This window comes from Triticum aestivum, chromosome 7B, assembly GCF_018294505.1.
Source record: "Triticum aestivum cultivar Chinese Spring chromosome 7B, IWGSC CS RefSeq v2.1, whole genome shotgun sequence".
NCBI lineage: Eukaryota > Viridiplantae > Streptophyta > Magnoliopsida > Poales > Poaceae > Triticum > Triticum aestivum.
The window spans coordinates 703639909-703711742 of record NC_057813.1 but is presented as its reverse complement, the minus strand read 5'-3'; the positions used below and the strand labels follow the sequence as shown (position 1 = coordinate 703711742).

General features: G+C 49.1%; 3 protein-coding genes across 3 annotated transcripts; 1 reads left to right on the top strand and 2 right to left on the bottom strand.

The window, feature by feature from the left end:
• Positions 1–29899: 29899 nt before the first annotated feature.
• LOC123161264 (putative disease resistance protein RGA3) lies at positions 29900–41560 on the top strand. The gene is made up of 3 exons (XM_044579118.1): positions 29900–30609; positions 37988–41091; positions 41211–41560. The coding sequence occupies exons 1-2, from the start codon at positions 30205–30207 to the stop codon at positions 41072–41074; spliced, it is 3492 nt and encodes a 1163-aa protein (XP_044435053.1). The 5' UTR covers positions 29900–30204; the 3' UTR covers positions 41075–41091; positions 41211–41560.
• LOC123161265 (uncharacterized) lies at positions 41492–45549 on the bottom strand. Its single transcript, XM_044579119.1, has 3 exons — positions 44504–45549; positions 44195–44395; positions 41492–42534 (listed from the first exon to the last, which is right to left on the bottom strand). Exons 1-2 carry the CDS (start codon positions 45543–45545, stop codon positions 44199–44201), a joined length of 1239 nt encoding a protein of 412 aa, XP_044435054.1. The 5' UTR covers positions 45546–45549; the 3' UTR covers positions 41492–42534; positions 44195–44198.
• A 4953-nt stretch (positions 45550–50502) lies between these two features.
• On the bottom strand, positions 50503–52421 carry LOC123162691 (uncharacterized). The gene has a single exon (XM_044580469.1). It carries the CDS (start codon positions 52376–52378, stop codon positions 51812–51814), a length of 567 nt encoding a protein of 188 aa, XP_044436404.1. The 5' UTR covers positions 52379–52421; the 3' UTR covers positions 50503–51811.
• Positions 52422–71834: the final 19413 nt, after the last annotated feature.

Sequence of the window (71834 nt, the reverse complement as noted above, 5' to 3'; positions counted from 1 at the left end):
ACAAAAATCTAAAGAGAACAGAAAAAGAATCACTCAAAAATTCCCTTCTGATAAAAAGTTATAGGAGTTTTAACCCAAGGACTCATCTGTAATGAAACAGATAACTTCCAGGGGGTTCAGCGGAAAAATACAGATAACGTTTCGTTTAAACGAAACGACTGTGAGGCTGACAGGCAGGCCCAACCTGTCGGGTTTGAAAGTTCAAACAGAGAAACAGAGCGCGACGGCGCCCGAGAGGTGCGGTGGTCGCCGGCGGCGATCCATCGCGAGGCAAGGTGATCGGGGGTTACCTTCGGGATCAGTGCACCGTTCTGCGTCTGTGGGTGGTGGTGGTGGTCGCCGGTGAGTACCACATCGGCGGCGATGCTTGCTCCGGTGGACGGTGATTCAGGTGGTCGTCGAGCTCGCCGGAGAGAGCTGCGGAGGTGGAATTAGTGAGGGGGTTAGACTCACGATAGTATGTGGAGGTACCCGACGAGGATAGGGCGCCGGAGACGGCCTTACCGGAGTGAATCAAGATGGAGGCCGAGGCGGAACAGGGTGGCCGGAGTCGGGGAAGAAGGGCCCCTCGGGGCTCTCCCAGAGGCTGGGTAGGGTCTAGTGGGGTAGTGGAGTCGTGCGGGGGCGAGAGCGGGCTCGGGGGTGCTATATATAGCCGGCCCGAGTCGGTTGCCGTGAACGGATAAGTCCGGCGAGTTGATTATGGCGGCGCTGTGGCCAGACGGAAGGCTTAGGGGCTTGAGCATCGCCTAGGTGATGTAGTGGTGCCATTTCAGGGTCCAGCTCAGCACGGGAGGGAGGTTTACGGCCTGCCCTCGACGGAACGGCCGCACGGCCCGTCGGCGGCAGAGAGCGCGCTCTGCGCGTGCCGCGCCACGGCAACGGTGCTGCATGCGTGCACTGGCAAGGAGGTGGCCACGCGGAGCCACCAGGACACTTGGGCGGCGCCGAACGGCGTTGCGCCGCTGTTCTGCTTCCTGTCGGCCGCTACGGCGCTACGGCCACCGCGAGACACGCCGGCGCAGGCGGGCCAGGGCGCCACCGACGCCAGGAAGGCGCCAAGCGCGCGTGTGAGGCTCTGGACAAGCAAGCCTGGCCGTGAGCTACGTGCCAAGCGCACTGTGAGCTCGTGACTGAAGTCACTGACGAAGATCGACTCTGAATGTCTGAATTTAACTGAATGTGACAAGAACAGCTCATGCAAGGTGTTCGACAGAATGATCCAGGCATGTAGGGATTTTTCCTTGAGCTGATTTTTGGTGGAGGGACCTCTCATTGCACCTAGAGGCTGCCTGAATATTTGTGGAATTTTTGGAGATGTGTAGATATGAATTTCACCAAATTTGGCAAATCTGGTCCAAACTTGCAGTGAGTGCAATTTGAAAAATTTGAACAGGAGAAGAGTGGATCAAGATGGTTCTGGGTTGTGGGTACAAAGGACTATCCATAGGTGTTGAGATGAGGTCAAAAATCAAAAGCAATAGAGCACTTGCTTTGCAAACCGCCTAGGCTCAAAAGTATAGACAGAATTATTTTGGGAGGAGAAATAGTTGGAATAAAATCCAAAAAAATAGATTTTATTGGTTTGGACAGAATGTTAGGGTTGAACTAAAGTGGGAGGAAAGGTTTTTGGGAAAATTTCACCATAGGAAGCATGGTGAATTTTTTTTGAAGGGATCAAAACCACAAAGAGCCCAAAACTAAAAGGGTTTTCATTTTAAAAGAAACCAAATCCAAGAAAAGGAATTTTGAGAGGGCAAACTTAGAAGATGGTTGTTAGGAAGGGTTTAAATGACCTTCTTTCAAACCAAGCAAGGTTCTTTCTGAAAACAAAATCACAAAAAAAATTGGAGTGTGACACTGGTGGTCAGGTAGGGCCCCGTGATTTGACTTGCCATTATCATTTTAACTGCGGTGCTACGACCGGCGTGAGTCTCCCGATTCCTGACCACCTCCATACAGGTGCCTCTCCCAATGCTCGACCATGTAGTAGAGGTTGGCTCTTGCATGAGAGCCCACTTCTCCACTTTTTCCTTGCCTCTCTTTCCTCCAAATATGCAAAAATGCCATGTAAACCGCACTATTGTACTTACTTGCTCCTATAGGTGCTTAAACTTGCCACATAGGCATAAAGTCTGATGTGGCAAGTTAATCAAGAAGAGAGAGACTAGTTTGGTGACCCAAGGAAGAAACGGTGCTAAGCGCGCCTACCTAGGTGAAAAGACAATTTTGAGTCTATAGCTAATTAAATGAAGCAAACTTAGCAACACCATTTCATTGGAAGAGGTCACTCCTTGGCAAATGCAATAAATAGTAGTACTCCCTGTGTCCCATAATATAAGAATGTTTTTGGCACTACACTAGTGTCAAAAACGTTCTTATATTATGGGACGGAGGGAGTACGAAGAAATAGATGGAGAGGAGTAAAAAAATATACACTTATAGCCAACCTTATAGCTAACCTTGTTGTAGTATGAGTGACTAAGTGATGACTATGTATGACATGCCAACATCAGATAGCCTAACGCACCATGTTAAATCTCCAAGGGCGCGACCGCGCGTGCGACGCGACGGTCGTGATAGGTGCGACAATGATACGGGGTGCTGGCAGCCTTTCGATCTGAAATCAAATGGTCGCATGCTTAGTTGCTGAAAATTTGCAGAATAACCCTCCCGCGGCAACCGACAAATTTCCTCCCGCGGGCCGGAGTGGTTTCTCGGTTTGCATGCAGGTTTAATGGAGGCGAGGAGGCGTGTTGAGCCGGGCGTGCAGTGGACGGCGCAGTACTATTCGATTTGACAACTACAACTAGTATATTATAAAAAACAAAGAAGAGTAGTAGAGATATAGATAAGAATAGAGACTAGGGAGGAGCACCATCTACTGCTTCATGGCCTACTCCTGCGCTCCATTCGGCCCCTATAGCCACTCCCTCCTGCGCTCCATTCGGCGGGCGCTGTTGACATTTGGGGAGCGCACTCTCGTGACTGCTAGCAGCCACGACTTCACCGACGACGACTTCTTACCCGACCTCGGCAACCTCTTCCTCAATGACATGGGCGACAACCTCAACGCCAATGGTGCTGCTCCCATTGCACCGTATGTGTTTCTGTCCTTCCTGTTCGAAATCATGGTAGAATTCATGTTTCTACTCTGTGTCCTAGACTCGATCTGTTCATCTACTATGCTAGTCCGCATGATTAGTTTAATCTCTGTTATATCTGTCATGATTTATTTTGTAGTAAATCTCGTAGTAACTTGCTCATATATTCAACTGGTGGAACGTCCCCTACAGCCACTCCCGGTTAATGGACGGCCTGGTCGATGCCTCCAAGGAGCCCATCGTCTACTGCTATGAGTGCACAGTGCTGTTTTGGGGCTCACCGGCGGACATCGTGCATCACCTGACGCAGGCGTGCGACGATCACTACTGTCCCTTGGCGAAGAACATCAAGTACGAGACATGCTACCCGTTCACCATGCCGGAGTCGCTGGAGGATCAGCACCGCCTGCTAGTCTCGGAGGAGGACGACAGCGTCTTCCTCTTGATCATGGCCACCGGCGAGGCCCGCGCAGGCCGCCGCCACATCTCTGTAGTGTGCGTCAGGGGCGACGCCGCTGACACTGACATTGACATGAGGCCGATGTACGGGTGCGTGCTCACTATTACTACCCCTCGGAGGTCCGTGGGCGGCGACACTGGCTACGTCAAGCTGACTTGGACTCTGCCGAGCTGGGACCTTCCCACCGATGTGGACATGGAAGGTGCATGGTACTATTTGACCCCCAACAATGTGCATGGAGACTCCAAGGAGGTTCACCTGGACATATGCATTACTAAGTTAAATGTTGATCATTAATCTTCGCTCGATGTAATCCGCTGTCTAAGCTTGTGGAGACTTCCATGCATGATCTTGCTCTATTGGAGTATCGCGCATGAATAAAAGTGTATCCATTTATGGTTTAGTCTAGAATCTTCCATGTATGAATTTTTACTACAGTACCGGTGAAAGACTTATGATGAACCATTTTCTGCAAAGCACAATAAGAGTTATTTCTTCACAAGTTTTGGATGCAGGTTGAACAGTTGAACGCTTTTGTTTGCAAAAGATACTTTTTTATCTATTTCACCCGGATGTTTCTGAGCTCTAGAGATGAAATAATATCCGAAGAAACCTATCGATACCTGTTACACATGAGATGACCCCCACATCCTTTGTCAAAATAAACAACACCCCGATCAATGCATTTCACTCTTCCGTGCAACGGACGGGCACCTTACTTGCTCCTACAGGTGCTTAAGCTTGCCACATAGGCATAAAGTCTGATGTGGCAAGTTAATCAAGAAGAGAGAGACTAGTTTGGTGACCCAAGGAAGAAACAGTGCTAAGCACGTGTACCTAGGTGAAAAGACAATTTTGAGTCTATAGCTAATTAAATGAAGCAAACTTAGCAACACCATTTCATTGGAAGAGGTCACTCCTTGGCAAATGCAATAAATACTAGTACTCCCTGTGTCCCATAATATAAGAATGTTTTTGGCACTACACTAGTGTCAAAAACGTTCTTATATTATGGGACGGAGGGAGTACGAAGAAAGAGATAGAGAGGAGTAAAAAAATACACTTATAGCCAACCTTATAGCCAACCTTGCTGTAGTATGAGTGACTAAGTGATGACTATGTATGACATGCCAACATCAGATTGCCGAACGCACCGTGTTAAATCTCCAAGGGCGCGACCGCGCGAGCGACGCGATGGTCGTGGTAGGCGCGACCATGATACGGGCTTGGATCTGAGATCAAACGGTCGCATGCTAAGTTGCTGAAAATTTGCAGAATAACCCTCTAGGATAAGATATTCACCCATAGGTCTAGAATCACGCCATGCAACCGTTCGATCTCAGATCCAAGGGCTCTCAGAAGCCCATATCATGGGAGAATGGAAAGCCACTACCCTGTCGTTCGCACGCTGGCAGTTCGCTCCTACTCGTCCCCGCACGTCCTTTAATACTATGGCGGTTCGCTCCTAGTCGTCCCGTCCATTCACTTTACGGCAGCTCCACTAATCCTAAACCTCCTCCCAAATCCGTTCTTCCGCGATGGTTAGAACCATCACCGGCGATGAGTTTGACTTCACCTACACCCATTCTTCCGCGATGGTGAAAGGATGCCTTTCTCGCTTCAGACGCATGTTCGAAGACTCAGCTGATCAGTGGCTCGCTGGGCTAGATGTTGAGTACACCACAGTCGTGGGACGAGAGAAGGATCTAAAGGACGAAGAGAGGAAAAAGCCCGCTGTGATCCAGGTTTGCGTGCATGACTTATGCTTGGTCTACCACATATGCCATGCCGACGTTGAGTGCCAGGATTTTAAGGACTTCCTCGAGAGAAACCTAGTCAAATTCGTTATTGTAGACTTTGGTAACGACAAAGAAGTCCTGCGTCGGATAGGCCTCGTTGTAGGCAACACCTTCGACCTCCAAAAGAATCGGCTGGTGTCCTCTTGTCAGCCTTCAATGCTGACCCTGGCAGGAGCCATGGTTCATCCTTCGTACGGTAAACTGGAGAAACCTCCATACACGTTTCATCGTCATGCATGGCAGCAGAATGTACTAGATATAGACCACATCCACTACGATGCAATGGATCGCTACCTTTGTTTCAATATCTACAAGCGTTGGATGAAGAGCAACAGCCAAGTTGGCGGTTCAAGCAAAGAAGTATCGGCCAAGAGGAAGAGGGACAAGGACGAAGTCAAGGACGTGGACGAGGACTCCGAGTAAGGTGGCAGTGTCGTTGCTCATGGTGGTTCTAATGCAGTGTCTACCGGAATCATTGCAAAGTTTAATTTCAGGTGTGCTTAGTTTAATTTGAGGGGTGTATTGTGCTAAGCCCCCAGCAGAACTATGTTATGTTTCTTCTTGTTACTTTAACTCTTCAGTACGTACATACTAGTATTTCTTACATTTCATCTTTTAGTTGGTATAGTACTACCACTCGTTTCTTCACATTATATACGTACAAAATATATGGCCAACATCATATAGCCAGCAGCTTAGTTGTCAAAGAATTTCAGGGTGCTTAGTTTTGTCAAAGAATTCCAGGGTGCTTAGTTTTATTTGAGGGCTGGGTTGTGCTGGACACCATTATTGTGATTAGCCTTTTTAATAGTACTATATGCATAATTTGGCGACGAGCGCTCTCTATATGTACCACCATTTTTTTGAATTTCAAGTTTTGCTCCATGTCGCAATCCATCGATACTACTGTTGTACAAAAGTATACATTTTTTAAAAGGCTAGAGGGCGGGGCAGTCTAGCTTGGTCGGTTTCACGAGAGGCGGGGGACTTTGTGATTTGACGGCTCATTACTGCTGGAAGGCGGGGCCTTGTGATTTAACTGCTCGTATAAATGTGCCGACGACCTGATCGAGGAGGAGCAAAGAACCGTGCGGTATACTCAAGTTTTCCACTGGAGTAGTACTGCGACGGAGGAGCATGAAACACGGCAGCCCAGTGCCATATGGCGATAAAAATGATCTAATTTGCTAGTCATCTCATTGTTAGCATTGTTCTATTTATTCCCTAAAAAACCATTGTTTTATTCATGCCTCGCAGAAAACGTGACACGTGCGGCGAAACACCCGAAGCAAAAGATGAAACACAGCAGCAAAAGAGGAAGGAAGATTATCACCCCAAATGATCTAATTCACCGTGGAGTCGTAACTGCTTCTTCATCGCCTCCACGACCTCCATCTCCTTGCGCGTCTCCTCCACCATCTTCTTCATTCTGTCCATGACGCGGGATTTCTCGACATGAGCCTTCATCATCTGTTCCACGGCCGCATTACGTACCTTGACAGCAGCCGGGTGCTCGATGCAGAGCTTCGGCAACTCCTCCTTCTTTTCCATGACGAGGGCCTGCAGCATCTTCATCGAGGAACTACTATTCTCATGCAGCTTCTTGTAGCCGGCGTTCTTCTCCTTCAACAGGTCGATCTCGTGGCAGAGCTTCGCCTTGTCCTCCTGAAGTCGCAGGATTTCACCGGTCGCCTTCTTCTCCGAGGCAATGCTCTTCTTCAGCAGCATCACCAAGCCGGCGGTCAACTCCCCCTGCTGATTGAGCTCAGCGGGCATGTCGTCGAGGCTCTCCTTCAGCAACTCCATCAAGCCTTGGATGAACTCCTTCTACTTATTGAGGTGCTTATTGAGCTGATCGGGCATGCCGTCAAGGGATAACGACTCCAGCACCGCCGGCTCGGCATGTTCGCCTCCGCGGCTAGGGCACTCCTGGGAGCCATCGCCTGCCCGTGAGAGATCTTTCGAGGTCTCTGCATGGCGGCGAGCCCTCTCTTTTTTTTCGCAGCCTTGGTTGCCGCTCCCTTGTTACGAGTAGTTCTCGACCTAGAGCTCTGCTCACCGGCCATGGCAACGACGGACGAAGAAGAAGCACTTATGAGGAGGAAAGGTAGAGTAATTTTCGGTTAGGTAGTTCCCCTTTTTATAACCTAAGTACTAGCACTAGTACTAATACCTGCATAGTCGGAACACGTTCAGGTTTAGTATGTACTAGTAGGTGTGAGCAGGCTTTCGAATGTGATGAGAACAAGGTAAAGATTAATTGATGGTTTTGGTTTCGAGGCCCGAAACGGCTCCCGATGAGTTTAGCGGAACATAAATTTCAAGTACTACACTGCTCAAATGCGTCAATATTATGTTACTGTCAAAATTGGCACAAAATACGAAGGAAACCAATGGAAGTACTACTAGCAACCCACGATTTAACTACTCGCATGCGCGTAGTGGAGTAATAATGTCTTTCTTCCGCCCTCACGTCCACTCAATTTGCATGCGCTGTATTAATTGACCATCAATGAAGTGAACGACTTTACACGCATCAAATTATCACATGGGCTGGATCTTGGTACTAAATTGCATCCGCCCGTGTACCCGCGTGTGCGTGCGAGGGAATGAGTGCGTGCGTGGCATGCGTGCACATCTTCTCTTCGTGCATGTACCGCCAGTATGGCTCAGGGAGGACGAGTACATTCTGTTGGAACCAGCAGCACGTCACTGTGATCAATCCACGCAAGGAGGTCGCGACAACGCCTCCACATGTGTCACGTGGCTTCATGAACTGTAAGAGAGACACTGTGTAGTGTTCCATTGGTATTCTAATTTATGTGTTTTGCACATACTCGAAGTACTAGTAAGGTACACGTGCATTGCACGCATCAGATTTTGCAACCAAATTATGAATAGATACCACACTATAGCATGTAAGCTCTGAGTCATATATACCTGATGTAGCCCTTCATTTAATTCTTATAGTTCATCTCATTCAAAATCAATTAGAGAGTGCTTGGATACGTTTTAGTCCCATGACTAAAAGTAGTGAGACTATAACATGCTAGCCTCATCCATGCTTGGATCCAAATACGAAGGAGACTAAAATCAAGTTAATGAGCATTTATTATCCTCCAAACCCTCCAATCCAGAACTCGCCCGTGTTAAAGGAGAGGAGTTAAATGAGGAGAGAGAGGACTAATCCACATTTTAGTAGGGGTACCCCTGACTAAAAAAATTTAGTCTTAAGACTAGTTTTAGCCCCTCTTTAGCCAGGGGTGCTTGGAATTTTAGTCTCTTAAAGACAATATTTTTAGTCAGACTAAAATAAGTCCCTTGGATCCAAGCACCCTCTTAGTTTTTATAAAAAAGCTAAGAACGCGGGAATAGGAAAAACATGGGATTGTAGTGGAATGTCGTCTTGAATCCTACATGATTGTATGAGTGTTTGATTGTGCATGGAGAAAACGCAAAATTCTTTCAAAGAGGTTTGAGTGGATGGGATGTTTCCTATGAAATCTAGTGCAAATGAATCATATGGAAAAATTCCTATGGTTTACAATCCTACGAATCAAACAACCAAGATAGGAAAAATTCCTAATGATTAGAATCCTCCAAAATTCCTTTCAGAATCCTTTGAATCAAAGAAACCATTAATCTATTTTATGATTCATGGAATTGTGCGTTGTAAAGCATAAAGTAAAAAACAAATAATGACAATTCAACTAGAAAAAAAGTTTGGGCAGTTATGATACGGAAGATTCTAGAACAAAAGAGAACCACTGTTCTTTTGAGGTTTGTGCATTAGTTCAACCATGGAGTCTGCTAGATTGTACATGTGGCAAAATCCGGTGGGGGCTAGAAGATGGTGCGAGGGGCCGAGTGGAGGGAGACTATGAAGGAATGCACAAGTGCGAGATCGATATTTAGAGAGAGGGGGCGAACACGTGCGCTGTTGCACGCAGTGGCGGAGCCATGAAAAATAAATGAGCTAGGGGGCCAAGCATTGCTAATCCTTTACGAGGAGGGTCAATTCATGAAATTAAACCTTTTTTAGTAGCAATTGTCTAATGATCACATTCATATTAGCCTCGATATATAGTGATGTTAGGGGGGGCAGGGCCCTTACTGCCCCCTGTCTTCGCCATTGTGCACGCATTTGAGAGATGAAGCGGAAGGCATGGATGATGAGAGGGGGACGTTGGATATATAATTAATGTGGGTGTATTAGCTATATATGTTAATCCTATATAGAGAGGTATAGATTGATCGATGTGGACGTGGGAAAGAGGGTGAGACCTCACTGGATATATCGATTGATCGGTTTGTGTGGAAAACTATGAAAGACCTAGCTATATACACACATACATAGAGGAACATCGATCATTGCGCATGCACGCATGAGAGATAAAGAATGCCTGATATGATGGAGAGGGGGATGTGTGTGGGTGTGTGCCTTCATGGGAGACCGACCTGAAGAATAAGATTGCATGTGTGTGATGGATAATGTCGACTGGTAGTGTGTGTGCATGCATGCACGAGAGAAAGTTAGTGGTACGATTATAAAGAGGAGACTACTGTGTGGGTGTAAAAGAATAGGTGAGGTCATAATCAATGTAAAGTTGAATTCAAATATTTGAATAAGAGATCCTGATGTTTGAAACCCATGCATGCATGAATATAACGGAGATCTGCGCGGTGTGGTTTGGAAACGAGCATGTTGTAATGTATACACATTGAACAAGGTCGGACTGATTTGAATTTGAGATACCGATGGCAGACATCATTTGGCCACGTCGCATCCGTGCATGGACACACTATTAAATATATTTTTTATATTGTGTGTGGGTAAGTTTAACTTTGAAAGATGGTCGTTGAATGAGGCGAATCCGATGGTCCAAAGATGGCAAATTTGAGCACTATTGGCCGTTGGATATCATCTAGATTCCACCAGATTTCGCCACATGTATAATCTAGAAGACTCCATGGTTGAACATAAGCATAATGCACAAACATCAAAACACAAGCACTTCTTATTTGTTCTAGAATATTCCGTATCAGAATTGCCCTAATGTTTTTCTACATGATTTTCCATTATTTGTTTTTACTTTATGTCTTACAACGCACAATTCCAGGAATCTTAAAATAGATTAGCTAAAAACTAGATGATTTTGAATGAAATGAACAATAAGAATTAAACAAACATCTACATCATGCATATATGACTCAAAGCTTGCATGCTATAATGTGGTATTTATTCATAATTTGGTTGCCAAATCTAATGCGTGCAATGCACGTGTATCTTACTCTAGTCTAAATGGTGGTTGTGTGTGTGTTGTGCATGTTGAGGTGCAAATTGTCTTTTTTTGGTACACGTTAAGCTTGTTCTTCTGAAATTTCAAGCCGCGCCTTGTTATGCCGAATATTGAAGCTAGCATCTCTGTATATCGTGCTGCGAAACTCCCGTCTCTTCAACCCGCGCCTTGTTAGCCCGAAATATTTAAGATATATCTTTGTCTCATTGTGCTCCGACAACTCCCTCCATCTCAACCCACGCCTTGCTATTCCAAAATTACAACGCATGCGAAAACTCCCACCTCCTGTGAAATCCCGACACGCGAGATGCCCGTGGTACCCCTGAACCGAAAGAACCACCTCAAATCGGTGGGGAGTACTTTCGTAACTTACCCCACATTTCGGGCAAGCGCGTCTCTAAGCCATGGTTCCCCACTGCCATCCCATCCGCCCACCCATTCGTACACCAAGGTCGTGAAACCCCGCGATGAAACCCCACACCCTGCTCCGTCCGCCACCCAGCCGAAGCCTCTTCCCCGACGACGTCGTCCACATCAACACCTTGACGTCCCTCATCCATCGTACCAGATGAGGATCCATCGTCGATCTCATCGTCCCGCCGGTTCAGCCACCCCGTCCTCCACCTCCAAGGAGCTGCCCCGACATCTTTCGCGCCACCTCCATTCCCACACCGCCGTCTTCACCTGCACCACCGGAAGAGCATCATCATCACCGTTTCCTCGGATGAAGCTGCGGCCTAATCGGCGCCACCAAAGAGGTTGTACACTAATCGCCGTATTTTCTTCTTGATTCGATCTCACGGTGCTGCCGACGCTCGGTCCCGAGCCGACACGGCGTGGCTCCATCCACGGCGGCGTCGACGGCCACTTCCTCCACGGTGTCGATACCTCGGCGGCGACGTCCACATCAGTAGGAGCTGCTGCTGCTTTAGCTCTCGCTTGCGCTGCTGCTCTGCTCTTACTCTCGGTCCCCTGCCTAGTCTGCTCTTGCTATTGCTCTTGCTCGCGCTGTTGCTCTCGCTCTTGCTCTTGCTTGTGATGCTGCTCCGATTTGGCTACACTTCAGTCGACTGAATCGACTTTTGGGTCAGTCAATTTTCAAGGGGTGGGCTCGCCGGGGTCAAAGAAGAACCAGCCATAGCGGGAAGGAGGGCTCACCGAAGAGGTACTCCACTATCTATCTTAGGGTTCAGGATGGGGGTGATGGTCTCCGGCGTTGGCGGGGCGGTGTCGGGGCGGTGGCGTGGGGATCGCCGGAGAAAAAGCTCGGCACGGGGGGGGCAGAGGGATGACCGAGGCGGCGGCAGACCGGCGGTGGAGAGTGTTTTCGGGGCAGGCGGGGCGGCGCACCGCCGGCCGTGGGCGGCGGGGGGTGCTGTTTGGCCGGTGGTGGCTGGCGGCTCAGGGGGTGGAGGTTGAAGATGAAGCGCAGGCCATTGATTTCGTTTCCAACGGCTGCAAAATCCACTAACCAGAGATGAAAAAGTCAGTCGACCGACGTGTAGCCTCGCCTTGCTAGTGCGTTTAGTTTCGACAGCAAAATTCAGTTTCGACAGCAAAATTTAGTTTTGACAGTTAAGTTCAGTTTCAGCAGTTAAGTTCAGTTTCGACAGTTAAGTTCAGTTTCGACAGTTAAGTTCAGAGATGAGTGGCTGATGTATTTTACATCTAGCACTTTGTGGTTATGTATTTTATGTCATGTATTGGAGATGCTATTAGAATTCCACTCAGGTTAACGTTGTTCGTTGTCTCTCTTGTCCTGCTTCAGCCTCGGCGTCATACAACTCACCGGAGTTGCTCCAACGACGAAACCCTCCATCACAGCGGAGCAGTACCTCGGGCTCCATCTCCATACGCCTAAGATCTTCTTCCCCTCCTCCGACAGCAAAGTCAGCCGGAGCATCCTCACCGGCCAACCCAATCACGCTGAGATCGACATGGCTTCGCCAAAGAGGTTGTACACTTGTTGCATCTCTTTTTTACTCTACATGTTATATATATTGTCCACTGAGCACCCGTAGTAACGGGAAATATGATTATTTTATCCTACTATATGACAAGCAGTGAGGTACCAGGAAACTTAACTATCCGTGATGGACTCTCTTGAATGTCATCATTATTTATCTCTGCGCGTTTGAGCTGTGCATTTGTCGATGGGCCTGGGAGTTGAGCTAGTATGGCAGTGGCCTGGGTCCAAAGTAATAGAAGTAGCACAAAAACATTTTTTTAGTGTAGGATTTTCCTTGCTCGAGCCTGCCTACTACAATCGCCAGTGCTTGAAAGGAAAAGTGAATGAAAAACATAGGAATTGGAAAGTTTCATATGGTACTACTTTTCATGAATTTGGTGCAAAGGAATGGAGCAAAGGAAAACTATAGGATTTGTTCCTTTAGTGTCTCCTTGAAAGAAAAACCGTAGGAATTCTAATTTCCACTTCTCCTCCTTTTCATATTCCTATTCACCAAGCACAAGACTAAGAGATAGTAGCATAATAGCATTATAACCGTACATTTTCTTGTGGTTTGACTTAATCTCACCATGCTTTTTTGCATCCTGTGATCTTCCAATTGTTGTGAATCAAACACCCAGATTGGCAGAAATTCTGTGTTTTTAAATTCTCTGTTTTGCACGTGCATTCCTATCCTATTCCTGTCTATTTCCTATCCCTGCATTATTAGAATCCTCAAATTCAAACAAGCCCTTACTCAATTACTTCTGTTACAGATATGTGTCAAAGAAAACCTTGTGTGGTTTGTCCTGCTCTTGCGGTGCTGTGTTCCAACCCAGCTCAGCTGCTCTAATGACGGAAGGGTTCACCACAGCAGGGATCCACTCTCCAGACTGTCTTTCGCCGCCTCAGATCTTCTTCCCCGCCTTTGGCAGCCATGACAACTGCATTACCATCATCAACTGAGCAGATGACCTTGAGGAATACACGGGTCCAAAAGAGAGGTCGCACTCTTCCGTGTCTGCTTACGTTATGCGTCGCTTAATATGATGACATGCTACATTATCATCATGTTCACCTATTATACTCCGAGTCAGGTCCAAATTAATGCTGAAACTTGAGTTTTTAAATGGTTGTGGGGTACATATTGGGGCAGCAATTAGTACTATTTGTCTACTATCTGGTTAATCTCCAGTGTCTACTATGAGTTTCATGTTGGGTGCAAACAAACATTAAAGGAGCCATTATCTGTATTTTTCAACTAAAGCTATTATCTACCTGCTATCATTGGTTTTGGGTCTATCCGTAGTTTGCTACCATCACTCTGGATTTGTGCATGCACTCCTTACATAATCTCACTATGTTTTATTACTATGCATGCCAGTTATTGTACACAATGGAACTGATCATGTAGAGCAAAAGAGACGAGCCTTGCGTGGCAATAAAATTTCATGCAGACGTCGTTCCATGGTGGGCGCAAAGGCAGCCCCCCTCCACCCATTTCGGATCATAATCAAGAGGAAGATAACTATTCTGAGGGGGATTCAGAAGGAGAAGACCACTCCTATTTACCCCATGAGGTCTTCGCTCTAACTTGGCATGCTGATGTTGGTAATATCATGCATATGGTGCCTTGCATTGCTTACTGTATACATTAAAGATGTCATCTGCTTAGTTCAGACATGCTTTGTGTCAATGCCATCTATTTAGTTTCTTTATCGTATATGTGAATCATGCAATGCCATCTTGTCTAGCCAGGCATCATTTATGTGAATTTTGCAATGCCACCCTGGTTAGCCAGTCATCTTATATGTGAATTATGGCATGCCATCATTTTTTTATTATGTGTTAAATTTGTCAACAATTTTAGTACATTCAATTACTCTTCCTGTGCATCAGCCATTCGGCACGGTCATGGAAAAATCTGGAGTGGAAACAAGGTCTTCAGAGCAGACAATGCTATCTGACGAAGCGCATGTCTTGCTAGTTACCGATAGCTCCTCAGAGGAGGATTCAGAGACAGATGACCAATCATATCCCCCCCCCCCCGAGGTGCATGCCCTAACTTGGCAGGGTTATGTTGCTTATCGTGCATATGGTATCTTGCACTGCTATGTCATTTGCTTAGTTTAGACATGCTTTGTGTGAATGACACCCGTTTAGTGTCTAATTACCATATATGTGAATTATGCAATGCCATCTTGTTGCAAGATATTATATATGTGAATTATGCAATCTTATCTTGTTGCAAGGCATTATGTATGTGAATTATGCAATGCCATGTTGTTTAGGCAAGCTTCATATATGTGAATTATATCTTGCCGTCCTTTTTTTGTATTTCTCATTGCTTTTGTCGACAATGTTTGTATATTCAACTGCTCTTCCTGTGCATCAGCCATTTGAATTGCTGATGGAGAAATCAGGAGTGAAAACAAGGTCTTCAGAGCAGACAATGCTACCTGCTGAAGCAGATATCTTGTTGGTTATAGACAGCTCTTCAGAGGAGGATTCAGAGGCAGATGACCAGTCCTATTATCCCCCTGAGGTGTATGCTCAAACTTGGCAGGGTTATATTACTCATATAATGCATATGTTGTATTGCAATGCTTAGTTTTTACATCATATACACAATATTGAATGCCATCTCCTTAGTTGACACATCATATATGTGGTTGCCCTCTGCTCACTTCCTTAGTATATAAATCATATATTTGAATTATGTCATGCCATGATGTTTACATAGACAGCATGTATCTGAATTATGGCATGCCAACCCATTTTCTAAAGACATACTATAGTTATATCATCTCATCCTGTTTACATAGTCATCATATTTCAAATTATGTCATTCTATCCGTGAATTATATCATGCCATCATGTTTCCATCGACGGCATGTTTGTGATTTATGGCATGCCAACCACTTTAATAGACACGTCATATAGTTATATCATGTCATCCTGTTTACATAGTCATCATATTTTGAAGTATGTCATTCTATCCTGTTTAGTTAGCCATCATACATGTGAAATTGTGTCATGCTATCCTATTTAATTAGCCATCATATATGTGAAATTATGTCCTGCTATTCTGTTTGCTTAGACAACATAAATGTGAATTATTTCATGCCCTGTTTTCTTCCCTACTATCCGTTGCACCTGTCTATCTTACAATGTATGTACATTCAATTACTTCTCTTGTTTATCAGCCATTTCAATTGGAGGGAGTGATGGCAGTATCTGTGGGAGTAAAAACACGATCTTCAGAAAAGATCGTGCTACCTGTCGATGCAGATAGAACCACGGTTGTACTTGCCCAAGAACCAGCCCCACCACACATAACCCACACTCATGCAGATTGTACCCCTACCCAGTTGGACAGAGAACCAACTACACCCCTTCTAACCCCAACCCCAGCAGATAGACACCCAGTTCCCGTTGACAGAGCACCGTATCCACCACAGAGCACCCAAACACGAGCAGTTAGTAAGGCAACTGTAGTGCCCAAATCACGAGGACCACCACTCCGAACCCGAAGTCAACGCTTAAAGAAAAAGAAGAATTGTTCTCAGGTCAGGTTCCATAGCTATGGTTCATACTACTTTGCTCTTGCATCATTGTATTTACTGATACCAACCAATTTCAAATTTGAAGGATGCAATTGAAACTCCAATGGCGCAACAGGTATGTTTTAAACCTGTTTCTTCAATTTGTTTGGCTGTTTGCTGTTGTAACTTGCTCTATGTTGATTTCAGTTTCAATTGAATAAACAGTTATGTTCTCATGCCATGAACATTACAAGTGTTGTTATTGCTGTGTAGTTTCCCACACTTATATTCTGTCTATGCTGCTTTGTCTTAAATAGATATGATTCGAACTGTATCTATCTTGATTTGGCAACATAAACTAGAATGATATAGACCATACAATGACCATACTACATAGATATATGTTTGTTTCATGTTGTTATCATGTCCACCTTACTACTAAACTGGTTTACCAAAATGAGTTTCATATACTACATTGTAAACCTGAGATGTGTTTGTTTGTTTCTCTTGTAGAACGCGGATAAAATATTGGAGAAGAGTACCCTGTTATGCAATGGTAAAGGAAGTAATGCAGATAAGGTTCAAGATAGTGAGACATCCCTGTTGGTCTCCAAGAAAGCTGTTAAAAACTATATTGAAGACACTGAGACAACCCCAAAGTCATGTCTTGATGTAGTGTTCGAGTTACTAGCTACCACTGCTGGCACCAGCTCTCCGAACTCGTAACCTGAATCAGTTCGGCTTCTTGAGTCCCAACTTCAAGTTGAAAGACATTGATCAGATGTTATGCGATAGGAAGCCGAAGGACTGAGGAAGTCCCTGTAGAATTCAGATGCATACTTTCTGGTGCAACAGCAAGCGCTGGAGGACTTAAGAGCCAAACAAGAGAAAGTTAATAAGCTTGTTAAGCATCTTGCTAGCATTATGCGTACCCAGGATATTGTTTCTTGAGCTCTTCTGAAGTGGTTTCAGTTCTGGACTTGTTTTGTTGCGGCGTTTATATGCTGTTGTGTTCCCTATATTTGCACTGGTGGCGAACTTTGATGCCCAGTTGATGTAATATGTGTAATAGCCGTGATAGCCTAGTGTAAGTTGCTTGCTTATTTATTTCCTTGTTGTCTTGTTTATTTGTTTGCTTGTAGTCAGTGCAGTTCTTTTTCTGCGGTTTGCTAGTGGCTGCAATAACTTATTTTTTAAACTAGGCCACAATAACCATGGGCTAATATTTACTGTAGTGACACTGGACCTACGGGTCGTAGAAAAAAGTGGGCCTTCTACGGGCCGTAAAAACAGTGGGCCTTTTACGGGCCATAGAAATAGTGGGCCTTCTACGGGCCGTAGAAACAATGGACCTTCTACGGGCTGTAGAAACAATGGGCCTTCTACGAGCTGTATCATCAATGGGCCTTATACGGGTCATATGATCGATTGGCCAAACATGGGCCAAATAGACCGCATTCTGGCCCTAAACAGGCTAGAGTTGGAATCGTCCGTTCATGGGCCGACATAACGGGCCATCGTTAATAGGCCGTATTTGATGACGCTATGAAAAAGGCCCAACGTATTAACGGACCACAAACGGGCCGACTGTAACCACGGGCTGAATTTGGCCCACAAGCAAAAAATGATAGTAACGGGCCATAAGTAAACGAATGCTGGAAATGAGCTCAGGAATAAATGGGCACTGAGAAGGCCGAAAGATAACATGGGCTGGAAACAGCCCAACGGAATAACGGGTCGTTAATTTGTATAAAGTGAAACACTGTTCTATACATGAGTTTCACCACGGGCCGTTAATGGGTGTAAAGTGATACACTGTTCATTACGGGCCAGTTTCACCACGGGCCGTTAATAGGCCAAGAGTTACATAGGGCCTCATATGGGCCGAAAGACGTCATGGGCCATACATGGGCCAGAAATGAAAATGGGCTGGAATCATATTGGATGGCCCAGATGATGCTACTGGGCCTAATTCGAATAGGGCGTAACGGGCCTTGGGTTAGCGGGCTGTATATGGGCTATATGCGAACAGGTCATTAACAGGCTTTCCATGGGCCGGCCCGTCACCTCTTGACCAAGTCAAATGGGCCGGCCTTTTCACAGCAATGGGCCTCTGTTGGGCCGTGCCACGTGTCAACGTATCATAGGGGCCTTCTGTCCAATGAGTGGATGACATCTGTGCCAGCGTTGAGCCGACACGTGTTTCCTCCAGCCAATGATGATTTTACACGTGGAAAATCCCCATTGGTCAGGGCTGTTAATGGGTTATCGGATCCAAAACCTGACCCGATAGCTTAACGGCGTTCCGTTACGGTGGATGCCATGTGTCGGTCACCCTTAACGAAAGCACTTCTGTGACGCATGATTTATCGTCATGGAAGTGGACACTTCCGTGATGATAATTTTGGTAATGTCATGGAACACTTATACGACAGCACAGGTATGACTATCTTGATTCTGTCATAAATTTGTCATGGATGTACATGCATGACAAAAAACGCGACCTACTGTGACAAACATGTATCATCACAGAAGTGTATTTTTTTTGTAGTGCATCCGGACACGGGACGAAGTATTCAATCTTGTATCTTCATAGTCCAATAGTCCGGCCAAAGTATATAGTCCGGCTGTCCGAGGACCCCTTACTCCAGGACTCCCTCAGTAGCCCCTGAACCAAGCTTCAATGACGATGAGTCCGGCGCGCAGATTATCTTCGGCATTGCAAGGCGGGTTCCTTCTCCGAATACTCCATAGAAGATTTTAAACATGAGAATCGTGTCCGGCTCTGCAAGACAAATTCCGCATACCATTGTAGAGAGTACAATATTCCACAAATCTAATATGCTGACAGCTTTTTATCGAACTGTTTCTCACAACCAGCCACTACACGTGTTGCGAGGCGGTTTTATTGGCACGTCTTGTCGAAGCAGAGATCGTGTCCCCTTATCACGGGATTCTCATCAATACAGGTGTGGGTAACCCAACTGTGTTAGTTTAGTATGACTCCTTGATTTTAGGCAAGTCCCAAATGGTCATGCGGGGGACGCTTGATATTCGTCCTCTTTATAAGGGGGGCCAAGGCCTGTCCTTTTCTTCCCATGCTCGATCCTTCCCCTCCCGCTCCTTGAGTTCCAACACCCAAGGCTCAAGCTAAAGCACATCGGACCTTCGACCATGTCCGGATCCAACCTTCAAGGCCGGTGGATGGCCTCCTCCGTCACAGAGGAGGACATCCAGAAGCTTAGGGAGGCCAGGTATCTCACCGCCGAAATCACACACATGCTGCCTGCTCAAGGGCAGGTCATCCCCACACCTGAACCTAACAAGAGTGTCGTATTTATTTCCCACTTCCTTTCAGGGCTAGCTTTTAGTCTCGATCCCTTCGTGAGGGGGCTTATGTTCTATTACGGGCTAGATTTCCATGATGTAGCTCCGGATTCCATCCTGCACATCTCGTCGTTTATCGTCGTGTGTGAAGCCTTTCTCCGCATTACTCCCCACTTCAGCCTATGGCTCAAGACCTTCAATGTGAGGCCGAGGGTGATTGACGAGCGTCACGCGGAGTGCGGAGGTGCTATAATAAGAAAAGGCACCGACGCCCCATGGCCAAAGGGTTCTTTCGCGGAAACATCTGATTTATGGCAACAAGAGTGGTTTTACATCACAACTCCCCGACGTACAAAGCGGGCGGCCGCTCCAGTGTTCTGCTCGGGCCCCCCGCCGCAACTGGCGTCATGGGTCAACAAGGGGCTGGATTGGGGGCCGATTAACGACTTGCTGACACTGCAAAGCCGCATCCGAGACCTCCTTAAGAGGGATGTCAGTCTTGTCAAGATAATGCAAGTGATGCTGGTTCGTCGAGTCATGCCCTGTCAGCGTCGCCCTCTCCGTATGTGGGAGTTCAACCCGGAAGGACCGTGAACCATTCAACAATTCTTCAGCATGACGCTCAAAGAGATGTATGGGTCATTCTTTGGATAACGAATAAAGTGTCCGGACACCATCGAGGACGTGGGTCTCAATTGCAACCACCCGGATACCCAAGTAAGCAATTTCGCTACCGAACACACCATCCTTTATGTTAATTATAAAGTCATTCTGAAAAATTGCTCTCTGCCAAGACTGGCTAAGGAAGGCGGAGAGGATTAGGTGTTCGGCCCCTCTTCCCGAAGGCTCGACGGATCCTTTGTTGACTAGGATGCTTGAGCGAGCGCCGTATCAGGTGCCATCAAGAGAAGACGAGGGGGGAAATAGAGAAGCCACATGTGGGCCTCATATTTTACACATCCGAATTGGGGGAGTAAGTGCCTCCACGAAGGAGGATAATCGGGAAGGAGAACCTAAAATCCCCTCTCCTCAAGGTAAGAAAAGGGCCGCCTCCGAAGATTTGGAAACGCAGGCTTCTAAACAAGGGAAGAAAACCTCACCAAGGGGCCCTGCCCCTGAGGGTGTTCTTGCCACAGAGCGCTCACAAGGGGGCCAGCCCACCACCGAGCCGTAAGTAAAAGAGTACTTTGGTAAATATACCCCGTTTTGTCTCTGAGGATAATGACTGAAACATATTTGTTGCAGTCCGGCTCATAGCCCCTCTCCACAGAGTTCGTCCTTGGGGGATCTTCCTCTGGAGATGATGGAGAGCGAGACGCCTCCCCCTGCCTCCCCGTCACATGGGGCGGACGACCCCGAGGTGTCGTCGTGGAGGATTTCTCCTAATCCACCTACGCCAGAAGTTGACACTTCGGCTGCCCAGAGTCTGGAATATCCAGCTCCCAAAGAGAGCTTCAGGAGGAGTCCGGGATTGTCCTGCGCACAGCCGGACACACTAATGGGCCTTTTGGAGCGAGCAGCCATCTCAGAGACACATCGTGCCTTAATGGGTATGGTGGTTGAGAGGATTTCATTCGCGAAAAGTGGTTTGAATGAAGCTTTTACCAGTCTGCTGAGAAGCTTTGAGGTACGCAAAAAATGTATTTTTGATGGTACCGCACATGCTAAGTGTGCTCTGTATAGATAGTAGCCCCTGAGACTCTGGTTGCCATCAACATGGCGAACAGAGGATCATAATCTCTGGTAATAAGCGTGCTGCTTTATGTGCAGGTAGCTGAGGGTCCGGCGGCTGATCGATCTGCTGATTTTGCCAAACTAAAGCGGCAGCTTGACGTGGCCGATGCCGACATCGCGCTGGTTAACAAGCGACTTGACGAGGCCCAGGGAATGTATATTCGGCTTGTCAGCAAATGTTTAAGAGGAGCATAATGCTAGTATCTATAATATGTTCTGACTGTAGATGGAGTTGCTGCCGTGGAGACCCTTAGGAAGGAGCTTGCCCGAGCCAAGGAGCAAGCCCGAATAAGTGATGCGGCTGCTCTGACGGCGGTCGAAGAGTTAAGAGCCGAATAGGCTGCTCATCGCCGGAGCGAAGAAAAGATAGCCCAGATGGCTATCGAGCTGGAAAATGCCGCCAACCGTCGTGGGCTCCTTGAAAAGGAAAATCAAGCAAAAGCGGCTGACCTGAAGAAGGCCCTGGAGGCAGCCAAGGAAACCCGCTCTGAAATGAGGGGGATCAGGGAGCAGCTTCGTGAAGCCGGAGATATCGTGGCTGGGAAGCCCTATTTGTTACGGATGAAATTCGGAGATCCAAAGTATGCCCCTCTGGATCAGTTGTGGAGTGCGGCGGACGCATATGCGGACCCGGCAAAGAGTGCTGCTGATGCGACCAAGTTTTTCAAATATCGGAAAGACCATAAGGCTGGGAAGCCCTATTTGTTGCGTATGAAATTCGGCGATCCAAAGTATGCCCCTCTGGATCAGTTGTGGAGTGCGGCGGACGCATATGCGGACCCGGCAAAGAGTGCTGCTGATGTGACCGAGTTTTTCAAATATCGGAAAGACCATAAGGCTGAGAGGTTATTCTGGTCGCAGTTCAGTGCCCTGACGCGTCCGCTGCCATTGAATGAAAAGATGGCCGCATGGGCCGAACTCCACAGGTTGTCCGAGCTTGCTATGAGGTCTGTCGTGGATCATCTTTGGCCACGTGGACCAAGGCCGGACAACTATTTTGGATTGGTGCAACAATTCCTTGGTGGTGTGCCGCATATCGATGCTTTGAAGAGGTCGGCGTGCATAGATGGTGTGTGGATGGCTCTTGCCCGTGTTAAAATATACTGGGTTGGGATGCACACCACCGCTATTGCAACCCGGGGTGCAGCGGAAGGCCAGGACCCGACCGAGCACTATTTTGAAAAAGTCTTAGAAGGCGCCCGTTTAATAGAGGCTCAATGCTCGAAGAGTGCCATGTTCGAATGACATGTATCTCGATTGTAAAGACAATGCTATTTTGATTATAAAGGTTGTGTTTATACTTTTGCCCGAAAGTATTATAGTGCCTCCTGTGCGGCCGTTTATGTATGTATATAACTTGAAAGTTAGCAGTCGTCGGATTCAGCCCCCACACATATAATGCGGGGGTGTTCGGAAAAATGCATAGTCACACTTGATCCAACGTCTTGGTCCGTTAAGGAGGTGATAGCGTGGCGAACCAGGCAATCGGACTATATAGCTTTAACACTTTCACTTAGCCATAGGAGTTCGACGATGGGGCTACTATATAGCCCCTAGTACTTCGCGTTCATCCAAAGATGGTGCGCGTACGTACATGACCGGGAAACCGGTCCTTCGTTAATGCGGAGGAATCGCGAAGATTCCACTGAGTCATCGAGTGGTTGACCAGTCTCGCGATGTATCATGACAGTCGGTTTTCGGCTTTCTCTACTGAGGTGCTCATCCAGATGAACCGGGGCACAATCGCAGTAGTTCTTCCAGTGCCGCCTTAGCCGATAGAGCGGAACGTAAGGTAGCAAAACACGGGAGCCGGGCAAACCCCACATTTGACCAAAGACATGATTCGGAGCTGATGCATATAAGGCCAAATTCGCAACGCCGAACACTCCCTAAGGTATTCGGACTTTATAAAGTGTACTGGGCTGAATAACACCCTTGATAATAAGCCCTGAGTTTCCAGGTATGAGCAATAGTCTGGTGTGACAAAAATGCCGAAAATGCCAGTATCCCTCCCGGTTGTATAAAGTTTCCAGAGGGGAAGAAGCAACAAGAGACATTAAAAAGGTTTACACAGGGTCTTAATCTAAAAAGAAACCTTTGAGCGAGGCCCTGCTGCACGTCTGCGCCTTTATCTCTGTTGTGCCGTATCCTGGAAGGGTGTAACACGATGATCATCTGTAAAAAGAAAAAACCCAGGTGAAAGATTTCGTGCGAGGAGTTCGTTAATCTGAATGAACCATGAAAATGCAATGTGTGATTGTATTGATAGGGTTGAGCCAAACTATGGGCTCTTTTTGCGGGCAGCCCCTAGCATCTTTTGTGGGGAAATCCCAACTGGGCTGTTACATTGGGTGGAGTGTCGGACTCGTCTAACCGTGTTTGTGGTCTTGACGACCGACCATTTATCCTAGTTGGAGGGATCGCTCAGTGTTCGGCTGCTAGAGCCGCCACGTATTCTTCCACGCGTAAGGAACGCTCTGTATTTCCGCTAACTGTGATGACGCCGCGTGGACCGGGCATCTTAAGTTTAAGGTAGGCGTAATGCGGTACTGCATTAAAACGAGCAAAGGCCATTCTTCCGAGTAGTGCGTGATAGCCGCTTTGGAATGGAGCAATGTCGAAGGTTAGTTCCTCGCTTCTGAAGTTGTCGGGGGAACCAAATACAACCTCTAGTACTAGAGAGCCCGTACAGTGGGCCTCGACGCCTGGTATCACTCCTTTAAAGGTAGTGTTGCTTAGGCTGATTCTTGAAGGGTCTATCCCCATTTTGCGGACAATGTCCTGATATATTAGGTTTAGACTACTATCGCCGTCCATAAGGACTCATGTGAGATGGTATCCGTCAATTATTGGGTCGAGTACCAAGGCAGTCGATCCTCCGTGCCGGATACTAGTCGGATGGTCCCTGCGATCAAAGGTGATCGGGCAGGCTGACCAGGAATTAAATTTTGGGGCGACGGGCTCTACAGCGTATACGTCTCGGAGTGCGCGTTTGCGCATACTCTTTGGAATGTGAGTTGCGTAAATCATATTCACTATTTTGACTTCTGGTGGGAATTTTTTATGTCCTCCGGTGTTCTGCTGGCGAGGCTCATCCTCGTCTTCACTTGGCGTCTCCCTCCCCTTTTGTTCGGCATTCAGCTTGCCGGCCTGCTTGAAAACACAACACTCTCTGTGGCTGTGGTTTGCAGGTTTTTAGGGGGTGCCGTGAATCTGACATAATTTGTCTAGAATCTTGTTTAGGCTGGACGGTCCATCTCTGCTGCCTTTAAATGGCTTCTTCCGTTGACCGGGTCGAGAGCCCCTAAATCTGGCGTTGACCGTCGTGTTCTCTAGGCTGTCATCATTTTTTCGACGCTTGTTTTTGTTGCGTCACGGCTTCCCGTTGCCATCTCTGACTTCGGATGTGCCTGGGTCGCTGGTGCCGCTACGGGCCAGCCAGTTGTCCTCGCCCGCGCAAAAGCGGGTCATAAGGCTTGTTAAGGCTGCCATTGTCCTCGGATTTTCTTGGCCGAGGTATCTGGCAAGGCATTCATCCCGGATACTGTGTTTGAAGGCCGCTAAGGCCTCGGCGTCCGGGCAATCAACTATCTGATTCTTCTTAGTAAGAAATCTATTCTAGAGTTTTCGGGCTGACTCTCCGGGCTGTTGAATTATGTGACTTCGGTCGTCTGCGTCCGGAGGTCGGACATAGGTCCCTTGAAAATTGGCCCTAAAAGCATCCTCAAGTTCTTCCCAACTTCCAATTGAGTTTTCAGGAAGGCTTTTCAACCAGTGCCGAGCTGGTCCTTTCAATTTGAGGGGTAGGTACTTAATGGCATGGAGATCGTCTCCGCGAGCCATGTGGATATGAAGGATAAAGTCCTCGATCCAGACCCCAAGGTATGTCGTTCCATCGTATGCCTCTATATTCACGGATTTAAATCCTTCCGGAAATTCATGATCCAGCACCTCATCGGTGAAGCACAGGGGGTGTGCGGCACCCCTGTATTTGGACGTGTCGTGGCATGCTGTCGACGGTTGTTGTGTTCGGTGCTGATTCCTAGCTGGTATTCGATCAATGTGATCGTTTCGGTAGCTCTGATCCTGTGCCGAAGCGCGCTTTCTAGATCCATAGATGGATTTGGCCATACCGGACTTTTTGTCAAGGAGCTCACGTAGATCGTGGGTTGTCTTGTGTGTGGCATCATTAGCCGTCTTGTCACGGCCACGGGGCGGTCGGTCCGGCTGATCGGTCGTTTTCGGCTGAATAGGCTCTGTGGCCTCATTGCCGAATTCGGGCAGCAGCTTGCGCTTTGGATAGCTCTTTGTGTGACAATCACCGCCGTATTTTTCTTCTGTGTTGAGCACTTTGTTCCACCTGCGGTTGAGTGTATCCTGCGCGGCCTTAAGCCTTTGCTTTTGCTTCTTTAGGCTCCTTGCGGTGGCGATAAGCCTTCTATGGAGGTTCTCTTGTTTCAAGAGTTTTTCAGGGATGATGAGTGCATCATCGTCCGGGCTGTTCTCCTCTCCGGAGACAGGTTGGTGAATTTTACCCTCGGGATCAGCGTCATCTGGCGTCGGCTCCGGACTATGTTCATCGTCCCCTAGCTCATCCTGCTCCATCGCTGGGTCCATGGGGTCGTCGTTTCCTTTGGAGTTAACCGGGGTGTTATGATGTCTTGCGTTGTTGTCGCTGTTTTTACTGTGGCGGGATTTAGAGCGGCGCCTACAGGCGCCGTTTTGGTGGCTTATCGAGGGGAGTGTCCTTTGTTGCATCATCACCATCGCCTTCTTTTGGTGTGTCCACCATATATATATCGTATGATGAGGTGGCAGTCCAATGCCAAGTGAGCGGTGGTTCCTGTTCTTCTCCTGCATCGTCGTAAATACCGTCGACGTCTTCGGAGTCGAAATCGAGCGTGTCGGTTAAGTCATCGACAGTGGCTATGAAGTGGGTGGTGGGTGGGGAACGAATTTCTTCGTCGTCCGCTTCCCACTCGAGCTGGACAGAGTTCGGCCAAGAATCTCCTGACAAGGAAAGAGATCTTAATGAGTTCAGCACATCCCCCAAGGGCGAGTGCTGAAAAACATCCGTTGCGGTGAACTCCATGACATGTGCCCAATCGGATTCGATAGGCATGGACGCACGCGGTTCGGATCCTGTAGCCGGAGACGAGTTCAAGGGTCCGATAAAACCACCCTCACGGGAGGTGGGATCAGTGTTCGGCTCCAACGCCGATGAGTGTGCGGCCTCCGTGGCGGGGTCTATTCACCCGTCCTCGGAAGGCACGATCTGCTCCAGATTGATTCCCGGCGCCACCGCAGGCGAGATCTCCCGAACAATGTCCGATGGCAGATCAAAGTCATACCCGTCGTGACTGTTCGGCACAGCTGATCAACATGGGCTCGAACACGTCGAAGATCAAGTCTCCGCGGATGTCGGCAGTATAGTTCAAGCTTCCAGGCCTGACCTGATGGCCAGGGGCGTAGCTATCGATCTGCTCCAGATGGCCAAGCGAGTTGGCCCGCAGTATAATGCCGCCGAATACGAGGATCTATCCGGGAAGGAAAACCTCCCCCCGGACTGCGTCGTTGAAGATGATTGAAGGAGCCATGAAGCCTTATCGCGGCGGCACAATGGAACTCTCAATGAAAGCACCAATGTCGGTGTCAAAACCGACGGATCTCGGGTAGGGGGTCCTGAACTGTGCATCTATGGCTAATGGTAACAGGAGGCAGGGGACACGATGTTTTACCCGGGTTCGAGCCCTCTCGATGGGGGTAATACCATACTTCCTGCTTGATTGATCTTGATGATATGAGTATTACAAGAGTTGATCTACCACGATATCGTATAGGCTAAACCCCAGAAGCTAGCCTATGATTATGATTGTTCTTGTCCTATGGACTAAACCCTCCGGTTTATATAGACACCGGAGGGGGCTAGGGTTACACAGAGTCGGTTACAGAGAAGGAAATCTACATATCCGAATCGCCAAGCTTGCCTTCCACGCAAAGGAGAGTCCCATCCGGACACGGGACAAAGTCTTCAATCTTGTATCTTCATAGTCCAACAGTCCGGCCAAAGTATATAGTCCGGCTGTCCGAGGACCCCTTACTCCAGGACTCCCTCAGTTCCCTCCCTCTCCGGCGGCGGGAGAAAAATGTTGTCAAATTTTATAACAATGTTCATGTTTAAAGGTATTTGCAATTTCAAAAAATGTTCATGTTTTGATACATATGTGAATGGCAGTGGCATGGCATCGGGAGAAAATCCCAACCAAATATTTTTTTTCCAGAGAAGGTTGAGTAGCCCAACAAATCAAGTCTGAATTATCTATGTCTATCTCTCCCAAAAAATGATATAAAATAGCATATTAATGCATAAAAACATCCAAGATGGATAATATAATAGCATGTAACAATCAAAAATTATAGATACGTTAAAGACGTATCAACATCCCATGTTGTTAAACCCTAGAGATCTTGTGTGGCTACACCTTCGCAAAGACCACTTCCCCAACAAGCACAAGTCCAAGCTTCTACCTCATGCCGATGGACCATTCAAGGTGCTCACACACTACAATAACAATGCCTACAAGATCGACATTCCACGCGACAATTACAACATGAGCGACATCTTCGATGTCAAGGACCTATCTCCCTAACATGGTGAAATTAATGATCCGAGGTCGGATCTTCCCCAAGGGGAGGGGAAGATGATGTGGAGCATCCTTCGGTCATCCCCGTGCATACATGACCCCTCGTTGCAGCTGCTGCTAGCCCGTGCACATGGGTGTGTACCGTGCCAACGGGGCCCCCATGCCCATGGGCCCTACTTACCCCGTGCGCACGGACCCTACAGGAATTCGGTCGCGGAGTGTTTGTTTTATCCTCCACTTGTCCCTCACCTCCAGCCACCTATATATTTTGTACCTAGGCCATTTGTTAGGATTAGCAAAGTGCATGAGATTATCTAGAGGGAACTTTACTCATCTAGTACACCTATTGGAGATCAAGACCTCGTACGAGAAGATCCCAAGTGGATATCAAGACCTCGTCTTGGAGAAGACTATCATTGAGACCTCACCTCCTTTGGAGTGGGAGGAACCCAGGCCTGGAAGAACCTTACCTTTGTGGTATTTCCCCTTGATTGTTCTTATATACTTGTGGATCATATGTATGCTATTATAGTGGATGTATGATTTAGGTTTGTTTGAGTGATTTCCTCTTGTTGCTCATCCCTTTCCCCCCTCCAAGTGTGAAAAGATCATCCATTAGGGTTTCACCCTACAACAGTACCCCTTTTGAACTCGGCACTAATTATGTAGAGTCCCCAATGGACAATTCTCGGCAAAGATCTGTTTGCATGAGAGGTGTGCATCGAATGCCCTTTGTCGATAACTGTTCTCAGCAAAAGCTTTATCTAGGTTTTTTTTGGCCCTTCACCGTGTGTCTCGGGCACTCGGCAAAGTAGGCGATTCTAGTAGTGACTCATGCCACCGCACATTCATTATCTTTACAAACAAACAATAATATTGGTTGAGTTGACTGGGTGGCGGCCTTCAAGGGAGCAACTGATAATAGTGCAAAGAAAAAGGGCCCAGTGCACTCACTGGCGGCTGAGGTAATTCTTTGGTTTCATCAATTCCCCTAGGTAAACCATATTATACTGTTTGGTCATGTCGCGGTATGAGCGCCACGTTTAGGCCAACAACACTCGCTGGCCTTTCTTAATTGGCCGGGGCCTAATCAAATCCCATGAAGATACTGATGGGGCTCCTCTGGTGTGAGACGCTGAGAAGGAACTTCACCAATGCTATGCCATCTACCAACTGTGTATATATCTCTATATATGTGGAGTATATACAGATAGATTATTTTCGGACCAATGACAGGACGATGAAACTGATCCGTGCTCTAAGAACCTGACTGGAAATTTCCTACTACCTTCAAGGTCTACCCTGCCGCGTTATATGTGTAGTACAACCATACCCTAGTAGTACTAGATTCTACATTATTATTTTCTGGAGCCCGAGGACGTAGCATTCAGCTAATTGCTTCAGCATTGTGAAACAACTAAAAAGTGATGAGGAAAAGAAAGACCAAGAAGCATTATGAGAACATGACTACTACCGTGAATTTTAATGCTCCTTGGTGACGGTTACGTAACTTATGCTTTTGATTAGTGGATTGGTAAGATGAGCAGTATGTGTGTGATTGCAAAAGATGCACCTAGTCGTCCGGTGTAGCTAGTAACTACAAGTTGATCAATGGATATGTAAACCAGATCTCCATTTTGAATGCAGATTTCTCTTGACAGTAAGCACAACATGCACATGACACTTTCAGTACTGGAGGCTGTTACTGTCAGTCGTAAGCTATGGACAGGTAAACAGAAGAACTTAAAATTCTACGTAATAAACAGAGTAAAATACCATATGATATGCTTAACGGCTAATTCGCTTTTGACAGCATGCATACAAGGCTACTTTATTGGGCACATTCTACATAGTACGACAGTACATTAATTAACTCGTGTTGTCAGCACTAATTAAGCAGCAAAGTAGGAAGCGTGGCCGACATGAATCCGGTCTTCACGTGACGACCCAACAGCTCCGTTTCTCCCGCGAGTCGTCCACCGCCAAATAGAAAATGAGTCTCATCCCGCGTCCCCGGTGTTTCCCCCACACTATCATAGCCTCACACCAGATCCGGAGAATAGATCAAGGAGCTCCAAGCCGCCGCTCACCTACCCACGCTCACGCTCACGTTGGCCGCTCCGTCCCATCCTGCTCACCTCGCCGGCGGCACTCACCCCAGCCAGCCCCCCTCTATACTCCCCCGTCGACCTACCTCACTCCAGCCAGTGCTTGTTTGTGGCCCAGTTCTGTCACCAGCTGGTCACCCGGTGAACTCCATTGCAGGGTCTATGTGTACATACAAAGATCCTGCAGCCTAGCCAGCTAGTAGCTACCCATCTCTCCCCTCTCAGGAAGCCTGCAATGCCGGATCCGGTTAGCATTACTGCTGCTGTAGGATGGGGCGTTACCGCACTAGGTTGGCTTGCCTCGCCCATCGTTCCCAGAATCCTCAACAAAGGTTTCGCCTTCCTCGGCTTAAACGCGGCGGAGAAGCTCAAGATAATCGACACACAGGTTGTACAACTGCAGCGGGTGATGGAAGTGGTCGACGAGAGCACTTACAGGCTTCGCTTGGAGCCACTGTTAAACGACCTCAGATCCGCTGTCTACGAAGCCGAAGACATCTTGGATAGTGTCGAGTATCAGCGTCTCAAGAAGCAGATCCAAGATGCCAAGTCACAAGGAAGTACGCCTCCATGTAAGAGGGATTGGCTGAAGAAGAATATTCTTCCGTGTGCCATGCCGAGCTCCCCATTCAAAGACAAGGTATTTCCTGAACTCTTTTTTTTTTTTGCGAAGTAGGTATTTCCTGAACTCATACTTGATATTGTTCTGATTTATTCGAAGGCCCTCCCATCCTTCAGTGCCACATCGATATATGTTGATGAGAAAATTTAGGGAGCTAAAGCTCCCAATCATAATACATTCTCACTTATTTGCCATACTTATCTAAAGAAGAAGATAAGATCTCGAAATACAAGCATGTATAGTGGTTGGTAACAGTTTTTTCTTATCATTCCACATCATTTAGAGTAGATAAAAAATATGTTATTACCATAGACTATCTTTTAGTATTATCTCTAAAAATTATTGCCCGCATCCTCCTAAAATTATGGTAATTTCTTCGAGGAAACGTAAAAGTCGTGGCACAATTCATTTTTGACAGCATTGATCGCCAACAACCGGGTTGTATGAGCGATAGTTGGCTCTCTCGGGTACTTAAGGTCCAAAACTGTCACCACGGCCTTGCAGGAATTGTACATTGATTTAAGATATGTGGATTCACTCATACGTATGTACTCATCCACAAGATCGCCCGAAATTTCATATGCAAGCATGCAAATAGCCGCAGTGCATTTTTGATAAGAGGAGAAACCAATGCAAACTTGCCAAAGGCATCCTCTTTGCACTCAAAGTATGGGTCATATCCTACCACTCCCTCATGAATACGATTGAACACAAGTCTCGCCATCCAGAAGCGGCGGCAGAGAGGGGAATTCAAAAAGTAATTGGCATAGAGTAGGGCATGGCCGCTCTTCCTATTGCGGTTCAAGGCTGGGGTATGGCCCGGGATTGATCCCCTGAATCGAGGCCACTACCTAGCAATGTGGTCATTGACGACCAATGCAGCAACCACAAGCTCTTCGTCCTCCGAGGACGACTCATTCGATGAACAAATGAAGTGGAAAAAATACTCGTCCCCACTATCCGTGATACCTTGTGAGTAAAGTGTCGAACACCTTGAGGTCGTGGTGGAGACGCGGCCGGGAAGAGCACCTCATTCTCCTCACGCAGGCAGCAAGCAAGGTTGGTGGTGACGGGCGAAAAAATGGGTGGTTGGGTTGGACATCGAAGAGGCGGCCGGCAAACGGGCGGAGGCTGGGGGGCGGGGGGAGGGGGGTAGTTGTCAAAACCAGCGAGAGCACTCAGCAAGAACACTGAACGCTCGAGAGAGAGTCCTGCGTGCGTGCGACATGTGTCCCCCTTAAACCGAGTCCTGCGTGCGTGCGACATGTGTCCCCCTTCCCCGCAAAAAAAAGACATGTGTCCCCTGTCAGGCCGTCCACCGCTCCATCCCAACCTTATCTCCTCGCAACCCGTCTTCTCCACTCGTTTTCTCTCTTTTCCCCTTTCTTCCTCGTTCACCAATCACTCAGGGTGGATGACACGAGCAAGCTTTTCGGCCCGCTCGTGGCCCGTTCAGGACCGGACCGTACGGTCCAGGACCGGTAGAAAATCTGGTCAGTCCGGGCTGCAATTTTCGGCCCGAGAAACTGTCGGTCTGGTCCGGTCCGGTCTTTAACCGAGCCGCTCGGTCGGACCGAGAAAACGTAGTCACCGCCGCTGTCGTGCCTCGTCGTCGTGGCCACCGGCAGCCCCCGTGTGAACCATCATGTCCCCGAGCTTCCCCTCTCATCCCTTCCTCACTTTCCAGTGCGCCATAGCCTCTTGGCACTGCTCGCCATCGCTGTCGTGCGTGCACCGGCGCCGATCTGAAGTTCTCGACCATGGAGTCGACCCCAAACCTGGCACCAATCCTGCCATGGCGACAACACGTACACCGGTTACCAGCTGCCCCAGGTATGAAAACGCATCGCCGGCACAACCAGGAATAACTGGACATGATCCGAACGCTCTGAAGGTGAAGCCACCGCTGCTGTTTGAGGATGCAGGTGCGGCTACTACGCTAACAAACTCCGTAACAAACTCATCTAGATAAGCTCATGCGATCATGCATTAGAGACTAGGACTGGTAGTTACGGAGAGAGAGAGCTATGTTGGTTCAGTTTCAACAGGTTCAGAAAATGAACCAACGCGTCGCCACCGGTGCTGCCATGGAGCTCACCAGGCAATGTTGCTACAGTGGAGCATCGCCAGGGCTGCGGAGCTGCAATGAAACGCTGAGGCGTCGTCGAAAAGCTTCGCCGGGTTGCAATGAATCACCGCCAGAGCTGCATTGAAGCACCGTCGGGGGCATTGAAGCTTCCCCGGGGTTGCATGGAAGCGCTGTCGACGCTGCAATGGAGCGCCGCAGGGCGTCGTCGGTGATGCGCGGTGCTGTCGTGGGAGCTACTGCGTGTCGGTGATGCGCGGTGCTGTCGTGGGAGCTACTGCGTGGCGCTGGCATTGGAGCTGTCGGATCCTGCGGCTGGGTGCGACTGAATCAGACGGCTCTGGGGACGGTTTAAGTCTGCCTAAAATCATTCGGCTGATTTGTAGCAGCCGCCTTTATATATCCGTCGTTACAAAGGGCTAAGAGCATGTCCAGCCGTTGGCACCCAGGAACATCACCCGAATCAAAAAAGTTGGTGTCTTGGGGGTCATCCGGCGAAATCTGGCGAAATAAAGAGGGCATCTTCCCAGTCACACCTCACCCCAAGCAAAAGTTTGTGAGGAGAATGATTAAGTGGGCCAAGAAAAAGGACATGTGGTGAGACACGATTCGCCGAAACTTGTGACGGCGTCCCCAAGAGACCCCAGCGTGCCAGGTTTCGCCTGGGTTTGCCTGCGCTATTTTGACGTCCTGGGGGGCATTGGGGGCGTGGCTGGACCGTTTTTCGGCGAAAAGTGCCGTCTGAGCCTAAAACCGAGCCTAAAAATGTGTCCTGAGGCGTCCTGAGAAGGCTAGTGGAGATGCTCTAACAACCTACTGACTAACTCCCGGCTGACTGCATCACGATCCGCACAATGCTGCGTCATCCTACAGCCATACGAGTCGTGCGCAAAGCCACCGGGAGAACAAATCAAAGCAGAAAAAAAACCAGGAACGTGTGGCGCGCACTTCCAGATCCTAGCTATTCCCTTCGTTCCATAATGTAAGACGTTTCTTAATACTATTGTAGTGTTAAAAAATGTCCTACATTATGGAACGGAGGTAATGCGTGCATGGCAAAGTCACATCACTATGCATGCATTATTCAACAGAAAAAACCAAGGTCTGAAACCTAGTGATGAGCTTAGGCAGGTCCTGCACTTCCACCCCTTAAGCTCAGCACCTAGCACCAATCTTGATCATCCGAAGCTTTTGCCTCATCTCGACGAAGCTCACCCTGCCCAACGGCTTAGTCAGCGCGTCAGCTAGCTACTCTTGGGTGCGGACGTGACTGATTTCCATCTGTCCAGTGCTCACACAATCAAGGATGAAATGAAACTTGATGTCAACGTGCTTGCTCCGGCCATGATGAACAGGGTTCTTGCTGAGGACAATGGCGGCCTGGTTATCCAACAAGAGTCTGATTTCTCTACTGGCTTGCCCAACATATCGCCGACCAGCCATGACAACCACAACCCTTGGCATGTCGATGCTGCTGCTGCAACATACTCGGCTTCGCAAGAGGACAGTGCCACGATCTTTTGTTTCTGCGAGCACCAGTTGACTGGATTTTCACCAATGAAGAAAACTTGCTCGGAAGTGCTTTTGCGATCTCCAGTGTCACCTGCGTGATCACTGTCGCTATACCCAAGCAAAACTCCTTCCCTATGACCAGATTTGTAACAACACCCATAATCCAAAGTTCCTCTGATGCATCTTAGAATTTTCTTTACTGTCATCCAATGGTGCGACTTAGGCTTCTCAATGATTCTGCTTGCAATGTCGACAGCGTGAGCAATGTCGGGGCGCATATTGACAAGATACCGCAAGCTGCCTATCACACTATGGTACATGGTGGCATCGACGGGTTAGCCACCGTCCTCCTTCTTCAGCTTCAGACGACACTCCATGGGCGTCGCACAGCTGTTGCAGCCGCTCATTCCCGCCGCTTCTAGGACCTTCGATGCATAGCTTCACTGATGTAGTGTGATCTGACCATCAGACTAGCACACCTCGATCCCTAAGTAGTAACTTAGGAGTCCGAGGTTGCTCATTTTGAACATCTGCTGCTTGAAGTCTTTAATGGCAGAAACATCCGTCCTAGTGATTATGAGGTCATCCATGTAGACACCAACCAGGAGGTACGATCTGGCATCACCCCGCCTGTGTACACCACGTGCTCCAAGGGACTGCGCACAAAACCAAGGGTAGTCAGTGACTCGTCGAGCTTCCCATACCACACCCTAGGAGCCTCCCACAGACTGTACAATGCTGTTTTCAACTTCAGCACGCGACCATCTTCTCCGGCGACCAAATAACCAGCCAGTTGATCCACATAAACCTCCTCACTGAGCTTGCCATTTAAGAATGTCGATTTCACATTCATGTGATGAACCTCCCAGTGAGAGTGCAAAAAATACTTGTTACCTCCAAGAGTGGGTGGACTGGTCTGGACACACAAATCCGTGTGAAGCAGCTCCAAGCCTTGCTCAGCTCTGTACGCTGCTGCCTGTGGGAATGGGGCACGGTGCTGCTTGCCGAGGGCGCATCCGTTGCAGTACTCGTCAACGTGACCGATCAGCGGCATCTCGCGTACCATGCTTTTTGAGGACATGGCACGCAGTGCCCTGAAGTCTAGATGACCCATCCTAGCGTGCCAACGCCAGGTTTCGTCGTCGTTCTTCATCAACAAGTACGTCGGTGTGTCAATGGTGAGCACAGATGTGTACAATCGGCAGATCAAACGCCGGGCGTGAGCCATCATGTGCCCACCGGTGTCATGAATTATCATGAGTCCCTCATGACTCTAAATTGTGCACTCCCCTTCATCTAGCTGGCAACTGAAATTATATTGCTGCGAGGACTTGGGATAAATTAAACCTCTAATAGTGTGCAGTGGTTCCCGCTCTGTCCTCTGAAGATCAGTGAACCTCTTCCACGGATTGCAACGTGTGATCAATCTTCGAACTTTACAGTCCCTTGTACCAATTCATCAAGAGTACTAAACAAGCCCCTATCGCCCGTCATGTGGCTTGTAGCTCCCGTATCAAATCAAAGTACCACAGCCCCGGCAGTGAGATCTCTGGATACACCTTCTCTTCGTTCAGATGAACTTGCTGCGGCACCACGATGCTGGCAGTGACAAACGTGGTGGCCGTGGGCATCATGAGGCCCTCATGGTGCTCATCGCCATCTTGGACAAGATGTGCTTGCCCTGTTTAGCCTGCTCTCCTTCATCCTTGATCCTAGCGTGACTGTCCTTCTTCCAGTGGCCCGGCCCGTTACAATTGTGGCATTTGCCCTTCTTCTTTCGGCTTGAACCACCCTCGCCGCCGTGCCTTGCAGCAGGTCCGCCGCCACCTTGCTGTTTGGGCTTGGCCGGTGACTTGCCTTTGCCGCCGCCGCTCGACGAGGATTCGCCGGTGCGCTGTTGTTTGCGGGCGTCCCACTCCTCCTCAGTCATGAAAAGGCGACCAGTGGATGTGGTGGCGTCATCGAGATCATACTGATCTTCGCACGTCGAGAGTTGCCCCGTGAGCTCCTCAATGATCATCGTCTTGAGGTCGATGAGGGATTCGAAGGCCATCGCCATCTGCCGGAACTTGCGGCACAACCCGAAGAAACTTTTGTACAACCTTGTGCTCAGTCACGGGGTCGCCATACAACTCCAGATGGGCGATGATCCCCGTCAGGCGCAGCGTGAAATCCTCAATGGACTCGTCGTCCTTGAACCGGATTTCCTCGAACTCGTGGCGGTGCACCTGTGCCTTGGCTTCCCAGACGCACTCACTGCCCATCCGCAAGGTCTTGATCGTCTCCCACGCGGCAGCGCACCTGCGCCTTGGCTTCCCAGACGCGCTCGCTGCCCATCCGCAAGGTCTTGATCGTCTCCCACGCGGTCTTGGCGGTATCTTTGGCCGCCAGCACCCGCATCAGCTCCGACGGCATGTTGGTGAGGATCACTCCATGTAATTTGTGCGGGTGTGCATCATGGTCATCCCGGACTCCTAGCGCATGACCCGCTCCATCACGCGGAACTCGCCGCTGCCGTCTCTGGTGAGACGCACGAGCGGCGGCGAGGCGGACGGACTTTCCATCTTCTTGCCGGACGTGTTCTTGTCAGGCTCGTTGTCGGTCATGGCCACCGCAGATCAGACACCACCGGCTGCCGGAGCTACAGATCGAACACCGAGGCTCTGATGCTAAATGTAGTTGTCAAAACCAGCGAGAGCACTCGAGCTAGAACACATAACACGAGAGAGAGTTTTTGCGTCACTAGACTCTGTGACTTTTCTGTTATTTCCTCATTTGTATATTTGTCATTACAAAGGGCTAACAACCTGCTAACTAACTCCCGGCTGGCTGCATCACATTCTGCACAATGTTGCGCCATCCCACAGCCACGAGTCGTGCGCAAAGCCACCGGGAGAACAAATCAAAGCAGAAGAAAGAAAACCAGGAACGTGTGGCGTGCACTCTCTGATCCTAGCTACGTGCATGTCAGGGTCACATCACCGTGCATGCATTATTCAACAGGAAAAAACAAAGTCTCAAACCAAGTGATGAGCTTAACCAGGTCCTACCGGAGGTGGGTGGGGGGGGGGGGGGGAGTAGGCCGCGTGGGGGAAAAGAAAAAGGGTGTTGTGTCCTCGACGGGCGGGACAGGGGAGGACAAGGGTGAGTGTCTCACCTGTTCGCGCGCTATCTGTTTTGGCACAAACACGGTCCAAATTTAAACCGGAAATGAGTCGACGGCAAACAAAAAACTGACGTTTGTCCATTTACTCCTGCGCGTTGGGCCGCGATTTGTGTCCGTTTGGCTCCAAACGGACGCGGCCAGATTATTTGGGGTTGTGCGTTGGAGTTGGCCTAAGCTCTGCTCCACCCGTGTTACCGCTACTCTTGCCAGTCCCCTAATATTCACTTTTTGAACTTGGAGGACTTCTATTTGGTGGGGCTTCTCAAGTATCTGTTCCATCTCTAGAGTGAAAACCGTAAGTCCGACTCTAGGAGTCTAGGTGGTCATACCTGACATGGCCGTATTTTTTCATCGTCGCCTTATAAGTTATAAAAGGCATTGGCTGGCAAAGCATAAACGTTGCAGGTTTATAGGCATGATATACGCACTGGTCTTGATGTAACACACAAGGCAGCGGCACATAGATACGTGTGTGGTGGCGAGCTCCGAGCGGAAAAGGTCATACGCTATGCTTCGGTGACCTTTATTCCCTTCACCCAGTGTTCACTTTTCTCTAGATATTTATAGGGCATGCAGAGAAAATCTAGAGAAGTTCTTGACGGACTCAACTTACCTGTTATTTGATTTTGCAGGACAGTGGTTTGCCAAAAGTACAGTTGGAGAAGAGCCTAAAGAAGATAGAAAGCGCCATAAGTGGTGCATGTAAAGTTTTGGAACAACTGAACTTGCCAGGCGTAACTAATGATAATGGGAGGCGAGCTGTTGCTACCAATTCATGCTGTGCAGTCACTACTGCAGCCCCTCCAATAGCAGTATTTGGTCGGGATCAGGATCGTGACAAGATCATAGCAATGCTTCATGAGAAGGAAGACCAGTGTCAAGCAAACATCGTCAGTGGTATATGTTATTCAGTAATTGGCATTCATGGCGTCGCGGGGTCTGGGAAATCAACACTTGCACAATGTGTTTATGATCATGAGAAAAAGCGTAGGCAAGAAAAAATGGAAGGCCATTTCGATATTGTCATGTGGATTCATGTTTCTCAGAAATTTGATTTGGATTCCATTTTTAGGGAGATGTTTGAGGGGGCTACAGGGAAAGCATGCAATAACTTCAATAATCGTAACACCCTGAAGGAAAAACTGGAGGATGAACTACGTCGGAAACAGATTTTGCTGGTACTGGATGATGTCTGGTACGACGGTAGGAATTCGGGAGACCGTGAAGAACTACAGAAGTTAATTTCCCCTCTGAATGTTGGAAAGGAAGGAAGCAGAATCTTGGTGACAAGTCGAACTGAAGCTGCATTAGTAGCTCTGGGTTCTGTCAAGGAGAGGCGTATTCCCATATCTAACCTGGACGATGAAGTGTTCCTTGAAATGTTCTTGCATTATGCACTTCGGGATGCAAGGGTAAGTGACCATGATAGAAGTACACTTAAAATGATTGGAGAGGACATTGCAAAAAAGCTGAAGGGATCACCTCTAGCAGCCAGAACAGTGGGTTCACGGCTCCGTGAGACACAAACTGTTGAGTTTTGGAGGAGTCAGAAAGATCGGGACCTTATGAATGACACGATGGGAGCTCTATGGTGGAGCTACCAGTATCTTGATGAGCAGGTCAGACGATGCTTCGCTTACTGCAGTATTTTTCCCAGGGGGCATAAGTTGAGACGTGATGAGTTAGTAAAGTTGTGGGTGGCAGAAGGGTTTATAAAGACTAGTAAGCCCGAAGAGGAAATGGAAGATGTTGCTAAAAATTATTTTGATGAATTGTTGTCATCCTCATTTCTGCAATTCAGAGGGAAAGAAAAGGTATATGAAACTGGACATGATCGTGAGGTTGATTACTTTACAATTCATGATCTGCTTTGTGATTTAGCAGAGGAGGTTGCTGGGAAAGATTGCTTCAGGATAGAGAAAAACTTCAGAGGAAAAGTTCCTCTAGGTGTCCGCTATCTTTTTGTTGGGACTTGTAATATTGAGGTGCTTACTGAGAAAATATATGGGTTGCAAAATTTGCGCACTCTCATCATTGATGGCAAGATAAATGTTGAATCAGACAAGCACAAAGCCTTCAAGAGTATGTTCGCTATGTTCACAAGGCTGACGAAATTACGGGTACTGAACTTAAGCGTCACTCCAAATAATCACACATTCTCATTCCCAGATTCTATTGGTGATTTGAGGCATCTGCGTTATTTTGCTTTCTGGGTGTACGGAATGGTCAAGCTAACTTTACCCGGCACCTTTACCAAGCTTTACCACATGCAGGTGGCAGATTTTGGTTTTTGTGGTAGTTTGGTACTGTCTTCTAGTGGTGAAGATATGATGAACCTAATCAACTTGCGCCATGTAATCAGCAAGGCAGATCTGCAACTTGCAAACATTGGCAGGTTGATATTGCTCCAAACGCTACCATTCTTTAGATTTAGGAGGGAACGGGGCTATGAGTCACATCAGCTGAAAGACCTGAACAAGCTTCAAGGCAAGCTGCTGATTTGTGGTCTTGAGAATTTTGAGAGCAAGGAGGAAGCTCTTGAAGTCAATCTTGCTGGCAAGGAAAAACTCACAGAACTGGTACTTCAGTGGGATCTTGATCAGAGCTGCAGTCCAGAGGTTCAAGCAGAGGTACTTGAGGGTCTTTGCCCATCAAAGTATATTGAAAGACTAGAAATCCGGAATTACCACGGTAGAAGGTTACCGAGTTGGATGATGGGTAAGCATAAAGGCAGCCCAAAGAACATGAAAGAGCTTAGCTTCATCGGATGGATCCAACTGGAACCTGCTGCTGAACTTGGGGCTTTCATTCATCTTCGCTCTCTACATGTTGCTAGCTGTAGCTGGGATGCCTTACCAGGCAATATGGAGCACCTCACAGCGCTCAAGCAACTACATATACGGTCATGCGAGAATATACGGTCACTTCCAACACTACCCAAGTCTCTTGAGGAGTTTAACGTCTTAAACTGCGGCTTGGATACCTTACCAAGCAATATGGAGCACCTCAAGAAGCTGGCTATACGTTCATGCAAGAATATGCAGTCGCTTCCAACACTGCCCAATTCTCTTGAGGAGTTTACCGTCTCAGACTGCAGTAGGGATGCCTTACGAGGAAATATGGAGCACCTCACATCGCTCAAGAAATTTGAGATCTGGAGTTGCAAGAGTGTGTCGTCGCTCCTAACACTGCCAAAGTCTCTTGAGGAGTTTACAGTCGCCTGCAGCAGCTTCAGTGTCTTGCCAGGCAATATTGAGCACGTCACATCACTCAAAAAACTGAATATAGAGTCATGCGAGGATATGCGGTCGCTTACAACACTGCCAAAGTCTCTTGAGGAGTTTATCATCCTATACTGCGGCTTGGATACCTTACCAGGAAATATGGAACACCTCACAGCGCTCAAGATACTGAAGATCAGAAACTGCAAGAATATGCGGTTGCTTCCAACACTGCCCAAGTCCCTTGAGAGGTTTATCATTGCGGACTGCGGCTTGAATGCCTTACCAGGCAATATGGAGCAACTCACATCACTCAAGACGCTGGAGATAGATTCATGCAAGAACATGTGGTCGCTTCCAAAACTGCCCACGTCTCTTGAGGAGATTACAGTCAATTACTGCAGTGACGAGTTCACACAATCTTGTGTAACGACTGATGATCCAAACTGGCAGAAGATTGAGCACATTCCAAAGAAAACAATTACATTCTGTAGTTAAAAAGGTCCATGCAGAAGGTATGTAGTTAGATTCTTTTGATGCCTTTGTTTTCCATTTTTTCTGTTCAATAAATGTTACTGCAACTATTAGCCGTTAAGGTTGTTGGTATTTTTCTGATTTGGCTGCTAACTGTCAGCCACGTGCCGTTTGGTTGAGGATGGGAGATGAAGTCGAAGTCGAAGCCGTCAGACTCTTGCTAAATCTACAGGCTATCTTACTGGGTAACCTGTTCGTTGGGTTATGCCTACTTGGGTTTGTTGAGTCTTGCATGTTTACGAGTGAAGTGGTGCTACCCTTTACTCTCATAAACTACGGGCACTGCAAAATGCTATGTGTCCATGCATATTCATGAACAATGGGTTTATTAGTCGTTTACTCCTACTATGTATGGATTTATGAGTTGTTTGCTGTCTACTATGGATGTAATAACGTGGAACACTGGATTAATTTGCTTCCTATATACAGTACTATATATGATTTGTAACACTTTGGAATAGTGATCACTGAGTTTGTTCCTTTCCTGTCGTTTGTAGCATCGTTCACCAAATTAAGTATCTGATTTGATTGCTAGGAATCAGGGGCTACATAGCACGGTATGGTATGAGGAGCTTACCAGATTGGCCCAAGCTAATCGCGGGACCTGCTCCTGTCACTGAGTCTTCCATTCATTTTCAGTAGTCGCATTTGTATTTCTCCTGGTTGGGCATTCAGGGGAAGTGCTCTGCACACGCCGGCCTGTCCTCTGTTCTGCATACGCTCTGGTTGCAACGATGTTTTTTTGCTGCGCTTAGGCCTGAAAACACGATTGACATCCTTTGGTCAAACATTGCCTTGCCATTTCATTAAAAAGGGAAATAAAATATTGCCTTGCCGCTGCCGGAGTACAAGGCGTGAAGTGGACAGTGCCAGAGTCCAAGTTTTGGGCTGCTGCCTTTGGCTAAAAATGTGTTTAAGAGAAGGATATGACCTGCAATGTACATGAATACATTGATAGACTAATCGAATCGAAATGTACTTGAAAACAAAAATCTCGCTTTTCCCACAGTTAGAACGTGTTAATTTCATTGTCTGTGGCTCCTTTTGTTTTGCTCCACGGTGATCTTCTCCAGGTGAAAATTGAAAGAAGCCTAGACCAAGATCCCAAGAATCTCCAGCTCACATCAACACCACAAGAACCCAACCAAACACACATAATCACTTTTGGGTTGAGAAGAGATTGAGCTGCCCTGTCCTCACCCCCAAGCCCCTAACAATGCAAACAGTAAACATACAACAAGTACTTTGAAGTAGCATGAAAACAAGAACAACATTCACATATGACGACATGCACGTGGAATTCTGTAGATTGACATGCATTGGCCTGTCAGCAAGGTGGATCACATCTGGTGACAACTCCATGCTATCGATACAGCAACCACTCTGAACTCAGAAAAGCTGATCTGTTGGCGACTCCACTGAATCTGGACAAACAAAAGGACATAAGTTTAGATACCAGAGAAGAAACTTGGGTCCAACTTGTACACATGTTTGAGATCTTACGACCTATTAAACGAACAAATTATATGCGCTTATGTAGTACTCCCTCCGGTCCAAAATAAGTGTCGTGGTTTTAGTTCAAATTCCAACGCTTATCTTGGATCGGAGGGAGTATCTCATTGATATAGTGCTCTTAGCTGAATTTGAAATGTGTCACTGCAAAACACTCAGTTCAGTGTGCTTAGCCTTGTAATTTGAAACACAGGTTGGAATACATAGCCAAACAGAGGCACGCCAACATAATAAAGGAAATGATTTGTGAAAAACTTGAGTCACGCAGAATTGGTACATTCATGTTCCAGGAGTTAATATACTACCTAGGCACCTAGCAGTATAACAAAATTCAACTGAAAAAGAAACAGGTGTGTATTGGACTATTGGTAGCAAAAACCAGCACACTAGGTGCCGTTTGCCATTCATCCCAGTACAAAAGGGACTCACAGAAAGGAAACAAATACAAATTCATCTCGCTAAATTGCTAATGCACAAGCACCTGAAACAACCTCAGGACAGCAAAGTTTTCTTGTGACGTTTTACCAGGGAGCTGACTGTTGGCGTGAGCAACTCCTAATTCAAGTAAGCAGCTTGTTTAGTACTAGTAGCTCATAAATCAAATCAAATGTACAGCAATATGTTATACTGAAAGTTTGGCCTGGCATTGCCATTGCAGGCTAGCACATCATCAGACCATACGATTCTCTTTTGTTTTACTTGGAAATAAGAATGATGATGGTGGTGCAAACAGCAGGATTGTGAATATGTTTTTGCGACAAAGTGCTATTTTCCCTTGCTTTTACTTAATACACTGATCATTTGCTTTTCAGGTTTTCTGAAAAAAACGCTGGTGTGCCTGCAAGGTAAAGTTTAAGTTAATCATCTCACCCATATGATCCGCTTTAAAATTCAGGAGAACTACCACGACACGAGGATCTAAAAGTGGTCGAGATTGACTGAAATAAACAAGAAATTTGGTTGCCTGTGCAGCGATAAGCACTCCCTTGAGGTTGATTTCAGATAAAACAGCTTGTGAGCATGCATAAGCTATTCTTAGTACTTTAAACAGTAACTCAGAATCTTGTTTCTGACCGTACCAAATTATGCGGATTTCTAAATAACATCGCGACATAAAATTAATAAATTATACTGTACATGTGAAAATGATTAAAAGGAAACTTTTGTCCCTACTTGTATATCTATCAAAAGAATACTAATGTACAAAATGAGTGGTCCTTGACTTTAATGAAATTTCTTGAGGTAAACTGGATCCAAACTTGTATTCCTTCTATGTTACATTCGAAATAATTGGTTCCATCAGGACTCGTGCATAAGCTACTCACAGTGTCCAAGATATTATTTTCTTACCAACCTCGTTCAATTAAAATGCCAGTTGGAACAAACAAGATAACAGAACACAAATATGCTCTCAAGCATGCTTAGCTTTCCCACACACACACACAAGGAAAAAATACTAATAAATCATGTAAACAATAATAATCAATTGTAATAATGAACAATCAAGAATTAGATAAGCTGTGCAATAATTACAAAGGGAAGGAAATAACAAGGATGCAATAGAAATTTTACCACTTCATACTGTCCGTGGAGGTAACAACGATGGTGGAAAGTTGGTATATATCCCGGTTTGAAAAAAGTAGGCATATATGCTTGACATGGGTAGCCTGAGCTTGAACCGTTTCGCACAAACCCTCTGAAGCTGCAATGTCTCGATGTCCATTGTGAAATACTCAAGGAGTGGCTTCTCTATAGGTGAACCTGGCAGGGATTCTGTTCTCATCAATAGCAAACACCTCTCTGTTACAGCTTTGATAAAATAGTGGTACCCAGAATCTAGTGAGATTGTCTTCTCCATCAGCCACTGGTTGGGACTCTCACCTCTGTTTCGCACAATGGCGGCATAAGTGAGATCAGATGCAATTTCGTTTTCACCACGGAGACCAAACATCCCAAGCCTGCCTTCCCCTGCCTCAACGATGGCTACACCTTCCCTATACCATCCACCGGGTGGGAGTTCTGCAATGGAGAACTCCATCCTCCTGATGTCAAGCACGAGCAACAGATTCCGCTTGACCACGAGAAAATCCCAGTAGAAGCAGCCATAAGCATAATGGCGCCTGAGGTAAAAAGGGTTCATCCATGAAATCATGTCTGAGTCACGCATGCCAAGGCCCAAATCACTCAAATCCTTGGACGCAGCATCTCGCCATTGTCCCGTGCTTGAAGAGAAGGCGAAGGCTGCCAGCTTAGTTTTGCCAAGTGCCAAACAGATCACCCTGAATGCCGTCTCTTCTGTTGGCGCCGCCTCCTCCTCCTCGCCGAGGGGAGCGAGGAAAGGATGGGGGAGCCGGTGCTCCACCGAAGCGGCTAGGTCGTCAGGTACCGGGGGAAGCAGGACATACCGCCGGTGCAAGGGGTCGCACACCGCGAGCTCCGGGAAGACTCGGGGCTGCCCGTCCTCTGCGATCTTGCGGGAGAGGAGGACGCGGCCGTCGCGGACGTCCCACACGATCCATTGGCGGTGGGAGGGGAGGAAGGAGAACTTGAAGTCGGCGACGAGGGCGAGCGCGCGGGCGGTGGGCGCGGAGGGGTGAGGCGGGAAGGCTGGGTGGAACCCGCCGAGGTTGAGGAGCACGAGGTGGAGCGGGGCGTGGAGGCCGCGGAAGGCACGGAGGAAGGAGCCGTCGGTGGCTAGCCGGCGGAAGGTGACGCAGGCCGCGGAGGCGCGGGCGAGGTCAGCCGGGTGACCCGGGTCGGGCAGCCGGAGGAAGATCTCGGCCAGTAGGTGGCCGGGGAAGTCCGTCAGAGGTGACGGCATCTCCTGACCGGTCGGCAGAAGAGGTGGCCGCCGGGAACCCTCGCGGCGGCGGCGGATGTGTGCGGCTGCCTGCTGGATGGAGTTGGGGGAGAGTGAACTCATTCTTTTTCTCTTTGTGCTACCCAAGTGGGCTTCTAACGGGCCCTTCTTGTGCCAAAATGCTAGACACAGTGCTCGAGTATTTTTTTTTATTACGCTGGAAATGCTACCGCGTTTAAATTGGAAACAATCCGAACTAGGGTAGTATTTAGGTTTCTACCGACTATCTTTCTGGGATTTATAATCAGCCGATGGATGGTGGATGACAATAAAATTCATCTGGAACCTAGCCCATGAGCCAGAGATCAGGGAGGTAGACGACAATCTTTTTCTGGACTACATGTTTTTCCTCAAAGACGGTAAGAGGGTGATGTTTCAGGGGCCTTAAATCTTCCGTGGTCTCATGGTGTTGCTTGAAGATATTGATGGGAAAATGTCGAAAACAATACATCTTGACATGGTCTCAATGTGGGCACAAATACATAAGATTCCAGATATATGTAGGAAAGATCCGATCGTGGACCAATTAGCATGGAGAATCGGGACGGTGCGGAGCGTTGAGATGAACCCTACGAGGTTCTTTGAGAGAAATTATGTACGAGTAAGGGTGAAGATTGAAGTGAGCACGCCATTGATATGATGGACTTCATTAATTAAACATGGCTGGAGAAAGATTGTTTCTGGATGTGAAGTATGAAAAATATGTTACTTCTGCAAGGTTTGCGGTTTGCTAGGGCATGATATGGATGAATGTGGGGACATCATACATCCGACCGATAGTATACAATGGGGCAAATAATGGTTGGTGGCAAAGAGAAGGGGGACTCAGGTCTTCCAGGGTGGTGGTCACAGTGGCATGAGCTCCTCACATAGCCACTTTCGACATAGAGGACACAACAATGATGGAATCCCAAGAAAAGGAAGCTCCGAAGATGCAAGTATGGGGGAAGAAGAAGATATTGATAATACAGCTCAAATCCCCATGAAATAGAAGGAGGTGAAGGATGGAGATGGCATAGAACCAAGCGGGATTAAAAGGCGGGCTATGAAAAGGCTTGGCATGAATTCTGGCAAGGATGGTGAGCCTTAATAGGGGGGGGGGGGGGGCTACGGTCTAGTCCAGAATACCAGTATCAACATCGAGGGGACGGGACTAAATTTGCACTCATGGTTATGTCCCGCCACCTATTCCACCCTATATTACTCCTAAAGAACGCAAGAACGCAAGGAAAGGTAGCTCAAGAAGCAAAATTTTCATGTCTGAAGCATAATCGGCGGCCTCCCTCGAGGAAATGCTAGTTTGTGTTTTGCGGTGGAAATACTAGAGTTTTCGAATTGGAAACCACCCAAACTAGAACATTATTTAGGTTTTCTACTGGCATCTACGAATCTTTATCGCATTTATTCTTCATTGTGTCTCCCCTGTTCTCCTTTTCTAAGAATTATGATGCATCTATTAAACACAAGTCACAGTGCAACACATACACGTGGAAACCACGAAAAACACCTGGAAGATGACACTTATGTCAGAATATTTATGGAATACCCTAGAAAAATAAAATAAAAACCCTAGTGAGTTTTGCAACTATAATCACCATCACCCATTGGCATCGGACATGAGGGAGCATCATCACACTAAAGGGCTTTGTGAATAGAAGAAAGGGCTCATAGGCGGTGGAGGCAATCTCAATGTGGCACGTCAAACGGGGATCATCACCGTGCTCTTTGAACCCCAAACTCATTGCATGTGGTCAATATCACCAAGGCAAACCACCCGATTTGGCACCCTCGAGCCACTATCCATGTTCCTAGACTATCGACCTCCCTCATACACAGAGAACAACAGCACCATCGAAGATGCTAACTGCCACACCATTAGAAAAAAACCAAATACTCCACACCAGGGGAGTCACCGAGGACAAATCCCACGGATTCATTGACTTCAGGACAAAGGGTGCTGTTGAGATGGAACTCATGCTGGGGAAACCTAATTTCAAACGTCGGTACGGCCATCGATGAGCTGACACCATGAGAAATAAATAAATAAACACATCCCTAACTAAAGATCCAAAGCAGAGAGCCAAGGTTCCCTGCCATGCATCCTCTTGTTGCTGGTGCAGCGAACAGAGTGGGGGCGAGGCTCCACAGCCGCGTAGAAAAGGAGGAAAACAGTTGTCTCCCTTATCGCCTTTCAATCTACAGCATAGTGCTTCAGTGCTTGTCTTGGGTTGGCCACTTTAGATTTTCCTTGTTATAATTAGTTTTTAAAGAGGTCACTTGAAAAATATGGAGTACATCAGTTAGCATTACCACGCATGTTGAATGATACGAGCTTGTAATTTCATTGTGACAATCTTATAGCCACAGCACAGTCACACCACTGCTTGGACTAACCGAAGCAAGAAATAGCATTAAAGGAAGAAAAACATAGACATTATCACTGCAAAGTGAAGCCCTGTAGATTGTCGTGTATGTCTTGTAAGCAAGTAAAGCGATCACAGGTGCGAGAAATGCACACTATTGAAATCACAAACTACCATGGACTCAAGAATGCGGGTCAGATTACAGCTCCGTCAAATCTGAAGAATAAGGGACAAAAGATCAGGCATCACATAAAATTTTCCACCCAGTTTGTGCATATTCAAGATTTCTCGAGGAACAAATTATCGGTACAGCAGCAACAACAAAGAACTGAGTCCCTCCAGCTGCAGGTTGGTGCTGCTTATATTGTTCTTGCATTGGTTATCAGTTCCGTTGTGATCGTTCTGCCACTAGTCAGATTGCACCTGTTATAGCAACTCTAACTAATAATTAAGAAAAAAAATCTGGCTTGAAAATACACAACAGCTAGCTTTTAACACAGCTGCCGATTTATAGGAGCTCATAGTTTCAATGTCACTTAGGCACATTCATGTTACACTTAATTAACCGAAACATATATATGAGCACCACCAGGTGAAGCAATGTAGATCGTGTTGTCTTGTAGGCAAGGCGATCACGTCTGCGAGAACCCCAAGCTATTGAAATCACTGTTAATTCAGCATTGCCGATCTGATTACTTATGGCTCCGTCGAACCTGAACAGATAAGGTAGAAGTTTAGGCACCAAAGAACAATCTTGCAGAGTAGCATTGTCACATTGGTAATATTAGTTTCAACAGAATCTGAAATATGTGACTGCAAACACTCGTTTCAATGTGCTTAGATTGGAATTTGTAATAGAAATTGGAATGCATAACCAGATATAGACAAGTCATCACAAAGAAACGAGACGTGAAAAACTTCAGAATTGGGACCTTTGTGTTGCCGGAGTTCATATACTACCTTAGTACTAGTATATATATGCACCTAGCAGTATAACAAACTTCTACCTTAAAAAGAAGAAAGAGACTGGAGGTATTTTGCAGGAGTAGCTGTCATCTGATATTCTAGTGCAGAAATGATGTACAAAAAGGTAAAGAAAGAAAACTAGGTGCCCCCTCAAATTCATCTTTACAGAGAACTTCTTGAGTTTCAGTAATTAATAGCATAATCACATTGGTAATATTGATTATTGATCTCAACTAAAATTCGAACATGTGACTGGAAAGACTCGCTTTAGTATGTTAGAATTGCAATTTGCAATACATGTTGGAATACATAGCCGGACTGAAGCAAGTCAACATAAATAAATGAGTCATGAAAAACTTAAGTGGTAATTCCATGCTGCATGACAGCAGCACATCACATATTTCCTCCGTCCGGGTTTATTAGGCCCCCTCGTAATTTCGATCAAACTTTGACCATCTATATGATTAACAAAATATGATTTATATGCTACAAAAAGTATTGATGGGGCGATTTTTGCCCACTCTGGACAAGCGGGTTATAGCGCCGTGGTTCATGATCACCAAGGATCCGTGCAGACAGAAAATCGGGGTGTTTTGGATCATGTGCAAATCCCAGAAGTGGCTGAAGCCCTTGCCTCTAGCGCCAGGCCCTTGTCTTCGCCAAGAACTCAGGTTTCCAGAAGACTGAAGTAGCTTCAGACTGCTTATCTTTGATACATAAGGTGCAAAGTTCAGGCTTTGACAGACCCCCAATAGGCGCCATCATCAGAGATATTAAGATTAGAGCATCAATCTTTTTATCTTGTAAGTTCAAGCATGTAAATCACTGTAGTAATGAGATAGCCCATGTTTCAGCAAAATCTGCTGAACATGATGCTGGGCCCTGTGGTATAATAGTGTACCTGATGTTATCAGGACCATTGTTTGTAAAAAGAAGATTGTCTAAAATAAAGGATACTACTGGATTTGTATTCCAAAGAGGATTCCAACGGTATATTTATTGTGACATATTGTTTATGTTTTATCAGTAAAATTTATTGTCAAAGTTTGACCCCAAATACGAGGGATCCTAATAAACCCAGATGGAGGGAGTACTACCTAGGCACCTAGCAGTATAACAATCTTCTTACTACAAACAAGGAAAAAGACTAGGTGTATTAGTAGAGAAAACAAACACACTAGGTGCTAGTCAGCCATCCAAATAAAAAAATGAGTCACAATATGGAAAGAAAATCAGAACTGGGTGTCCCCTCTGATTCAACTTACAGAATGGCTAATAATACACAATCACCTAAAAACACCTTAAGTTTCAGTCGATCATCTCAACAAATATAATTTGCTTTGAGAGAAGGAGAGCCATGATATGAGGATCTAAGAATGGTGGAGATTTAACATAATAAAGAAAGCTTCCAGTTGCCTACTCCCTTTATTCAAATGAATAAGGTGCACATGCATTTCGAAATTGAACTTTGACCATAAATTAGACCAATCAAATGTGAATTGTATGTGACAAAAATTATACTGTTGTATTCATATTCGGAAGAAGCTTTCAATGGTATAATTTTTAAGTCATAAAAATATATATATTAATTTTCTAATATCTGGTCAAAGATGAATTTTGGAATGCATGCACGCCTTATTCATTAGAATGGAGGGAGTATGTGATAAGCACTCCCTTGATCTTATGAGGTTCATTTCAGATAAAAACAACATCACGGAATCTAGTTTCAGTGGCCTGTGAGCACAAGGTATTCTTATTTAGAGCAGTGAGTCGGGATCTTAGTTGTGACCATACCAGTTATGGAGGTTTATCTGAAAACAGGACACAAGATAAAACTATCCATGTGAAAATGATTAAATGAGAACTTTTCTGACTCCTTATACCTATCAAAAGAGAAGTGTAAAAATGAGCTCTGCTTGACTAAAATGAATTTTCTTGAGGTGAAAAGAATCCACGTTAAACTGGATCTACTCTTGCATTCCTTCGTTTCCCTGGCCATCAAAACTACTACTCGAAGATGATCATCAATGATCTAGTGTTTTTTGTGATTCCATCAGGACTCATGCATAAGCTACTCATACTGTGCAAGATTCTTTCTCTTACTAATCTCATTCTCTTAAAATAGCAATCAGAACAAACAAGACAACAATTCAGGACTATGTTCCATATTTTTTCCATGAGCCCAAGAAAATAAATACACTAAATCAACCAAACAGGAATTGATAGTTGCAACAAAAACACTCTCAATTAGACAATCTGTCTGATAATTATGATGGCAAGGAAATAAACATGGTGCATAGAAAGTTTACCACTTCATATTGTCCTTGAAGGCAACAACGATGGTGGGAAGTTTGTATATACGTGTGGCGGCTCAAACAACAAAAGTGGCTTACATTGTTTCATACAAACCCTCTGAAGCTGAAACGTCTTGACGTCTAATGAGAAATATCCATAGAGTGTATTCTCCAGAGATGAGTTTGGCAGTGTTTCTGTCCTCGTCAACAGCAAATACCTCCCTGTTGCACCTCTGATAAAATATTTGTAGCCAGAATCTAGTGAGATTGTCTTCTCCATCTGCCACTAGCTGGGACTCTTGCCTTTGTTCGACGCAATGGTATAGCTGAGGTCAGATGCAGTTTCACCATGCAAACCAAACATCCCAAGTCTGCCTTCCCCTGCCTCCACAATGGATACACCTTCCGTGCTCCATTTTCCAGGCGGGAGGTCAACAATGGAGAACTCCATCATCCTGGTATCAAGCATTAGCAACTTTTTCCACCTGAACATCACCCAGTCGAAGAAGAAGCAGCCATAAGCATAATGGCTTTGGACAAACGGAGAGGGGGACTTTGACATCATGGAAGACTCGCGCGTGCTAATGGCCAAATCGCTCCATCCCTTGGATGCAGCAATTCTCCATTGTCCGGTGCTCGAAGAGAAGACCAAGGCGGCCACCCTAGTTTTGTAACGCGCGAACCAAATCACTCTGAATGCAGTATCTTACTCCACCGCCGCCTCCTCCTTGCTGAGGGGAACGAGTAAAGGCAAGCACCGGGGTCTGCGAACCATGGAGTCCAGAGAAGCGGCTAGGTAGTCAGGTACTGGAGGAAGCAGGAGATACCGCCAGTGCAAGGGATCGCATACCACAAGCTCCGTGAAGTTCAGGGGCTCCTCGCCCTTTTTGGGCCCGGGGCTGAGGAGGACGCGGCCGTTGCGGATGTCCTGGACATCCCAGCGGCGGCGGGAGGGGAGGAAGGAGAAGGTGAAATCGGCGACGGCGAGCGCATGGGCGGCGGGAGCGGAGGGGTGAGGCGGCAGGGCTGGGTTGAAGCCGTCGCGGTCGAGGAAGCCGAGGAGTGGTGGCGCGTGGAGGGAGCGGAAGCAGCGGAGGAAGGAGCGGTCGGTGGAGATTCGGCGGAAGGTGGTGCATGCAGCAGATGCGCGGGCGAGGTCTTGTGGGGTGGGCAGGCGGAGGAAGATCTCATCCAGGAGGTGGTCGGAGATGTCCGTCAGAGGCGACGCCATTTTCTTCTTGCTAGTCGCCATGGGCGTGGAGGCCGTCGCCATTGGTAGGGGGCAGCCGCCGGGGAACCCTGGACGAGATGGGAAAGAGAGGGAGGAGGCGTCGGTGCGTGCGTGCGTGCGATAGTGTGGGTCGAGTGATTGATTGATTTTCCTTCCTCGGGCTGGTCCAATAATAGCAAGCCCAGTTTGTCAGGCCCGGCTTAACCAAAAAGAAATACCAGGAAAAAAAGTGGTTCAAACTCGAGCTGCATTTTATTTTATTCTACTCAAACATTAAAATTACTGAGCTTTATTTAGGATTTCTACTGAGATCCTCTACACCAGCGTGCACATTTCGTGTGACAACGAAAGCTTTTTATATATGCTAAGTACTGCGATTAGCTCAAGGTTCCATATCCACGTACGTAACCTAATTTCATACTGCATCTTCTCTGTTTACAAGGCTCATGCATATTCTGTATCGATAATTTGACAAACGTAATACAAAGTAGTACGTATTTAAAAACATACAATGAGAAAACTCAAACATCACATGTTCGAATCGTATAGTTTTCTATATACAACTCATATTACATTGATAAAACCGACAATTTAGAGATACACACAGTACCTATAAACTGAAAATGAGGGCATATCAAACAACTCGTGCCATTTCTCTTTTCTTCCTCATTCATCACTGTCTATACTATATTCTTATGGCATCTCCAACAAAATGATATTCCCTCCGTCCGAAAATACTTGTTGTAGAAATGGATACAAATGGATGTATCTAAAACTAAAATACATCTAGATACATCCATTTTTCAGACAAGTATTTCCGGACGGAGGGGATATAAAATAGCCGCCGGCCCAAGGAAACTGCCATATGGATCACTTTGGGCGAAAAAGAATATCATGTCCAACACATGCCCCATAGGTGTATGGTGCACAATTATTTTAATATCATGCCCAAAAAAATTGCTGCAAGTGATGCAAAGATCCTCAGTAAGAACCCAATCGCCGCTTACTGACACTTCCCCGCCGTTGACCATCGCCATCCACACCGATTTTCGCCGCCCACCCTTAAGATGTCACTTTAGGAGTACATAAATTGGTGACTGCTAATAGAACACACTAAGCTTTGCAAAGCGGTGTAAACAAGCGACGGAAACCGGCCCAGCCGTACAAAAAGTCGGTAACGTTTTCAGTAAGCGATGCAATCAGGAGATGTACGGTGGAAAATTGCAAACCAAACGTGTTCTAAGCTTAGCTTTCTCTTGTACAGAAAATTTTGTTTTTCAGTTTACTGTTCAAAGGAAAAGAAAAGGATTTGTTCGACTGGAAAGAAACAGTGAGCTTGCATCCAACTAATTTACTTTCAGAACTGAGAAGCCAGCAGCTGAACAAAAAGAGGAAACGATGAGCTCTGTTCTGAAACTTTTGTTAGTCCAACATCTTCTCTGCAGGTGCGCGCTACGGCCGGTCATCAGTCAAGTGTGAAATATTTTTAGCCATCAATTACATCATGAAACTTTTTGTCACTTGTCAGATATTATAGCAACTCTAAAAGTCAAGAAAGAAAATTGGCTTGGAAATATATCTTCAAGCTAGCTTTACCACAGTTGCACACTGACACCGACTCTTAATTTCATCACCAAAATCGTGTACAGGGAAGAGCCACATCGATGATTACACTCACCGAAGCTAGACGTAGTATGAAACGAGAACGACATAGACATAATAACCACTGCCAAGTGAAGTTCTGTAGATTTTTATTTTATTTTTGACGCAGAGGGCAGGACCTCTGTAGATTGTCATTTGCCACCTTGCAGGGGCAATGCAATCACATCTGCGAGATTTCCACACTATTGACATCGCCATCACAAGATCAATTCGAATCAAGAACTCTGATCTGATTAAGACTCCGCTGGATCTGAACAAACAAGACAAAAGTTCAGACACCAAAAAATATTTAAATCAAACCGCTTGTATTCAGGTCAAAATCTTGAAATCATGCCAAAAAAACAGGAGGGTTACGCAACTTTTTCCAGTGAGATCATCTATTCCCTTCTATTTGGCGGATTCAATCATTCATAAACAGATTGGAAACACAGCAGGACAGATGCATGCGAACATAAACAGATGAGTCGTGAAAAACTTGAGCCATTCAGAGTTGTTGCAGGAGTTCCTCTACAACCTAGGCAACTAGCAGTATATAAACCTTCAACTAAAGAAAAGAAAGAAACTGGGGGTGTTGGTTGCGAGATCCCAGTACAAAAACGAATTACCAAAATGAAAGGAAAACAAAAACAGGGTGCCCCATCTAATCCATCTTACAGAATTGCTAACACAAACTCAACTGAAAGTTTCAGTTTCGGTCAATCATCTCAACCAAGATGATTTGCTTTGAGATTAGGAGAACAACCATGATATGAGGATCTAAGAGTGGTGGAGATTGACTGTAATACCAATTCATGGTTGCCTGTGCAGCTATAAGCATTAACTGTCAACCATCTGATGGCCACGTTCACTCGGCAGGGAGCAGCAGCCACACATTACCTGAAGCTACAAGTACCATGAAAATAAGAACATATACATGACTACTGCCTGGTGTCCTGTATTCACCCTCAACGAGACCATAACTCTTAACAGCTAAAAAAACTTGGCATGGAAATATACTTCAGCTACTTTTTACCACAGTTGCCGATTGATTCAAACTGTTAATTCCATTTGTCACAATTTTTTTTTTGAGGGAACCATTTGTCACATTCTTAGTCACGGAGCAGCACATCCATATTACACGATGGTAACTGAATCTAGAAGTAAACATGGAAACAAAGAACAACATACACAAGACCACATCTAAGTGAAACTTTTTAGATCGTCACACGTCATCTTGTCAGCAAGGTGAACACATCCAAGTCAACTCCACGCTATTGTCGCTTTGAACTCAGAAAGCTGATCTCATAATGACTCCATTCAATCTGGACAAACAAGACAACAAAAGGCTCAGACCACTCAAGAAGAATTCACACTCAATTTGTGCATGTTAGTTCAAGAGTTATACAACCTTGAAGGAATAAAAATTAGGGACTTAGGGTAGTATCACAGGAAAGTGTTAAACACAATATGCGTGACATGATGGCGTGTTCAGCAAGGAGGATCTCTACCGAAGGAGGAGTAGTTAGACAGGATAGATATTCATGTAGTCTTTATCTTGTTATCCCTCGTATTCTTCTTTCCCAAGTTGTAATCTCTCCAACGACATGTACGCGTATTGGGCTCGCAACCCCTCTATTTAACACGCAGCACGTCGGCCTGGATCGGCAAGACGTTTACCGCAATCGCACATGGTATACAGAGCTACCTTCTTCCCAAAACCCTAGCTACCCATCTCCACCAAAGTGCGCAGCATGTCTTCCTCCACCTCCTCCTCCTTCCAGCCAAACCTCAGCGGCGGAGTCACAGAGAAACTCTCCCGCACCAACTACATCCTGTGGCGAACTCAGATCACGCCACAGCTGCGGGGCGCCGGCGTCTATCACTACGTCGACGGCACGTCGACCGAGCCGGCCAAAACCCACGTCACCAAAGATGCCGCTGGGAAAGAAACCGAGGGGCCGAATCCTCTCCATCCGCTCTGGGTGAAGGAGGATCAGCAGGTCCTTGGATATCTACTCCAACACCTATCCAAGGAGGTGCTCGTCACGGTGACTGCGATCACCACGGCGCGCGAACTCTGGGTGGCGCTGGCGAGCATGTTCTCGTCACAGTCCCTCAGCCGCGTCAACAACATTCGCACGGCGCTGATCAACGCGCAGAAGGGCAGCCAATCGGTGTCCTCCTTCTTCGCCACCATGAGGGGGCTTGCTGATGAACTCGCCGCGGCGGGAAAACCAATCCAAGACGACTAGCTCATATCCTACATCATCCACGGGCTGGACCAAGACTATCAGCCCCTCGTCTCCGCCTTGGACGCCCGAGTCACTCCGGTAACCCTTGATGAGCTTTTCGCTATGCTTAGCAACTTTGATCAGCGTATGGCGCAGTTTCACGGCTCCGGCGGCGGCAGCGGCTTCCGGTCCTCGGCCAACTCTGTCTCCAGAGGTCGCGGTGGCGGCTCTCGCTCTCGTTCCTCCTCTCGTGGCAAGGGGAGGTTCAGTGGCGGTGGTGGCGGCGGCGTCTCCAACAACACCCGCGGCGGCGGGCGCTCTGGCAGCGCAAAAGGGCGCCGTGGTGGCGGCTCCAACAGATCGCGTCTGGACCTCCTCGCTGCCAAATTTGTGGCAAGCTCGGGCACACGGCGAGGGACTGTTGGTACCGCTACGAAGATGATGATGGTGATTCCTCACAAGACGAAGAAAAAGTTGCTGCCTGCCGCCGATGGTTCCTACGGGGTCGACACAAATTGGTATGTCGATAGCGGAGCCACCAACCACATCACCAATGAGCTTGAGAAGGTCACCATGAAGGAGAAGTATCATGGAAAAGATCAAATCCACACGGCCAGTGGTGAAGGTATGGGCATACGTCACATTGGTCATTCAATTTTTAATACCCCCAAACGCAAAATACATCTCAAAAGAATCTTGCATGTTCCTAGTGCCCACAAAAATCTTCTATCTGTTCATAGAATTGCTATTGACAATCATGTTTTTCTCGAGTTTCATCCTTATTTCTTTTTTATTAAGGATCAGGCAACGAAGAAAGTGCTCTATCGAGGTAGATGTGTTCGAGGGCTCTACCCGTTGATTCCGGAGTTTAGAAGATTCAATAAACAAGCTTGTGGTGCTATCAAGCTTTCGTCCACACGATGGCACGATCGTTTAGGACATGCCTCTTTTTCTTTAGTTGAAAAGCTACTTAGGAAAAATAAGCTCCCGTTTGTTGGTGAGCGAAATATTGAAACTATTTGTGATTCATGTCAGTGTGCTAAAAGTCATCAGTTACCATATCCTATATCTACTAGTGTCTCCACTAAACCTTTGCAATTGATCTTTTCTGATGTGTGGGGCCCTGCTCCCTCCTCTGTTGGCAGACACACTTACTATGTCAGTTTTATTGATGACTATAGCAAGTTCTCCTGGATCTATCTTCTTAAGAAAAGGTCCGACGTGTTTCAAGTTTTTAAGAACTTCCAAGCACTCGTTGAAAGGAAGTTTGACAGCAAAATTATAGCTGTCCAATCCGATTGGGGAGGGGAATACGAGAAACTCAATTCCTTCTTCCAAAACATAGGCATATCTCACCATGTATCATGCCCACACGCTCACCAACAAAACGGGTCGGCCGAACGCAAGCATAGGCACATAGTTGAGGTCGGTTTGGCCCTTCTAGCAGGAGCTTCCATGCCCCTCAAATTCTGGGATGAGGCATTTCTTACAGCTGTTCACATCATCAACATGCTCCCTAGTCGTGTCATCAATAGTGAAACACCTATGGAACGCCTTCTCCATGTTAAACCAGACTACACATCTCTCCGTGTCTTTGGCTGTGCTTGTTGGCCAAATCTCCGTCCGTACAACAATCGCAAACTGATGTTTCGATCAAAGCAATGTGCTTTTCTTGGCTATAGTGCTCAGCACAAAGGTGTCAAGTGTCTTGACATCTCCACCGAACGGGTCTACATCTCACGAGATGTCGTGTTTGATGAGACCAAGTTTCCCTTTGCGGACCTACATCCCAATGCCGGTGCTCTCCTACGCAAGGAAATCTTGCTTCTGCCACCGCATCTCTCTGGCTATGATCAAGGGGGCATTACTAATTGTGATGATCATATGTTGACTAACCCTACTAATCACTTTTATGAGCCTTGTGATGATACAGGAAATAGCGGCGTCAAAATCCCAGAAAACGGTGAAGAAAACAGTACAACAGCTCCATATTTCATGTGCCCTGACCTAGGCAGCAAATCCCCCTCGGGATCTGGGCAGGTGCTGCCGTTGCGCAGCGAATCTGCCTCGGGATCAGAACTCTGCCGCGGATCTGCTGCACAGAATCCGATAGGCGCAGGCGCGGGCCCGTGTGCAGCCGCGACAGCCGCGGGTGGGCGCACCGATCCACCCACGCCAGCCACGCGGCGGACCCTGTCAGGCCGTGGGGACTCTCCTCGCGCGCGCCAATCGCCAGCGGACAGTTGGCGGGCCGGTGCTGGCCCGGACCGTTCACGGCCTCAGGCCCAACCGCTTGTTTACAAGCGGCGGACTGTGACTCGCCCGACGAGTGCGGGGACAGATCCTGCCAAAGCGGGGCCGGGGCAATCACGAGGAGATGATGACGCCGGTCGGCCCATATCTTCTGTGGCTGACTCGCCACATGCATCACAGCTGGCGACCACAGAAGATCCAGACCCGGCTGCTACTATCGACAACGTCGGTTCTGGAGCTGCGATCGGATCCTCCTCGGGATCGGTAGAGGATCACCCTGATCCGGGTATGGGATCTTCTGCGCCAGGGCTCTCTGCAGTGCATCCTGCTACCACTTCACGTCGCACACGGCTACAACAAGGTCTGATTAAACCCATTGATTATAAACATGTTGCAAAATATGGGATGATCTGTTCAACAGGTGAACCAGGAGAACCCAATACTCTTGAAGAGGCCCTCGGTGATGCATATTGGAGAAAGGCAATGCATGATGAAATTGTGGCATTAAGGAGAAATAAAACATGGCACCTGGTTCCTCCAAGACAAGGTAAAAATCTTATTGACTGCAAGTGGGTCTTTAGGATAAAAAGAAAAGCTGATGGAACTATTGACCGCTACAAAGCCAGACTTGTTGCAAAGGGTTTTAAACAAAGGTATGGTATTGACTATGAGGACACGTTTAGTCCAGTTGTTAAAGCAGCTACCATACACCTTGTCCTGTCCATTGCTGTGTCTAGGGGATGGAGTTTACGACAGCTAGACGTTCAGAACGCGTTCCTCCATGGTGTTCTGGAAGAAGAGGTTTACATGAAACAACCTCCTGGGTTTGTAAATGCACAGGCACCACTTCATGTGTGCAAACTTGACAAGGCTTTGTATGGACTGAAACAGGCTCCAAGAGCGTGGTATTCTCGCCTCAGTAAAAAGATGCAAGCACTTGGTTTTATTCCTTCAAAATCTGACACTTCGTTATTCATTTATAACAAGTCAAAAATATCCATATTTGTTCTCATTTATGTTGATGATATAATTGTGACAAGCTCATCTGATGAAGCAATAACAGCACTGTTGAAGGATTTAAGTGCAGATTTTGCTCTCAAAGATCTAGGAGATCTACACTACTTTCTTGGTATTGAGGTTAAGCAGCACAAGGATGGCCTTCATCTCTCTCAAGAAAAGTATGCAACAGACTTAGTGAAAAAGGCTGGTCTACAGAGTTGTAAGCCTGCACCTACTCCTTTATCTAGCACAGAAAAATTATCTCTTGCTGAAGGGGAACTTCTGGACTCAGAAAATAGTACAAAGTACAGAAGCTTGGTAGGTGCTCTTCAGTACTTGACATTGACACGACCAGATATCTCATTTGCTGTTAACAAAGTATGTCAATTCCTTCATGCACCTACCACAGTTCACTTGACTGCTGCAAAACGCATAGTGAGATATGTGAAAAATACATTAAGCATTGGTTTGAATTTTAGCAAGTCATCCTCCACACTTATCAGTGCTTTCTCTGACTCAGACTGGGCAGGGTGCTTAGATGATAGACGCTCAACTGGTGGTTTTGCAGTATTCTTTGGACCTAATTTGATATCTTGGAGTGCAAGGAAGCAAGCCACGGTTTCTAGATCTAGCACAGAAGCAGAATACAAAGCATTGGCCAATGCAACCACAGAGATCATATGGGTGCAGTCAATTTTGAAAGAACTAGGCATGAAAAACACTAAGGCTCCATGTCTATGGTGTGATAATCTAGGTGCTACCTATTTGTCAGCAAATCCAATTTTCCATGCTAGAACTAAACATATTGAGATAGATTTTCACTTTGTTCGTGAGAGAGTTGCAAACAAACTCTTAGACATTCGGTTTATTCACTCCCAAGACCAAGTTGCAGATGGGTTTACCAAAGCTCTTCCTACAAAAAGTTTCGAGGCTTTCAAGTATAATCTCAACTTGATGAAGTTGTGAGTAAGGGAGGGTGTTAAACACAATATGCGTGACATGATGGCGTGTTCAGCAAGGAGGATCTCTACCGAAGGAGGAGTAGTTAGACAGGATAGATATTCATGTAGTCTTTATCTTGTTATCCCTCGTATTCTTCTTTCCCAAGTTGTAATCTCTCCAACGACATGTACGCGTATTGGGCTCGCAACCCCTCTATTTAACACGCAGCACGTCGGCCTGGATCGGCAAGACGTTTACCGCAATCGCACAGAAAGATCATAAGACCTGAACAGAATTTGAAGCATGTGACTGCAAACGTTCACTTAAGTGTGCTTAGCATCAATAGAAGTTGGGATACACTGGCGGACAGAGGCACAACCAAAAAGGAATTCAGTCCTGAAAAACTTCATACAGAATTGGTTTTTGCAGGAGTTCATTTACTGCCTACGCACACTCTATCAGTATAATAAACTTCTAAGCACGGAAAATAAAGAAACTGCAGGTATTGGTAGCAAGAAACAATGCAGCCACCTGAAAACTTCTTATGTTTCAGTCAATCATCTCAACCAGTAGGACTTGTTTGAAATTCAGAGCACAACCATGGTACTGAGGATCTAAGAGATTGACTGCAATTTCAGTTGCCCGTGCTGATAAGCACTCCCATCCATCTTATGAGGTTGATTCAGATAAAACAACATCACGGCATAACATTTCAGTTGCCTGTGAGCACAAGCTCTTCTTATTTAGAGGAGTGACTCAGGATCTTATCTGTGACTGTACTAGTTATGCATGTTTATCTCGAAATAGCATCACAAGATAAAATTATACTTCCTCTGTCCCATAATGTAAGATGTTTTTTGACACTAGTGTAGTTATAAAAAGCGTCTTACATTATGGGACGGAGGGAGTACATCTGAAGATGACTAAAAGAGAACTTTTCTGCCTCCTTACATCTATCAAAGAAAAAGTGTACAAAATGAACTGTCTTTAACTTGAATGAATTTTCTCCCGTGCGGATCCCTCCCGTGCGGATCGTTTCTTTCCTACCGCACCCCTCCCGTGCGGATCCAGCCATCTCGGTCTCTCTGGGGGACCCCCTTGATCTATGATCAGACGATGGCGATGCCTTGGTGTACTATTCCCTCTTGGAGGCTTCGTATTGGGAGATCGGCATCAACGAGCGTGACCAGTGGATGGCAACAAATTGATGGTGGGAGTGATGTCGGCAACACATCAATGGTTGTGGTAGTTGGTGCTTCTCCGACATCCGGGGGATTGCCTCAATTTGTTTATTGTTGTGAAGTCGAAGCTGCGGCGGCGGGCACCTTGGTGTACGATAACTAGTTGCAGGTGACCCATTTGGCAATCTTCTATGGCGCCAGCCATGCCTAGTTTTGTCGTTCGTAGTTCTCCGTCGGAGTCGGAGATGCGTGGTTTGGTCATAGGTGGCCGAGCTTTGGCACGGATCTTCATACAACTCCACACGTCTTGTGTAGTCTGTGTTGAGTCGACGATCGCCTATGGAGAAATCGAAATTGTTTGCTCGGGGTTTAACGGGGGTGGTAATGAGGTCTCTAGGGGATGAGTGATGACGAGGACGCTTGTATGTTGTCTTGACGAGGCCCTCTTTTGAGTGATGTGCGTGGGGTATCTGTGTGTGCCCACCATCAATAACTAGGCAATCTGGTTTTCGCTTGGTTTCCCTAATTAACCGGACAACTCTTTTCTTCATAATGAATGCAGGAATCCTGTCATTTTCAAAAAAACAAATTCACGAGAAACAAATTATCGATATTACCGAAAAAGGCTTTCGCCCCGCTTTATAAATAAAGCAAACCGCCACAAGACATACAACCAAAGCAGGTTCACACACACACACCACCCGAGTATCACAACAAAGTACGAAGGTTCTGCCGAGGGCACAGCTCAACAAGCCCAAAAGAAAGAGAAAAAACAGAGCCTGCCCAGCGCAGGGAATCTAGTCAGGCTCCGGCGGAGGCGGCGGGGGCGGCGGCGACAGGCGGACGGCCATCGAGCGGAGATCGACGATGAAGGCTGAGATGGCGTCCCGGTCCGGGGGGCGGCTAAGCGGACGCCAAAACTGCAAGGAACCCGAGAATTTGTAGAGAGCGTCAGTAGCGCGACGAAGAGGAGTACGCTGGATCACAAGCTTATTGTGAACGGTCCAAAGAGTCCAGGCAAGAACCCCAATCTCCAGCCACCTAATGTGGCGAGAGGACATGGGGAACAATTGGAGTTCAACAAATAAGTCCGGGAAATTGGTGTGGCACCAACTTCCACCGACAATCTCGCGAAAGCAGCTCCAGAGGAACTGGGCGGAGACGCAGGCGAAGAAGATGTGGTTGGAGTCTTCAGGAACATCACAGAGGGGGCAGATACCAGTGCCCGGGCCATTGCTCTTGTGCACCTCCACACCGAACGGGACCCGTCCACGGATCCACTGCCACATGAAGATGCGAATCTTCAGGGGGACGCGGACGGACCACACCATCGATAGGGGGAGGGGAGCGGAGGAGGGGGCAATGGCCAGGTAGAGCGATTTGGTAGAGAACTGGCCCGACGGCTCCAAGTGCCAGCGCACAAGGTCCGGACCCCCATCCACCAACGGCTCATGCAGAGCAACGCAGTCAAGCAACTCACGCCAGGCGGCGGATTCCGCCGGCCCAAAGGGCCGACGGAAAGCAAGGCGCCCTAAGTCAAGAAGGGCCCTATCAACAGAAATCATAGGGTCGACGGAGATAGAGAAGAGGGTGGGGAAGCGGGCCGCAAAGGGAGAGTCGCCGGCCCAGCGATCAAACCAGAATAGCGTCGAGAGGCCGGACCCCACCGAGATAGAGGTACCAATGCGGAGCACCGGGAGAAGCTGGACGAGAGACTGCCAGAACTGAGATCCGCCCGATTTCTGGCAGAAGGCAAGGGGTTGACCACGCAGGTACTTATTCTGGATAATGTCCAGCCAGAGGCCACCATGACCCTGCGCGATACGCCACAGCCATCGGGATAGAAGGGCAATATTCATCCGTTTAGAGCACATGATGCCCAAGCCACCCTGCTCCCTGGGCTTGCAGATGTCAGGCCAGCTGACCATGTGATACTTCTGCTTGCCATGCTCGCCAGCCCAGTAGAATCGGGACTGAATTTTGGCGATCTCCTTATGGAGAGATTCATGGAGGCTGTAGAAACTCATAAGAAACAAGAGGAGGCTGGAGAGGGATGAGTTGATAAGGATAGTCCAGCCCGCCTTAGAGAGCCACCTCCCCTGCCAGGGCTCGCACCGGGACTGGAGCTTGGTCACGGAGGGCCGCAGGTCCGCGACAGAGAGACGTGAGTCACTAATGGGCGTCCCAAGGTAGGTAGTGGGGTAAGAGCCCAGACGGCAATTAAGTCTGTTGGCAATGGCCACAGACTCAGAGGGGGAATATCCCATCACCATCACATCGCTCTTATCGAAGTTGATCTTGAGGCCCGACATCTGTTGGAAGCAAAGAAGGAGGAACTTGAGGTTGGTGATGTCCATCTCCGAGCCTTCGACCATGATGATTGTGTCATCAGCATACTGGAGGATGGAGATCCCCGAGCCCCCAGAGAGGTGGGGGGTAATCCCTCGGATGTGGCTAACGGCTTTTGCCTTATCCAGAGTGGAGGCCAAAGCGTCCACGACCATATTGAAGAGGAACAGGGAGAAGGGGTCGCCTTGGCGTACCCCACATAGGGTAGGGAAGAAGGGACCAATCTCGCCGTTGATGTTGACCGCCGTGCGACCGCAAGAGACCATTTGCATGACTCTCGTGATCCACCGGTCATCAAAGCCCTTCCGAAGAAGGACTTCCCTAAGGAAGGTCCAGCTAACCGTGTCATAGGCTTTATGGAAATCGATCTTCAGAAAGACCGCCTTCAGGCGCTTGACCCGGACGTCATGAAGAACCTCATGAAGCACCAGGACACCATCCAGGATGTACCAACCCTTAATGAAGGCCGATTGGTTAGGGTGGGTAATCCGATCAGCTAGCAGGGTCACCCTATTGGCGTACCCCTTGGCCAGGATCCGGAAGATCACGTTAATGACCGTGATCGGGCGGAACTGGCGGATGTCAGCCGCCCCAGGGACCTTGGGGATGAGGGAGATGGTCCCAAGTTGAGGCGACCTAGGTCAATGGATCCCACAAAGAATTCATCAAAGATCGCCAAGACCTCTGGTTTAATCACGTTCCAGAAGGTCTGGAAGAAAATGACCGGAAGACCATCCGGGCCCGGCGCAGAGGAGGAGTTCATACCTTTGATGGCCTCCCAGACCTCCTGCTCAGAGAAGGGAGCCATCAAGGACGCGTTCTCCGTGTCAGAAACTAGTTGGGCGCCGGCCCAACAGTCAGGGGCGAGAGAGATGCCGCTCCTAGGAGCAGGAGAGAAGAGGGACCGATAGAAACCGTCAACATGGGTGCGGATGTCACGGGGATCCTGAAGGAGGGTTTCCCCATCCCACAGGCAGGGGATGGTGTTGCATCTACGGTGACCGTTGGCAATCGCCTGGAAGTAAGCCGTATTCGCGTCTCCCTTCAGGACCCAACGCTGAGCGCCCCGAAGGCGCCAATATGCTTCCTCATTGGTGTAAATCACGGAGAGCTGGTCTTCGAGGTCATAGCGGGAAAGCCACTCGTCCGGGGAGAGACCCACCGCGTCAGCCCGAAAGTCGAGGGCCTGGATCGCGGTAAGCAACGCCTTCTTACGCTCCCTGGCGTCACGGCCCAGGTTGGCCCCCCAACCCTTCATAAATTGCCGGCCACGCTTCGCACAGAAGTGCCATGTGTCAATAGCAGAAGGGGGGCGAGGGTGGGGGTGGGCCCGAGCCTCGATCCACCGAGCACACACGACGTTGGTAAAACCCGCCTGGGAGAGCCAGAAAGTCTCGAAGCGGAACCGAGGGGGATCGGCGGACGTTCGTCCGCGGAGGAGAGAAGCAAGGGGACATGGTCCGAACCAATCCGGGTGATGGCGCGGAGAGAGGCTAGGGGGCAACGGAGGTCCCATTCCGGGGAAACTAGGACCCTATCCAAGACGGACAGGGTCGGGGAGGCTTGTCGGTTGGTCCAGGTAAACCGGGCCCCAACCCGATCAATCTCCTGGAGGGCTAGGTCGGCAATGAAGTCGTTAAACAGTTGCATCCGGGCAAAGCAAACATTGCCATTGCTCTTGTCCTCTGCCACGCGCAGCAGGTTGAAGTCGCCCCTACGACCACGGGGAGGGAGGCCACCGAGAGCTTTCGGTGGAGCTCCTCCAGGAAGGAGGCCGACCTACTATGGTCGGCCGGTCCATAGACGATGATGATCTCCCACTTGAAGTTGAGCGACCTCTCGAATAACTCCATGCTGACGAAGAATTCGCCCCTATCCATGCTGCCCACCTCAAAGGTGGCATCCTTTACACCTAAAAGGATGCCACCCGAGTGGCCCGCGCTCCTGCTAGAAGGGAGCCAGTGCCACGCAAAGAGGTGAGAGCTCAGCCGGTCAAGCTCAGGGAGCGCAAAATCGCGACGCATGGTCTCTTGCACAGCCACAATGTCGATGTGCTCATCCCTCATGTACTCCACTAACTGGCGGCGGCGGCCATCATGGCTGAAGCCGCGGATGTTCCAGAAGAGGGCCCGCATTAAGGAGCCATGGGGGGGCTGCTTGACCCCAGAACACGAGAAGCGCTAAGCGCGCGAAGGGCCACCGTACGGGAGCGGGTGCGGCCCCGAATCTCCAGGACAACCACAGGGGGAGGAGGGGCCATCGGCTGTGGCATGGGCGGAGAAGGAGATCCCCCAGCCAGAGAGGCGGCTGGGGGGACGAGGAGGGCCGCCCGGGCCTCTGTGAGCTTCCCATCGAGAACCTCACGGGCTCTGATGGCCGCGATCTAGGCCAGAGGGGGACCAACTTCCCCTCGGAAAATGATCGCGGAGTCGGAGGCCACTTTGGCGAGGTGACGCAGCGGAACAGACTCAAGCGCAGAGAAAGAGCAAGACGAAGCAGAGGAGGGAATGGAGGGCGTACCTGGCTCCAAGTTACGGGCGGCCGCGCGGAGCTCCGCCCGTTCGGGGATGGGCAACACCGGGCTGCCCTCAGGGTGAGCAGCATCCAGCCGAGCACTCCGGCGGGAGGCCACCACCGGGGAGGAGGACGACCGACCGCGCCGGGAGTAGGCGGAGGACCGGGGAGGGGGGGCTGGGCCGCCAAAGGCGTGATGATCCGAGCCACCCCCATCCTAGGAGACGACGGAGGGGAGGACAGCAGACCCGGCCCAGCACAGCCGAGGAAGAGCTGGGCAGGGGGTGATGGCGCGGCCGGAGTGGGAGGTGGCGCGCGGGGGGCCGAAGAGACGGCATCCGGGGCGACCCGTGGAGACGACGGGACCGGAGGAGCATCAGGCTGCGGGGAGGATATGGCGACGGGTGGAGGCAAAGCCGGGGCGGGGGGGGGGACAACCACGGGAGGCGTCCCCCCAACCGCGGGCGCCGCCGGAGAGTCGGAGAGCAGGTCACGGCGCAGGCCCACCGAGTCCAGCACAGGTGGCGGAGACGAGGCGGGCGAGCGCGGGGAGGATGCCGGGCAGACCACCAGGGCGACACTGGATATGTCGCTCCCCTCGGATGGCGACGCCTAAGAGATCGGCGGGCCATCCACCGGGGGGCGAGAGGCGGCCTGGCGGCCCTTGCCCCCTGCGGCAGGAGGGGGGGAGGGGGAGCGGGAGTCCTCGGACGCCCCCTCCTCATCTGAGCGGTGAGAGCGAGAGCGGTGGCGTCCGTGGTAGTCTCCGCCGGCCCCCGGGTTGTCACCGGGGGGGCCGACGTCGAGGGAGCGGGGACGCCCAACGTGGTTGGGAGGCTCGGGGGCGATCCTGAGGTCGAAGCCCTGGTCGTTGAAGAAGACCCGGACCGAAGTGCGCAGCTTGGAGGAATCGAGGCACTTGACCACCCGCACCTCCTCCTCCTTGCGCAATGAGAGCTCGTCTACCACCACCACCTTGCCCAGGAGGCGAGACATCTGGCGGATGACAAGCTCGGACCGCGCAATATCGGGGAGGCCGGAGATGAGGATCCAGGCGGTGTCGAGGACAGCCACGGCCTGGGCGTCAAGCACCGGCTCGGATATCTCGACAACCAGTTGGTTGAGAGCGAGAGTGATCCGGCCACTACGCGTCGCGTAGCCGAAGCTGACGGAGTCGGGGAAGACGACAGAGAAGATGTGACCGGCGGTGGGGGTGACCACCCAGTCCCACTGGTGACGGTAGAGGTGGTTGAGCTCAGCCTCGATCATTTCTGGGGATGCCACCCCATCAACGACCGTGACAATCGCCTGAAGGGAGGGCCACGGCGGAGTGGCGTCCGGGACCTCGAGGTGGAAGAAACCCAACCCCTCGATCCCATGCCCATACATCATAAGCTCCGAAACCACCGGTCTATCCGGGCACAGAATGGCGGGGTGGCCGGGATCCTTGCAGAGGTAGCAGCACTGGGGGTTGACGCAGGCAACTTGTGAATGCCCCCTCACCCCACAGTTGAAGCATGGGGGGCGAGGGAGACCGGAGACGGGGCCCGGAACGGAGGAGGAGCCCGGACCCACGGGAGGGGGCACGGCTGGAGTGCCGCGGACACCACAGCGCTTCTTCTTCTTGGCAGGTCCAGACCATCCGCGGGCGGTGCCTCCACCATGAGCAGGGGCCAGGACCGCAACCCCAGTGGAGGTCGCGTGCGGAGGGACATAGCGGCGAGTATCCGGGGTGGGGAGGATCCCGTCCCGCGGGCGAGGAGAGCCGGCCCGAACCGGGCGGGAGGGGGATGGAGAGCGTCCCCGACGATGGGACGGCGAAGGGGAGCGCCGGCAGGAGCGCCAGTCCCCCGACGAAGCACACGGCGACCGGGACCGTGACCGGTCATCACGGCGGGAGGGGGAGCGGCGGCTATCACGTAGCTCACGGAGCTCGCGCTGGAGCTCCTCCTCGCGCCGAAGGGAGTCGGGGGAGGGGCGGGACGAGTCACGCTGGGGCTCCCCCGCCTTCCGCTTCGTCCGGGGAGCCGCGTCGTTCCACTCGCGCGGCATGGCCAGCCGCGGCGCAGAGGAAGCCGGGAGGGACGGGACGAGGGGGGCGGGCGGGGGAGGGGAGCCGGCCGGCCGGCCGGGGGAGGGGGACGGCAAGGGGCGCCGGGGGGCGAGGAGGGGGACGGGGGTGAGCAGGGGGGCGGGACGGGGGAGGAGGACGGAGCTGGCGGCGCACGGGGTCGGGGGGAGAGGGAAGCCGCAGGGGGGCCAAATCGACCCAGTGACTCCGCGGCTGGGCCTAGGGCAAGAGACGGGCCCGCCCAGACTGGGCCGGCCTGCGAGGGGAGGGGTGGCCGACTAGCGGTGGGCCGCGCAGGGTCCACCGGACGCGGTGGGCCCGGGCCCAGCAGCCCGGTCAGCCCAGCCGGGCGGCCTGCACCACAGGAGAGAACGGGGACAGAGGGGAGAACCCTACCGGGGTCGACCGCCGGCGCCGCCGCCGGCGCCGGACCGGAATGGGCGGCAGGAGGAGGCCGGGCGACCCGGGCCGTCTGCACATGGATCCCGGAGGATCCGAAGTGCGCGATGAACGGGCGGAACGGCGCGGAGCGGGGCGACGGAGCCGGGAGAAGGGGGGGGATAGGGTTAGCGGGGGGGGGGAGGAGGGGCCGGCGGCCGGGTCCCTACCGCCGGCCGACGCCAGGAGGAGCGGGCGGGGCCCCGATCGGCGCGCCCGGCCACGCCCCAGGCCAGCGCGCGGCGGCGGGGGGGAACCCTACCAGCCAAGGCCGCCCCTTGGGGGGACTCCGCCCGAGCCGGGCTCCGGGGTGCCGAAGGGGGCGACGGCGGCGCCCGCCTGCCGGAAGCAGAGCCCCTCACGTGGGGGGCTGAGCTAGCCGGCAAGGGGGGGGGAGGGGACGGGGGAGATGGGGGAAGAGGGAACGGCGCGTCCTCCGCGCAGTCCGCCCAGCGGAAGGGTGCCGCCGGGGCGGAGATCGAGAGGGCGACCGGCTCGGGGGCCGGCGGCGGGGCCGCGCCAGGGAGGGCCGGCGGGGAGGGGGCGGGGAGGGGCGCCGGCGGCGCGGAGGCGGTGGCGGCGGAGGCGCCCGCGGGGGCGCCAGGTGAGTCGCCAGAGCTCATCCTTCTTCAGTTCCAATCCGACGGTCACCAAATTATCGATATTTCTGCTGGTCATCCAAACTACGGCAGCAACAAAGAACCCCAGCTCCTCCAGCTGCATACATTGTTCTTGTATTTGTTATCAGTTCCGTTGTGACCATTTTGCCACTAGTCAGATGGCCTGTTATAGCAACTCTAACTGATAATTAAGGGAACAAAAATTGTCTTCAAAATACACTATAGCTAGCTTTTACCGAAGCTGTCGATTGATATGAACTCCTAATACCAATGTCACATTATTAGGCAGGGAACATCCACACTGATGTTACACTTAATTCACTGAAACATAGATATGACCACCAGCAGGCACACCAGAAGACAGTAAAACAATAGCGGAGGTATTTACTTGGCGCGCTGCCATGCCAGCCGCGTCATCTGTCAACAAAGCCACGTGATTTTTATTTTATTTTTACTCTTGTTTCATGGCATCAGTAATGAGAGAAGAAGTTGCATCAGAGTATACTGGACATTCCTACTCCGTTGTTTTCTAACGCGTGCATCCATCAGGTAACTTGGTTTAAGTTTGCCATGCTTCCGCCGCCGCCGGCCGCCGAGCGAGTGCCACCAGGCTCGCCCCGCTTCCCCCCCCCCCCCCCCCCCCGCAGCCGGGGGGGGGGGGGCCTTACCTGCAGCAGCCCCGGACCCTCCTTCCTCCCCTCCCCCCGCCATCGCCGCTGAGCTCCGTCGGGGAAAGCTCGGTGGGCGCGGCGGCGGCGGGGCCCTTCTCCCCCCTGCTCGTGGGACGCCGGCGCGGGGCGGCCTCCTCGAGCTGCGGCGCTGGACTTCGCGGGGTTCAGCAGCTCGGCGACGGGCTCGCGGGGCTGTCGCCTGATGGCGGCGCGCGGGTGCCCTGGGTGGCTGGGTCTCGTGCGTGGCGGGGCGGCTGCGGCGCTCCCGTCTCGGGAGGTGGCGTGCGGTCAGCCTCTTGCTGGATCTAGCCGGATCTGGTGCTGGGGGTCGGCCGGCGGCGCGTGGTGGCGGTGGTGCGTGCCCGGTGGCTCCGGCGCTATGAGCTCGCCGGGCGACGCGGGTAGGGCAGCGGCCGGGCGTGGCCGTTGCTCCGACGGTGGGCGGCGATGTGTGGAGGTCCGGCGGGTGGACTCTCGGTGTCGTGGTGACTCCATGGTGGCTTGGCGGATCTGCTTGCGGCGGCGGCCAGCTTCTCCGGCGGCGGCTTGTCTGCGATCGGACTGTTTCGGCCTTCACTCCATCTCCTCGGCGCTCGGTCGCTACTCCCTTCGAAGGGCTGGCCCTTTCCCAGCAGCGGTCCATCGCTCGTCTCGCGCTCGGTGCAGCAGGACCGAGCTCATCTCGCGCACAGTGCTGCGGGACCGAGCTCGTCTCCCGCACGGTGCAGTAGGACTGACCTCGTCCCCGCCCCACGGTGCTGCAGGACCGATCTCGTCTCGCGCTCCAGGCTGCAGGATGGGTCGATGGATGCCAGTGTTGGCCGACCTATTGGGTCTCGATGATAGGGGTGGGCCAGGGGTAGAAAGGCGGATCCTTTTCTGCTTGTCTCTTTGGTTGGGGTAGCGGCGGGTCTCGGGTGCGGTGGTGTCAAGGTCTTGGATGCCTGGGCGGCGGCCCTGGTGGTGGTGCACGGTGCTCTTGGGCAGAGCTCGTGTCTTGGCGCTGCCCGGTGACGATGGCCGTGTGGGCGGCGTGGTTGCCGGGGTGTAGTGTTCGGCGGCGATGAGTGTTGGCCGGGGTGAAAACCTGCTCTATCTTCGGACGGACCGGCGACGGCAAAGCTCGTTCCCTTCTTGAAGGCGTCGTCGCGGCTCTCACCGCCCTCGTGCGGCTTCAGGGGAAACTCCGATCCTCGGATCGGGCGGTGGCGGTGCTCCAGTGTCGTATCCTTCCTGAAGGCACCGCCTTGGAGTCCACGGTTCGTTGTATGCGGCTTCATCTCTTCGTGGTAGTGTGCTAGGGGTGGTGTTGCTGCGCTCAACGCTTTTGTATCCTGCCTTGAGTGTGTGTGGTGTTGGTGTGCGTTTGTATCAGATGATGTTGGTCTTTGCTTTATATATCAAGCGGGGCGAAAGCCTTTTTCGATAAGTTTGCCATGCCGCGGCCTCATCCCAGTGGATAGGAACAATAGCAAACAACTGATTTCAATGACCATTCCCTACAGTGCAATGTACTAAGTACCAAGGTTTTGGTTACCGAATGAGGTAATTTTAGCGAGGAGGACTGATAAACCTGGTTACCACGGTT

Coding starts and splice junctions, on each gene's coding strand:
- LOC123161264 (XM_044579118.1), top strand. CDS start 30,205: ATGCCGGATCCGGTTAGCATTACTGCTGCTGTAGGATGGGGCGTTACC. Junction 30,610..37,987: donor GCTCCCCATTCAAAGACAAG/GTATTTCCTGAA, acceptor TTGATTTTGCAG/GACAGTGGTTTGCCAAAAGT.
- LOC123161265 (XM_044579119.1), bottom strand. CDS start 45,545: ATGAGTTCACTCTCCCCCAACTCCATCCAGCAGGCAGCCGCACACATC. Junction 44,396..44,503: donor CGCCATTGTGCGAAACAGAG/GTGAGAGTCCCA, acceptor TGATGAGAACAG/AATCCCTGCCAGGTTCACCT.
- LOC123162691 (XM_044580469.1), bottom strand. CDS start 52,378: ATGGCGACGGCCTCCACGCCCATGGCGACTAGCAAGAAGAAAATGGCG.